General features: G+C 43.5%; 4 protein-coding genes across 4 annotated transcripts; 1 reads left to right on the top strand and 3 right to left on the bottom strand.

Moving 5' to 3' along the window:
- Positions 1-7222: 7222 nt before the first annotated feature.
- On the bottom strand, positions 7223-13502 carry LOC133898804 (uncharacterized). The gene is made up of 4 exons (XM_062339549.1): positions 12636-13502; positions 11298-11442; positions 9428-11221; positions 7223-8232 (listed from the first exon to the last, which is right to left on the bottom strand). The coding sequence occupies exons 1-4, from the start codon at positions 13316-13318 to the stop codon at positions 7510-7512; spliced, it is 3345 nt and encodes a 1114-aa protein (XP_062195533.1). The 5' UTR covers positions 13319-13502; the 3' UTR covers positions 7223-7509.
- A 17031-nt stretch (positions 13503-30533) lies between these two features.
- LOC133899334 (EPIDERMAL PATTERNING FACTOR-like protein 1) lies at positions 30534-31557 on the bottom strand. The gene is made up of 2 exons (XM_062340321.1): positions 30890-31557; positions 30534-30799 (listed from the first exon to the last, which is right to left on the bottom strand). The coding sequence occupies exons 1-2, from the start codon at positions 31013-31015 to the stop codon at positions 30536-30538; spliced, it is 390 nt and encodes a 129-aa protein (XP_062196305.1). The 5' UTR covers positions 31016-31557; the 3' UTR covers positions 30534-30535.
- A 2778-nt stretch (positions 31558-34335) lies between these two features.
- On the bottom strand, positions 34336-37963 carry LOC133899164 (uncharacterized). The gene is made up of 6 exons (XM_062340123.1): positions 37524-37963; positions 37194-37406; positions 36479-36574; positions 36003-36148; positions 35675-35894; positions 34336-34754 (listed from the first exon to the last, which is right to left on the bottom strand). Exons 1-6 carry the CDS (start codon positions 37662-37664, stop codon positions 34563-34565), a joined length of 1008 nt encoding a protein of 335 aa, XP_062196107.1. The 5' UTR covers positions 37665-37963; the 3' UTR covers positions 34336-34562.
- Positions 37964-45021: 7058 nt separating this feature from the next.
- On the top strand, positions 45022-46319 carry LOC133898357 (protein EXORDIUM-like 2). The gene has a single exon (XM_062339025.1). The coding sequence runs from the start codon at positions 45074-45076 to the stop codon at positions 46040-46042; it is 969 nt and encodes a 322-aa protein (XP_062195009.1). The 5' UTR covers positions 45022-45073; the 3' UTR covers positions 46043-46319.
- The last annotated feature ends 21437 nt before the right edge of the window (positions 46320-67756 follow it).

Raw genomic sequence — 67756 nt, 5'->3', positions numbered from 1 at the left:
CACTTTTGATATCTCAAGTAAATGAGCATCAACCCCTCTTAATAGTACGACATTCCTCCTCTCAATCCAGTCATTTCTCTACTCTAATAACCATTGACCGGCAAAAAAAATGCCCTATATTTTAAACATTTGCCTTGAGCTAGCCATCTTCATATCTTCCGCACACGCCTTTTCTAGCTCCTCATCAATTTTGGGACTAACCTTTCTCATATCTCAAATAAACATGTTAGTCCACATCTAAATATTATCATTAATTATCAAAATACAAATTAGGGGCATAAATGCTTCACCGTCGCCATCGTGTTGATCCACCTACCGCCACGTCGATCCACCCGCCACCAATATGTAGTCGAGTTTGGGGACTGGTGGCTGCCCCATAGCCAGATCGGCACCCTCAACAACCACTACCAATGGTAGCAAGGACGAACAGGCAGCGGGGGCACCTCGCCTCATTGTGCATCGCGTTGAATGCATGCCTGCCAGGGAGCACCATGGCTGCAACCTCGCCGTGCAAAGGCTGTAGATCGACCATGTCACCGTAGATCATATGGACATCGCACCGTGCGAATCTCAACGGGCGCATGCGGATCTTGGTTCTACATGCTGGCAGCCATCGGGCCACGGACAACCACAACCAGGTACGGCCACCATGTGGATTTGGGAAGAGGAGAGAGGGTGGAAGAAGGAAAAGGAGGGAAAAGAGGATGACATCAAGGGAGGCGAGGTGAGAGGGGTGGGTGGCTGTTACGACCCAAAAATCTTAATTCGGTCGCAGAGCATGCATAAGCATTATAGTGTTTTGAAATCAGGTTTTAAGTATTTAAAACATTTCAAAAATGTATATTTTTTGCATATACGTGTTTCTACCACATATGTTGGGCCTCCCTAATCATCTACAAAACCCTAATCGTACCCAAAAGCCCAAAAGCCCCCAAACCTTTTAGAAAGAAGCCTGAAAGAAACCCCCTGGCGGTCCAACCGAGCTTCCGCCTGTCTGACCGCCAGTGGCGTGCAGAACTCCCAGAGTCTCTGCTCCCGAGTGGTCTGATTGAGCTATCTCACGATCCGACTGCCAGTACACAGATTCACCACTTAAGCCCTCGACCAGCACATATCCATCCACCCACCATTTTATTTCTCCCCACCGAGTGAAAGAGAGAGAGAGAGAGAGAAAAGAGAGAGAAGAGAGAAGGAGGAAGAGAAAAGGAGGTCACCACCTGAGCTCAATGGAGGCCGAAGACCGAAGGAGTAGATCACCCACGAGTCCCCCACGTTATCCCTAAGCTCATCCCCAAGTAACCCCTTTGCCAGAGCAAGCCCAAAGCACTTCTTCCACCTCTAGACCGGTCAGAGCACCTTGGAGCAGATCCACACATCAGAGCTTCCCCGAAGCCGGCCAACCCACAAGCAAGCTTCCCCACACCAAGGTAAATCTCCCTCAACCCCTTTCCCCTTGTTTCCTCCGAGTTCTTCCACTCTTCATAGCCATAGAACCGAGCTCCCTAGCCATGGATGTCAATCCATGGGACCCTAGCTTTTGGCCCTATGAATGTCACTCAAACCACCTAAAATAGGTTCTACTCGTCGCATAGAGCGTTTAGGTGCTAGCCTTGGCCAAAGGCATCTCCGAAATCATCGCCGGTGAGCTCACCAAGTTCTCCCGATCGAGCATAGCAGTATGACCGTATTTTCTAGCGGTCTAACCGCCATTCCACGAGTCGGACCGCCCAAGGGTCCGATCTGACCGCTAGACCCCGAATCTCTCTACACGCCGGTGGTTTGACCACGTTTTTCCATGATCCGACCATCACTCCCAGTGGTCCGACCGCCCATATTAGCGGTCTGACCACGGTCAACTCAGACGGAACCGTTTCAGTGCAATTAACTGTTTACTGAAACTTGTAAAATTCATAATAAATTCTCTGTAGCTCCAAAAATTATGAAACTAATTCTTCTGGTTTCATAATAACCAACTCTACCTATTAAAATTGTCCACATCCATAATTAATTAATTAAAATTCTGAGATAAATTAATTAGTTTAAGGCTTTATTAATTCACTGTTAATCCTTTACGAGTCCAAAATTGGTGAAACCAATTTTGCTAGTTTTATTACCACTTATTCTAACTAGGAAAAATATTTTTATGCATCATAAACCATATTTTATATCATTTCATCATACTTATTGCGATGCATTATTTTTTTTAGCGATCGTCAAACCGGAGAGTAGCGGGTTATCACGAGGAGGTTTGTCGTTGATCTTGAATTGAAGAAAAGCAGTAAGGTAAGCATATAAACATACTTTACATATTATTTTTTATCATGTGTCGTCTCAATTGATAAATTATGCTTAATGTATGTTTGCATGTTAGTGATTCGATGTCAGGTTCCATGGGTAGAGCCTATTTTGATGCATTATTTCTCCCGTCTTGAATTGTTGATTATATGTATTCTTGTAACATGTGTTTAATATGACGTTGTCTAACTTAAAAGTTACTCGTGATGCTTAGTAATGCACAGGTCACCGGTAGAAGTCGAGCGATGAAATGTTTCATCGTTCACGAGTATAGGCGTTAATTACTTTCACAATGATCACAATATTAGTTTGATGATGTTGGTTGAATGAGTTGTGAGAATGAGGCAAGATGTGGGGGGTGCTAGGGGTATCATCCGCCCCAGAGGAGTTCCTCGGGGTAGTTCAGGAGAGCAGCCCGGATGCCGTAGATCGCTTGCATCGTTTAAACACCGTTCGTCAGTGTAGATGGCTTTAGCACTTTTTCATACTTGCCACATACCCAGATATGGGATGAGTGAGCCGAATACCTTTGTAGCTATGGCTTTTTGGAGTGCGAGTCGATGGTGTCAGGCATAAGAGGCCGGTTGGAGTATCCAGTTTGCTCCTGGAGTAGTTCTGAATGACCTCCACACCTATCGGTGCATGATCAAATAGTTAGAGCTTATTGAGAAAGGTTGACACAAGTACCCCTTGTGTGGACTTTAGCGGGTCGCGTAGGCCGAATGATCCTCAAGTCGTGTGGGTCCAGAAGTACCCCCTGCAGGGTGTAAAATCAATTCGAATTGTCGTACTTTTAGTTATCGAGCACACTTCTTTCCATTTGCATCGGTCGTAGAGTCACGAATATGGGATGATATGAGGTGGTTCGGTATGTTGGGGCATGGTGGATATGTTTCTGTCTTACACTTATGTTTATATTGGTTCCAGTTATATTTATGTTCAAGTTATTGATTACAGGATAGTTTTGGTTTAGGTATTTTACCGTAGATGCTCACATGTTTATGTCAAAATTTGATTTCGCTTATGAAGTTACTTAACCATGTGGCTGCTTTCTTGCTAACATTCAAATACATAATCCTTAGATTCTAGCTATTTATATATGCCTAATATAGATTAAGTCTTGTGAGTACCTTCGTACTCACGTTGCTTTTTTTTTTCAGTGGCTGTCAGGTGTCGGCTACTCTAGCCCCCGATTAGTTGACTTGTGGGCAGATGGTGCCACCAATTTTGTTTCTTAGGTTGTTATTTTGTTTTCTGCTGCAATGTTTGCAAGTCAACGCTAGTTGAAACCGTGTCACTTGTTTTATGTCTCAACTTGAAAGCTTGTAATATTGTAAATCCTTTGTTGTTGTGATATTCATGTTGTTGAAGGTATATGTGGGTAATAGTTTTTTCTGGAAGTTACCAACACACACATACTGAAACTACCGGAATTGAATGAGCTTTAATCATCGGTGGTTTGATCTTTATGATTAGATGTGGGTTAGCACGTGGTGTGTCGAAAGACATATGTGGGCTAGCTCTCATCTTATCAAATGATCGTCTTGGTGATTAATTCGAATTTAATTTAGACGGATCCTGACACCGGCGACGACAGTGAGGGAGGCAAGGTGAGAGAGACTTGGACTAGGTTTTACGCCGCCGCTTGCTCCTATGTTTCTCCCGGGTACCCGTGAACTACTATAACACAGTACTCTACAATTAAAATATAATTTAGCTGAAAATTTAGAAATTTTGGTGTCACCTCTCTGTATTTTGAGACACAACTGCCTTAACAACTAGAGCATTATAAATACAATATAAACAACAATTGAGGATACCTCACGATACCTCTGCACCATACAATTCCTTATGACACAGACGAGATAAATCTTTTTTACACAATAGCTTATCTCAAACAGAAGCATCATACTACTAACTACGTTTCATAGTATGGGCTAGATTATAAACAGTAGTGCGTGCAAGCTTCAAAATCCCAAGTCCATTATGCTCGCCAAAAATGATCTATGTGTACTGTAAAAGATGTAACGGAGTGAGATAAACTCAGCAAGCAACGACTATGAGTATATATTCATATCTCACATATAATAGAATAACTGAATTGACAAAAAAAAATTAACTACAAGGATATGCATGAATATGAGTACGAAATACTCTTCCTCGAGACAAAGTGTGTGCCAAACTGATCTTCTAAATCATCTGTAAGATTATGTTATCATATCCTCCTACCACTATGTGGTATGCTGCTACAAATAATAGTATTTTATAGCGAAATACGGCAATGCGTGGGTTAAAAAAGTAACAAAAGCGAAACAATGCGACCGTCGCACCGAAAGCACCGAACCGACGCGATGTGAGCAGCCGACCTGTATTCGGCACATGAGGTGCCAAATACGGTCCTGTTCACCATATTCAGCGTCTCAGGGAGTTTTCGGCACCTTACATGAGTTTTCGATGTCTCAGGTATCGAAATCGATTTTTTTGTATTTGTGATACCGAATATATATGTTAGATTTGTAAATACACCGATATATTATCTATTTTAATAAATACGGTGATATTTATTTCCTATTTCTAGATTTTTGCCAATAAATCTGTAACTCAGCCCCCTATGTACAAATCCTGGCTCCGCTGTTACTCAATTCTCCGACCACCCAATCCCAGCAAATCAATAGATCACTGCCCCACGACCGAAATCCCTACGAAAAGATCTGACGAAATTCGTAGGGACCGAGGAGACGATGCAAGGACGCCCGGCGAAATTTGAAACCGAAATAAGATCTGTAGAGATAAGTAAAAAAAGAGAAATTTTCATCAGGGGTGGTCATTGTTTCATTTACCAACCACCGCCACCTCCCGCGAATAACTTGCCCGCGATCTAAATCACCACAGAAAATTCTGAATAAATTTATCTAGACCAGGAAAACAATGCAAGAACATCCTACAAAATTTCAGGCTCGGATAAGATCACCACCCACCCAGCACCCAGCGAATCACTTCCCAGCTATCGAATTCGCCACGAAAAAATCTGAAATAATTTCGTGAAGACCAGGAAACGATGCGAGAACGGTGGAGCGAGGAGGATGCGCGCGTTGCAGTATGCTCTGTCAAATCGTTCTCGTGAACAGACATGCGCCCGGCCGACGAACGAGAACGGCCGGCAGATTGGGTTCTGTAGCCAGCCAGCCCAGCCTCGCCGCCGCGCGCGAGACAAGGTGGTAACAGTAACAGGTGCCAGGCTCATTTCACTTCGATGGCTAGACATGCAGAAATTACAGTTTGGAGGCGCCTATGGCTTCCGTGTGATGAGGTCTCGTTTGTCAGGTTGAAGGCGCGTCCATGGGTGGGCATATTCTGTCAGAGGTTGTTGCATCGGAAGGTGTCGGCTGTCAATGCCGCGGAGTCCCGGTCCAACTGTCGTCACGAAGTACCTGGTGGACCATGCATGTTCTTCTTCTTCCTCCTTGGGTGCTTGTATTGTACTGTCGTCGGACATATTCCGTGCCGGCGTTGCTGCGCGTGCGAGAGATGCATCCCAGAGCTGCCGGGTTCGTCGTGCCTGTCTCAGCGTTTCATTTGTCGGATGATGAGCGTTACCTCCAAAGCTAGCTTCCGCTCTCGCCGGCGAGCTGCGTGTAGGCGCTGGCCGCGGCAGCGGTAACACCGCAAGGCCCAGCCAGAGGGCTACTCACGGCAAGACCACCGCGAGTAACACGAGCAAGGATTAGAGTGTGTTTGGTCCCTCGTGTAATCCTGATCCGGCTTGTATGAGTAAGCCAGGCTCATCTGGGCTAAGATGAGCACATGTAAGATCATATTGTTTGGTAACATGTATGTATATAGTCTGGCTATATAAAGAAGTTGTTTAGTTATCCGTATGAGTCAAAAAGTTTAAAAAGCAGATAAAAGACAGTTTGGTTACCTATATGCACACATGTTGTGGTAACTTCTTGATTGATGTGGTAAGAATAACTCCGCCATTTCTTAGTGTCACCAAGTCCCAAAGAAGGGATTTACCTCTCTGGCGGCGATGAGAAGAGAACACTAAGAAGATGGTGAGCGGTGAGGAATTAATACTGGGATGATCCAGAAAAATGGGCGTGCGGAGGCCCAGCCTTGCACCGAGCGAGCCAGACTTGCTAAAAATGGCCGATTTTCTCGTTTCGGCTCGTGCAGGCTGCGAGACCCCATTTGCATGAGACGAGCCAAGCTCGGGAAACTTTACAGGCAACCAGACAGCAGCAGCTTACATACTATGGGCCAGGCTGAGGTAAATGCAGCCATCCAAACACCCCTTAGGTGAAGCAGCGTAGCACATTAAAGCCGTGTGCGCGCATACAGCACGTTGTGCGCCAGTACCACGAGTAACGTCACAGGTCATCAAAGCTATGTGCAAATTGTTTAGTTCGCCAAGTTTCCTCCAGCATTTTGGCTCCGTGAACCTGGAACACAGACTTGAGAGTAGAAGTTTCTGGGATTTATACACTGCGGTTAAGTACTAGAAGTTCTAGCCAGGTTGAAAGGAAACTTCTAGGCATTACGAGCTTAAGAGTCAGTCAGCTTTGACTAAACAGATGTACACTGAGCATGGATTGACAAAGGTTCCATGGACGCCTGCTCTACAGCTCAAACAGGGAAAAAACCTTGTTGCCCTAGGAATTGACAGATTTGCCAGCTAGTGCTCTAAAACATCAAAGCTTTACCAGTGCGACAACCTCCTTATCAAAACCGGCAGGATCATTTGAGGACAGCAAAATTAGGAGGTTCATTTGCCAAGGCATTCAAATGTAACTTAAGTATGCAACCGGTGATGTCGAGAATCAAGATAGCTGCATTCTTTCTGTTCTCCCGTTTCTCTCTTTGCCAAATAGCAGGACAGCAAAAACTGAAACCTCAGCCACATACAACGGCTAGCTTGCAATCTCCCTTTGAGTCTCAACCAGGCCTCACCATTCATTTTCTCTCAAGACCCAACGTTGCAAAAATACACATCACACAGTGGTTTCTCTTGAAATTAATCTTAACATTTTTAACATAACATGGAGTCTATTGAATTCGAATACATACATCACCCCTTGATAGTCCACTCAACTTGGGCGCAGGCCAGTGCAGGTAATTGGCAACCCTCAACAGACATGGGAACAGAAAACCACACAAATATTTCTTCAGATTCAGCAACAGAGATGATAAACAAACAGCCGCTGTATCTCAAGGCTACCATGGACCATTGTTGTGCATATTACGATGACCAGATACCCTATCTTTACATGCAGGGCAAATTAAGTCAAAAGAAACAGGCTGCTGTCCATCAACGGAGCCAAAATGGTGGAACTGGCTATTGCACGATATACATACGCATGTGATCATGCCCCCGGTGACCTTTGATGAGGACAGGTCCCATCCTACCTGGACTGGGGGGCCATTTCCCATCTGTGGTGCGTACCCCAATACTAGAGTTGGCTCGGTTCTGCTCACAAAATTTTGCCTGAGCATGCTTCCAAACTGTGAGGATTCAGCAGGAGGTAATGCAATAGGTCTCACCATGGTTCCAAATTGTGAGTAGTTGGCAGGAGGTATAGAATTAGGTCTGTCCATGCTTCCAAGTTGTGAGGATTTGGCCTGCGGTACAGAATTAGGTCTGGGCATGCTCCCAAACTGAGAGGATTCAACAGGAGGCACAGAATTAGGTCTAGCCATGATCCCAAACTGAAATGATGTGGGCACGAAATTAGGCCTGGTCAAGCTCCCAAACTGAGAGGATCCAGTAGAGAAAGAATTTGGCCTGTCCATGTTCTCAAACTGTGAGGATCCGGTAGGTAAAGAATTATTCCTGGGCATGCTGCCCAGCTGAGGGGATCTAGCAGTGGTCGATCTAAGCTCTCCATAACCAGAAAATATTTGCTGCTTCTGGGCGCCAAATCCAAGTTGCAAATCACACTGGTTAAGAGATATCAAATTATCACACATAAGTATTCAGCATTGGAAAAGGCATGAATGTTCACGAGGCAAAATCGCTCAGAGCACTCTAATGAGATCAAACCTAACGAATAGGTAACAATACTGAACCAAAGCAAGTAAAGCCTAGACTAAAAGATAAAAACAATAAGCAATACTTAGGCGAACAAGACCAGCTATCAATACAATATTTTCATCAAATGGCGCATCTCACCAGTCAAATAGCAGATTTTAAAATATGAAAATATGTGTTATATGTATATCACTACGGAATGAATATTGTATATATTATCTGCAAAAGGAACACAATTTCTATGAACATGGAACATAAAATTGAACATGTTATAATGTAGTTTCTAAAACACATTAGATCGAAGATGTATTCATACTATTAACATGCAATGATATGTGCAATGATGTTTATGCCTCTGCAGAAAAGAATAGTACTTGCCTCACAAATATCAATTTTTCAAAAAATCAGAGACCACTGATGTTTTGAGTACTAGTGCAGTTTTGCTCCCATGCAAAGGTTGTCAGTTTGACTAATCTAGCAGAGCACTTTAAGAATCTAACAACTAGTAAGGACATAAGGCCTTTTAGTCAAAACCGAATCAATGAAGCTACCTCCACTAAAAACTAAACAGTTCAAATGGGGTAGATTCTGTAAGATACAAGTATAGTGCATCACTTATGTAACCTTCTGAAGTTAACCGGATTAGGCTTTACTTTTGACTACAGCCAAATCTGCTTCAAATGCATTATCCAAATACATTCTGAAATACATTTTCCAAAAAGATATATGCTACCTTGAGAAGCAGCAAATCAAATGCCATGTCAAAATTGGTAGCATTATTGTTATTTCTCTATCTATATATAATCAAAATGCTTCTATTGCTACAAGATTCATGCAACAATTGATTAAAAGGTCATTCGCACAACATACAGCAACGTCTATTTCTTCCTTCAACCAGTCTTAAACAGTCATATATCACAACAGCAATAAATCAACTAGTACATTTTCCATAATCTATTGTTTTCTTCATTTATATCAAATCAAAGAAAATAAGGGAAACTCTAGTTTAAGTTGGTATTATATCAGCATGGTTCTACTAGATATTCAAAGCATTGTCAAAGAGCACAATAGTTAACAAAACCAAGAATATTCAGCAAAATTTACCTGATCTTGGGTTGTGTTGCTCATTGGAATATCACCAGCAGAATGAACCATAGAGGATATGCTACCAAAATTATCCTGTGTGGACATAAGACCATTGGCATTCTGACTAGTACTAGCTGCAACAAGTGGGACACAACCTGGAGCACAATCATTATAACGATTTTGCATCTTATTACTAGACTTTCCCATCACCTCATGCATAGACACATTTGCTTCATTGTTGCTGATGGGTCTATTAACAAAAGAACCCTTCATGAAGTTGACATCACTTCCCTTGGTCAAGTTCTTCAGCGTGTTTGATTCAGGTAGTGAGCAATGGCTAGAAACATTGGGTTTTATGTGAGTAAAGCTGTTATTGAACTGGGCAAAACCCCTTTCATGGCTAACACCACCAAAGACATTATTATTATAAGCTTCAATACCTAATCCAGCTTCATTACTTGCTCTGTTCTTGATGTTATCCATTTGTTCCTTGGTATTGGATGCACATTCGTTATCGCTGTCTTTTGAATGCCCTGAATGGGAAGTAAAACAATCTGCCTTAGTTTCCAGAGGAGAGACATCTCGCATGCCCATATTAGACTGATACACCACTGTATTGTCTTTGTTGCCAAAAAAGTTAGCTTTACCACCACCATTATCGTTCCCATAACTGGCACTGAAGCATGTGGAGGCAGTAACAGAAGTTTTGTTCATAACGCCAATGGAAGATATTATTTTATTGGTTGATGCAGGACAGGAAGAAGTGCCAGATGTACCACCACTACTATTAAAACTGCCACTAAAGCAATTTGCAGTGAAGGATGATTGATTATCTTCAATGAGGGCGGTTGATGTTTCATTGTTTGCACTGGCAATAGGAAAAGATATTGACCTCGCCATGTTTTCACAGTTGATGTCTAGGCATGAATTGAGGTTGACATCTCTTGCTTTTACAGAATTATTGACCTCACCGTGCTTTGGAGCAGCCATGCCATGATCAATAATCTGGTCCTCATAAGGATTAGCGGTTCCAAAAGTATTGGTTCTGAAAACATGGTGACTTCCCGCTTGATCATTAAAAACATTCACTTCAGAAAGGCCATTAAGGCTGACATCAGTATGACCATTGGAGTTAGAAGCTATTTTTGAAACTGTTTCATTACATGAACTTGGAGGATATGTAATGGGAGGAATCTCTTCAGGCCTATGCCAAGCTTTATTAGGCCCATTGAAATTATCCAAACAGTTTGTACCAAAAAGCTCTTTAACTTTAGAGCTATTGCCACCATGTTCATTTGAACCACTGAGATGTTGAAAGCCTGCTTCACCAGCAGAAATCTTGCTGTTCTGTTCAGGTGATTCAGTCAACTCTTGAAGGCTAAATGAAATTTCTGCCGAAGAACTTCTATCTACCTTTCCTGAAGAAATATTATCTAAGAATGCTTCAGGAGTCATTCCTTGATACCTTGCATGCACTCCAACATGACCAAAATATCGCGATTCCTCTGCAAAGGTCTTATGACATACAGGGCATTCAAATTTCCCATCTTTACCTACTACTGGCTCACCAAATTTGCCAGTCCTGCGCCTCTTAGCACTGATTTCATGAGATGACAAATGGTGTTGCGTATAGGAAGCCTGGTCACAAAAGGTTAAATTGCATTTCTGGCATTCATAAACATTTACAGTGTCTACATTCCTTTCATCCTTATCCTTTAAATCACCGGAATAGCTGGAAAAAGAAACAGAAGTAACTGGCAATACATTTGGGTTGTCCACTCTTGAACCAATTTGATGTTGAAAACCTGCAGCCTGTTACATGCTCCACAAATTTAAACTAGGTTAACTTAAGTACACAAAATATAAGTTACATACATTTTAAACTTACATCATTACCACCATGGTCAGCACACAAGTCATGTTGTCCTGTGCTGTTATACTGAATAGTGACTGTTTTGGCCTCTGGATACCCAAGAAGTGACATAAGGTATGCAGAAACTTCTTTGCAAGTAGCAAATTGATTTCCCTTGGGGCTGGAAAGTAGGATGTGCACATTTAGCTAGGGTGGAGGATCATATAACAAATAACATATGCAGAACATAATTGGCCAGGCTAAAATGGTATACATTCTCAAAATACATCCACCAAGCAGCACATAGATGATAGATAGGTCGAGGCACATTTCTAACAGCGTTTACTAGGCTTTCCAAAAAGCAAAGATCAACAATGTTATAGACTATTTCACATAATAGTCTATTTACACATATAAAAATAATGATTGGTAATTTCTTGAATTTAAAAGCTTAATGATGAGAAATAATCATTAACACTGTTACAGCAAAATGGTACCCAAAGATACAGACTCATAAATCTGATTCATATGATAGAACATACTAGGATCATTTAATATGATTGGAAGGCTCAAGTGTTTTGGATGTCACCTCAGGCAGAGATAGCTAGATAGGAGTTAAGTATAGCAAATGAAAGGCGCTATTTTGTGTTTGCCACTAAGCCATTTCCTTCAAAAAAAAAATTCACAGGCTCACTCACTAACAGGATGGGTCTGTACCTACATATCAATGAGAGAACCTAGTGGCAAAACAAAATTTTCCATGAAACTTTTGTGTTCAAGCCCTTAAAATATCACAAACAGCTATCAATAGTAAAAGCCCCTATGAGCCTGATAAGCATCAACCCAGCCATGGTCAGGTGGTGGTGCTGTAATGGACATAATGACATAATACGCATGCATTGAAGACTGCATACCTCAAAAAAGAAAAAGGAAAACTAAGGAGTAGATTATCGAATGACATAGACTGCTATACTAGAAGAAACAGCATGTCTTTGCACAGCATTACATTTAACAAGCATCTCAAGTGTTCCACAAGATGACAGCCAACAGGCTATGTTGAACGAAATAATCACTTAAACAGAAGCATCCACCAACCCTGATTAAATCCACGCATAGTTTAGGCAGTGTCAATTGAAAACAATGCCATAGCTCAAATGTATTCAAAAACCAAATCCACCACTCATCTTTTCTATAACTTGCCATACACTACTAAGGTGTCTCTGAACAAGTAAACATCATAGCAAGTATCAAGTTTTGTTAAGTACTAAAGGATTATGTTCCATAATTCCATTCCAGTAACTGATACCGCTCCCCACCAACTGACCAACATACAATCATTTGTGGGGAAAAGAATGACAAGGCAAAGTGGCAAACCTCACGTAGCTGAAGCAGTGCACCCAGGTCATGCGCTCCTTCCTCTTGAGCCCGAGCAGCAGCTTCCACCCGCTGGGGAGGTGATCCCCGAAGAACGACGCGTCCACAAACTTCCTCCGCTGCCTCTGGCTCACCCACTTCCCCGCCACGCTACCAATGAACCCCATCAGCTCGGTCTCCGACGGCAGCCCGGCCGTCCGCTTCCGCAACTCCGCGTCGTACGGGTCCACCATCCCCGCAAGCCTCACCAGGTCAACGGAGATACCCTTGGAGTTTGTGGTCTCTCGGTCGGGGTCGGGAGGCGGCGAAGGGGAGCTCTCGATTAGGGCTAGGGTTTGGGCCTCGGGAGGAAGCGGGAGGGAGGGGGCGTCAGGAGCGAAGAGGCGGCGTAGGTGGTAGGCGACAAGGCCGCTATCGGGGTCGTTTCGCGCGGAGGACGGCGGGGCGGAGGAAGGGGAGGTGGGGCGGGCGGAGGCGGCGCCGAGGCGGAGGCGGGAGAAGGTCTGCTTCCGGGAGCCGGCGCTCTCATTGAAGACGGCGCGATCTATCTTGAGCGGCTGGAGGGGGTCGGCGTCGGGGCAGCTCCGCGGGGCGAGGGCGTGCGCGGAGGCGGCGGCGAGCGAGTCCAGGTCGGACTGCGAGAGCCCGCGGAGGTCAACCACCGGGAGCAGCTCCGTCGCCATTGCCTTCTGCTCCGCCGGGCGCGGTCGCGGTTGGCGATTCGAGCGGGAGGAGGCGACCCCCGGCGGCGGCGGAAGGGGACCGATCCGAGCGTGTCGCTCGCCGAGGAGACGAGCAGTGTATCAGGTTGGTCGTTGGGACTACACTACCCACGCGGCCACACTGAGGGGGCGGGCGGCGTTGAGTGTTTTCGGGTGATCCAGGCGTCCGTTGAATCTGAGCGGAAGCCGAGGCGCGGCCGTCCGATGCGGGAAGCGGTGGGGCACTTGATGTGGAGGTTTGTGTGCTTCAGTTTTTTTTAGGGATTATGGGCTTCAGTTGGGCCGTAAAATTACGTGCGTTTCCGCCTTATTGGGTTAGGCATATGGTCTCACAAGTCGTGGAACTTTTTTATTTTTATATTTTTAAATTAAAAATTGTAAATATATGTATTTATTTTGAAAAATTATAAAACATAGATGGTTGTCCTTCCAACGACCGATAGGTTAAAAATAAAAATAAAAATACATCATTAACGAGACCGGTTAAAGGAGTTAACTAATCCCATCTATATCGTGAGTCTAGAAATCAATACCAATATATAATAACCTCATAGATGAATATTATTACAATATCGCACTTAATCGTTATTAAACATATTACAAAAGTGACTTTCCAGGACTAAAATCCAAATAAAACTACAACGTATCTGAGTATTGTCTAATCATTCACGACATTTGCACACGCACGATCAACGCATAATGCATCTTAAAACGATCCTCAGCGAACTCTTTAATTCCTTCTTTAATTAAGTGTTTGGTGATAGCAATAGTGAGCATATATCATACTCAGCAAGTTACGAGAAATAATATGAATATAAAAAACTTGACAACAACATGACAATATGGCTCTTTTGCATAAAATGGCATTTAAGTTAAAAAAATATTTGAAAAGCAGTAATTAATTAAATAAATAATATAAATAAACAATCATCTCAAGATTCTAACCGTCTTGACTTAACCAACCTTGCAACACCTCTACCAAGATTTCCATCACCGAGATTGAACAACACATCAATCATAGTTTCCACCATCGTTATTGACCAAACTAACCAAACCATCAAGTTATAATCATGTAAGGTTTTCCTTGTCACTCGTAATTGTGAGTACAACTGATTAAATAGTTTTATACTATATAGTGGTTGTACACTTTACCACAAATCGTGATCATACTCTTTTATCAGTACCCGTCATTACACACTTTTGAGGTGTGCGTCGAGTTGACCACTTCAAAGCATTTACAATGTTCTTCTCATCACGTGCATACCCGCTAAGGTTTCACCATCGTGTGAATACACATCAACAACGGAAGCCCCCTCTTGCGCCAACGGAACACCTTGGAAGTGCACCATTCTGTTCCACACAATCATATGGTCTACACAATGCTGAGAATATGCAAATTAATTGGCTAGACCTGTTCCATTTCAGGTTTGTGGTTGTACTGTTTACACGAAATAATCTCTACACGAATCGATCCTTACATTTGAGCAAGACTATCACATACCAACTGTACAACTTGTACTAGTCTTATCAAGCCATTGCTCAAATCCTTATATCATGGTACAACAAAAATTACACCATCATCTTTTACCATTTTTGCATAGTACAATTAGCAAATTCAGTTGAACCATTATCATGATCACCATCCAAAAGCAAGGCTAAGCATCATCTGTCCTTTCATAACCCAAAACCAACCATGGATATAAGGAAGATAAGGAAAAATTAGGATAAAGTCTAGCCCTTGTGATTCCTGACAAATCATTAGTATGTATGTTTGTAAAACAAAATATTTATAAAACTAGGATAAATATATTCAAGAACACAACTTGACTTCACTTTACTCAGTTGTGTCTTTAAAGTCTTGATCATATAGTCCTTCTAACTCCTCCGAAACATTGGTGTCTACTTACAAATATAAGTAAAAAGGCAATACATAAACACTCGGATCTAAAAAAAATCAAATATCACATAACAAATATCATCACACACAATATCACACCTTTTCGGACAATCTAGCTAACAAAGGGGTCAAAACGAAGCTACGATTAATAAATTATGACTTCTGAAATATTAAACAGGATAAAAGTACTATCTACGGATGAAATTATATTGCTAGAAATTTTCTAGAATTTGTTTAGAGTCATTTGTGATTTTCTAGAATTTTCTAAAAAATTTCTAGAATTTTCTAACATTTATTTGAACTATATAAAACTATTAAACACAATTAAATAAAACTATTAATATTATTAAAATTAATTTCTAAATTATTCCTATTTTTAGAATTATTTTTTATAAAAAGCTAATTATTACATAATATATACTATTTATGATGTCAGCAGAACAATAAAATAAATTAAAAAGAAAGCTAATGTTGACTACGCTGCGGAGTCAGCATGGCGTGCTGACATGGCCCAAGTTAGCATTTTGGTTGATGTGGCGTGCTAACGTAGTAGTCCTATGTGGCCTTAACAGCGTTAACGACCGGCAGTGACAATGACATTATATTCATTAAATTCGAGCCGTCCATCTCAAATCTAACGACCCTCATCCAACACATCAAATCGGTACTCCAGGACCTAATCCTATTCATCTAATCTAGATTGGATGACGGAGATCTTACCGCTTCAATCTCTGGCGTGATGGTGGCAGCAAGAAGCTCTCTCGCGGCGATGCCTCACTAGAAACATGCTGGATTCACACCGCGCTGCACGACGTGCTCCGATGAGCAGTGGAAAAGGGTCTTGAGCTCATAGCGATCTCATTTTGCACACCCGTCATCGACAGCGAGTAGCACAGAGGCCTAGCGATGGCCAAGGATTTCAGTCTTCGACGAGGATGCTAAGCTCCTATGGCAGCGAATTTGCTCTGAGCTTCTATGGGAAAGCTTGCAGTTGACGAGGGGAGGGTCAAGGTGCATATATAGGCCTGGGCAGGATAGAGTATGGATTCTACATGATTTAGGGTCAGAGCGGTCTCCTGCAGTGGCTCGGAGTTCAATTTGAATTCCATACGAGCTTAGGAAGAGATAATGTGGGGCAAAAGACATCGTGATGCTTATGGAGTCCACGAGATAAGATTCAAGGGTGTAGAGGCAGAGCCAGGATTGGACGATAGGGGGGGTCAAGGAGGAACAAATTTGAAATAGTTCTAAAAGCTATTAAATTGATCCTTGTAAAAAAAGAGGTAAATTTCTCTTAATATTGGTTAATATTTTTTTAGAAAAAACAAAAATATAGGTGTTACAATGAATTCATGTTCCATGATCATTTTTTTTCTATTCATACACAAATATACGATATTTCCTATAATAGATAATGATAGCTATGTATTCAATGTCTTGGTATTGCTTTTTCTAGTTTGATATTGGTCTACCATAGAAATTGTTAAAAAAGAACATCTACAACTGAAAATAACTAGAGCTTAGGTCAATAAAGAGTAGAGCAATGTAATATAAATTATGACCATTAACGACAAACGCTTTAAAATTGATAACGTTTGGCAAGAAAAAATATTTTGTTTAGATGTATTCAAAATAACCATGTGTAGTAAATTATACTCGATGACATCTAATACTTAAATATGTTCTTAAAAAAAGACATAATACTCGAAACATATATAGTAGAAGAAATGAGTTTGTATACCAATTAGCTATTAAGTTATTTAGTTTTTATTTGCTACTAATTATATATATAGACATATGTACATGCATGCATATATATATATATATGTATGTATGTATGTATGTATGTATGTATGTATGTATGTATGTATGTATGTATGTATGTATGTATGTATGTATGTATGTATGTATGTATGTATGTATGTATGTGTGTGTGTATGTATATACATAGTGGTGGATCCAATCGGTAAAGCAGGTAGGGCGAACTTGAAGACGAGATTAAAAAAAAAGTACCTTCATTAAGATAATAATTAAGCGAAGCTAACCGTGTGTAGAAAGCCCTGCAAACTCTAGCAATATCCAAACCGTGTGTAGAAAGCAACTCAAACAAAGCTCATTTCAATGCATCTAATGTTGTTTCTATGACATGCTTAAGACCCAAAAATCTTCCCATAACATTTCCTTCCTTGTTCACAAACCTGCACAACACCACAAACAATTACTACAACATCACATACCTCACAATATCACAATTCAACACATAAATAAGAGCACTAACCTCACAATCACAACCATCTGCTCCTTGATTGATATATCGCGAGATTCATTGATAAGAATAGAGGAAAAATCATCATCAATCTCTTTCTTTATCTCTTTGGTTATCTCCTATGCATAACTCTTTACAAGGTCCTTTTGAACTGATGGTGCAAGCATATAAATATTTTTAGGACACAACTCCTCAAATGCAATCCTCACTTCCTCATTTCTTTTTTTTTTTTACCAATCAATCATCTCAAGAAAATTGCCCTTGTTCGATGAAGAAGAAGATTCATCATGTCCACAGAATGCATGACCTTGCATTAGTAGCTTGCATAATCTAAAGATGCAGTCAAATGGATTTCATATTTGGTTTCTAATTCCTTGCTATGAGTCGTCACCTTATATGACACACTAGCCTTTTGATTTTTGAAATCCGTCAACTTCACATGTAGCTGCTAAGAAGTCATCGAAAACTAAGGGTCAAATTCAGAAGGAATTGCTTGGTATAAAAAGGAAGGTTCTTGCATTTAGATGGGAAGGGGAAAACAAGGAAGCTGAGGAGGAACTGGAGAAGGCGAAGGTCTTGGAGCAGCAACTGGCAGAAATTGAAGAATCGAGTAACTTTGCTGCTAGCCAACAAGTCATTAGTACTGTTGGACATCAGATTATGGAAAATAAACCTGATGTTCAGCATGTCCCCGGTGTTGGTGCTGGTGTACTCCCATCATCAGTAATCAATACAATGAAGAGGGATGTTTTGTTGCCTGTGCATGCAGATGAATCTAGTGTATCGTTGGGTACACTAAGTAGTTCTCCCAGCAAACCGCAAACTGAGACAATCGTTTCTAAACAAGGTGATCCAGCATGCAGGCAGGATCCTAGGGGTGATAGAGGTAGCAACAAAGGTCAGCGAGAGATACATGATCCTTTCCGCCGATATCAAGAGTTTGGTCAGGGAAATAAACAAGATGAGCCTAACACCATCTCTAATGAATTCTCTTTGTGATTCATATTCTCTTCGTAAAGAAATTTTCGTTCTTTTTAGTGCGCCAACAATTTCTCTTCATTATTCTCTTCGTAAAAAGATTCTCTCTCACATTTCCTCTACCTAGGATTCTCTCTTTTCGTTTCACGAATCCCTTCAAAGAGAAACTATTAGAGATGAAGGAAAATAAAAGAAATGAGAAAAAAAGAGGAATCAGGAAGAGAACAAAACAAAGAGAATATAATTGGAGACGATCTAACTGGGTGGTTAGAACAAGATACCGATAGAAAGACGAAAGTTGGACAAGGAGTTAGAGGTGACAAAAGGGGTGAGGATCTTTGGAGAAATAACAAGTGTTGATTTGAGGAAAGAGATGATAGAGATAACATTAGAGATTTATCAGAAGTGATATAAGGATGGAACTAAAGAGAGAACATTCGTTAATGTATCAAGAGTCATCATGGACCAAGAAGTTAAGCAACAAGGAAGAGCTAGTGGGGGAAAGGTGCTACGACTGCAATTACACAGGTCACCTTTGGTCCCAGTGTACAAATCTACCATACTGTTATAGCTGCAAGAAATCAGGTCATAAAGTCATGCATTGCCCTAGCAAAAAAAGGCCTAAAATGTGTGGATTTGGACTACCAGGATTGGGTCTCTACAGCATTCATACTGACAGAAGTCAAAGTAAGGCTAAATCCCCTAAATCCGAAGAGCTGATGATGGTATTAACAGGAGACATTGATATTCCCATGATTGGAAAAGAGTTGCTATATCTATTTAAGAGGACCAGGAATTGGGAAGTGGTAAAACTCTCAGAAACAGAATTCTTGATCACCTTCCCTACTGAAGATATGAGATATCAACTCATAAGATTTAGGAGTGTAGAGTTTCCATCTTCTCATAATTGAGCTATAAAAAGCCGTCAACGTTGCCAAGCAATACACGGGAAGGGGAGCGCCGAGGCAGCTCCGTCATGGCGCCGCTGTGGTTGGGATTCGAGTGGGAGGACCAGAGGAGGCATGGCCGAGGAGGGCCCCTGATCCAAGTGTTTCGCTCGCAGACGACGTCGAGGAGGGAATTTAATCAGAGTTCCGGGTGCACCAAGCGTCGATTGAATCAGAGCGGATCCGTGGTGCGTGCACTTGAACTTGAGTCTCGCGAGCTCTAGTTGGGCGTAAAATCATGCCTGGTTTGAGAAATTTTTTTATTTTTTTAATGCAAAATCACATGTCCATCTCAAAAATCAACTTGTTGTCGCCTATCCAATAATGACACCTTGACATGGCAGGTCAGCGTAGCTAGCCGCTGCCCTGGCATAGAAGTGCCGCATAATCAGAGGGCATCAGCAAGATGTCGCTCGTTGGATGGGCGACACCTCGTTGTCACCGTACGAACGGGCGACATCTTGCCGAATTAGAGTTTTGGACTGGTGTCGATTTGGTTTTTGGTAGAATAAGCGTTGTCCGTGTGCCACCATTCTTTATTGTTGATGTATCCATTGCCGTTTGATGTTTTTGAGATATTTTGGATACGTGGAATTCACGGATAAGGAAGGTTGAACATGGTGATTTTAATCAGAGCTGTGATATGAATGGTGGCATGTATGGTACACGATCATTCTAATATATCCATATACTGCTTCTAAACCTTACATACCTTAGAAAATGTAAAGAACATGATTACAACATCTAATCTATTGAGTGCAACATGAGTACTTTCTCGTCCTCGCTGCTTTCGGTCCTACCTCACTTGCTCGATGTGTCCTCTCGTGCTTCCTCTCTCTCTCTACCTCGCGGGTCTTTGTCGTCATATGGTAATGCTCCTCTCTCATCTTCTGCTAGTCCTCCTGAATGCGTTTGCACGTAGCCTCTATTCTCTCATCGGCTTCTATTTCATGGAAGCATTTCCAAGTGGCCAAGTGCTGAGTGTGTAGGAGGAGCACATCTGCTTGCGACTACTTAGTATCCAGTCATCGTAAAAAGTCACATAGTAGTGGTGGAGAATGCAATGAGGACCAAAATATTCAATGGTAAATCTCAGTTGTATTGGGAGAAATTTGGCCAGAAGTGATTACTTGGCGGTAGGATCCGACATTGGTGTTTTCCTAGGGTGGATCATACTTGTAGTTACGTCATATTAAGAATCTAATTCTGTAGGTGTCAGAGAACTTAGAGGACTTCATGATACAGCACTTCAACCCTAGAAGATGTAGTATCCAGCAAGTATTTCTTGGGAAAAGGATCAGACGCCATTGTAGCAAGAGTTGTGGAGGTTGAGGCTAGTGGTTCAGTTCTACATGTGGCCAGGAGATCATCTATTTATACTGCGGTTTTGTGGTGGTGCATGGACTAAGTCTACGGAAATTGATTTTAGGAAAACAATTGATTCCACTGTAAGGAGTAATCATGTCAACCAAAAATACTATTTCTGAAAAGCTTACATTTGAAAAGACTAGATCTAGAAGGCTTGTTCTGAAAATGCTACTTTTGAAAAGGTTATATCTGAAAAGGCTAGGTATGAAATGACTACTACTGAAAAAATATTGTTGAAAAGGCTATTTCTGAAAAAGCTAGGTCTGAAATAGCCAGGTCTGAAAATACTACGCTTTAATCGAGTACATGTTTATTAATGTAATGAGTTCTAGTACAAGCCATTAATTTTATTAGCACGGTTGGATGTCTGCGGGTATTAATACAAAGTTGATTGTAATGTTACATTGATACGAATAGAAAAAGGTTTCTACTAGGTGGATCGGGGATGTCTCCCCCTTCTTTGACGTACCGCTTCACGTTCAGCCTCTTCTTACTAACACAGAAGTGCTTCACGCCTTCGTAGTTCTTCCTCACACCTTTGAAGCCCAGCCTCCTGCCTCCTTAGGATGTCCTATCAGAGACGGTGTTCCTCCTCACGTCTCTGAATTTTCTTGACCTATCGCTTGCGTTCTTGTTCTCGATGTTGACATTCTTGTTGGCGCTCGTGCTGTGCATCTTGCTACAGTCGTGCTTCCTCCATTCTAATCTCGTACTCACATTTGGTTCCAGTCTCTCTGATGTAACCCCCCACTGTATGATGGCTTGACAAGGTCAATCTGTTCCTTGAAACCACAAACTGAATGAGAAAGACATTCGTCTTTCTGTGCTACTCTGACCCTGAAAAGGCCTGAAAGGGCAGCCATGCCTCTAGTGAATGATGAAGAAGCAGGCAAGCAACTCATAGCGCCATGCCATGACATCATCCCTCATGCCAACAACGCTACCCGTGTAAGGCAGGCCCACCAGCAGAGAGATGTCCTCAAGCATGGGCACCATCTCGTCGCATAGGAGGTGGAAGGTCTGCATCTCGGGATGTCACATATCCATAAGGGACACGAGCTTGGCCCTATAGTAGCTGAAGTGCATGGCTGACTCGACCTAGCAGCGCGTCCACCTACACCATCCGATGCAGCAAAAGAAGCCCAACATTACACAACCTGCAAACAAAATACATTTAGAGAAGCATTGCTACAACAAGCTGTATACAATGTTACACTGAAATGATACAGACGTCGGGATCCAACGAGCGTCAACCTTCATGAGCTCATCTGGCACACAGAGTCATGGTATTGGGAACTCCTCAGCCTGCACGACGGTGAGGTACAAACGGTGCCTGATGTCAAGCTGAGAGTCAAGCAGCTCTAGGTGTGCGATACATGCAAGTTCACAACTTATTTACACTTTGTTAAGCAAAACAAATATAAAGTAATAAGTAAGAGTGCAACGTATGACATGAGAGATTAAACTGTTCAATGCATAGACAAATATGTTAACATAGTCTCACACATACATTCCATAGCACACAATATACTTGACGAAAATAACAATCACAACCTAACACATTACAACATCAAATATAATAATAGTCTCACTACTACAATAGCAAACTACAATGTTAAGAATACGAATATTCATCACATCATGAATTACAACATAAATCAGACTCAATGAGTTGACGAAGCTGACGATCGACGAGCACGAAGATGTCTCCCATCTGTAGCTAAGCTAGAAGCACCTGTTTCTGTGAGGAACCGTCCAAATAGTATTTTATTTAATCATCAGGATGATCATTTGCTTAATCACAACCACGATAATTAACCGAAATACCATTTTGGTAGTCACGACACATGTTTTGTGCCTAAGATCGGAACACATGCATTTCTAATATATAGCATCACAACAAAGCTTAAGAAAGAGCGAGTGGTTAAATTATATTATAAGTTATTAAGCATTCAACTATTTACACAATTTACAATAAAAGATTGGAGAAACTATATAGTGGAAAAATAACACCTATCAACACTAAAAGCTATGTGAAGCCATATGCCCTTAGGCTCCACCCAAACGTACGTCATATGAGTAGCTTGCACTACTCATTCCCCCCACCTACATTGGTGAACATGAAGTAGCCAAACACGAACTCCTCCTCACCGGTAGAAACTGAAAGAGCAGCGTGAGTTCAAAAGTACTCGCAAGACTTAATCCATGAAGGGTACATATAATAGCCCTAACTCCAAGGAGAATGAATGTATTGAGGTATTAACAAGGAATCGGCCATATTGTTAAGTAAATTTTATAAGCGAAATGCAACTTAACTTACACATGTGAGCTTCTATATTTAACCACATGTATCATTATATCCCATAGTTATTACAAGAACATATGTAACTGGAACCATAATAAGCATATCTGTAAATAGAAACAGCTCAACCATAACCCAACATGCCATACCACAACATCCTACATTCACGACTCAATGACAGACGAGGATGGACAGAAGCATGCTCATGACTGAGAGCGTGACAATTTGAATTATTCTTACACCCTACATGAGTTACAATTTTACCCACATGACTCGGGTCCATCCTCTCCCCCCCCCCCCCAAGATAACATTTCTCATACCCAAAACTACCCATTTGCACATGCCCCTATGGTACCAAGGTTACCGTGAGCGTGTCCTGGACACTTCTAGCTCTCCGCCACCTTGCTTCTCCTTTATTTTTCTTACGCATCATAGGGTCACAAGGCAAGCGTCAGCATGACGTATGATACTCAGCTCATTCGTCCGTTATTCGAATATGTGTCATGGCCCAACTTGTGAGAATTTAGTTTGATGATGTTTGGATTGCATAAGCATGTATATGTATTACAATTATGATCATGACTAACCAATGTTGCAGAGAAAATGGAGTTGGAGTTTTTTGTGACTGAGTACAGGAAAATTGTACACACTGTATGATCCGACGCTAAAGAAAATGAACTCATCGGATGATTCGACATTCATATGCAGTACACGCCAGAGCATTTCAACAAGAAGCAAAAAATTAAAGTATACGCCGGATGGTTCGACGTTGGACATCAGTGAACGCCTGAGCTTTTTTTGCAGAGAGATTGCAAACTAGCTCTGGTGGACTCTGATGGTCTGGTGCTCGAAAGGATGAACGCCAAATGTTTTGCTGAAGCATTTCCTGCAGAGAGGTTGCAAGATGGCTAGTCCAGAGTAGAAGTACACGTCGAATGGTCCGGCGATGATATGCTAAACACGCCGGAGCATTTCTTGCAGAGAGATTGCAAGATGACCAATCTGATAAATTGCACATGCTTGGATGTTTTGCCGGAGCATTTCTTGCAGAGAGGTTGCAAGATACCAGGTCTAGAGAAGAAGTACACGCTGGATGGTCCGGCGATGATATGATGAATGTGCCAGAGCATTTCTTGCAAAGAGATTGCAAGATGGATGGTCTAATAAATTGCACACACCAGATAGTCTGACGCTCAGAAGGAGTGTACACCAGATCATTTTGCGTTCACGTTTTCACTAAGATGTGCTTTAACATAGAATTTTGATTTTAACTAATACGTAATGATATTGGAGATGCGTGTTTGCTTGTCTAGTATTGTGCAGGTGATGAATGCAACTTGACGGTCGACGATGGGATGATCGGAACTAAGCGGGGTGCTTGGCGCCAGACGATCGAGGAGGTCGGATGGAGTCAAGGGTGATCCTACCTGTGCACGTGGAAGTCAAGCAAAGTGTGCGAAGGTGAATGAAGACAGCATATTGACAAGGTCAAGCGAAGATGATACCAATGCAAGTGACAAGGCGGCCTGAGAGATCAGGAGCGGGAAAAACTTGCCGATGGTCAAGATCGTAAGACAGAGTACACGCGTTGACATCAGGATGCTTGCTTATGGGTAGAGCAAGTGACACCGAGTCACGGTTTAAGAAGTGTGTAAGACGATTTCGCAGTTTGGCCTCAAAACTGTAGAAGGATAGAGTACACGTGGCATCATCACGAAGCTAGCGTCGAATCGAAGCTAAGTTGTGAAGAAGCCACGACCGTTCGATGGATGGAGTGAAAAATAGACCAAAATATCCTAGTGGTAAGTAGGAGGTGTTTGGAAGAGATGAGTATTTTGGGAATAAGGATGCTTAAGGTCTAAGCAACCTCCCTAGATCTATAAATAGAAGGGTAGGGTTGTATGAGAGGAGTGGGTCAACCACTTGTGTTTGTGAGTGTCGAGGGTAAATCCCTGACAGTGATTCCGAGGTATGCTAGACAGTGGGTGCGTGAACGGTGTTTTAAGGACTGGGTGTCTGTGTGTAGATGGCGGATTCGGGGACACCAGGGGTTATACAGTTTTGGGTCTCCTAGAGGATAACAACCCTACATTCTGTGTTTGTGTTATCGTATATCTCACTTGGTTACAGATGATGTTCTAGCAGTTTGCCAAAATTGATTTCTCTACCTTACAAACAGGGTCCTCATCCCCTTATATAGTAGGGAGGGGAGAACTTACATGTGGGCCCTACACAGATGGCCCCTGCTCATTCTAATATCTAACTCAAATCATCATTACGGAGGACCAGGCATGCCAACTTGCTCTGACGACATTGTATGTCGTGTTGTCATGCTGTCGTGCGCCATCGTGCTTAGCCTGTAAAGCCCTATCTCGCCGTATTTAATGCGATGGGATGGAACGATGCCCTTTTGCACCGTCCCCGTCCGCTTGCCTCTCCACGTCGTCCCCGTCCGCTTGCCTCGTCGGGTGGCTAACAACGTCCCATTTGTCATGCTGCGCTGCGCCAGTCTGTAAAGTCTCACTCCGTAGCCTTTAATACTACGGGACGGGATAATGCTCCCTGCACCGCCCACGACTTTATCCACCGGAGCCAGTGCCTGGTGAAGAGAAGCGTTCGAGCGAGTGCTATCGGTGACATGGGAACCAGAGGTCCCTGAGTCCCGAGGCCAGGACAACAGAATGCCACGTGGCATTTTCCCTCGGGGATTGTCTCCCCGAGGTCTGAGAAGGCACAGTTCTGGGAGGCATGCTCGGGGCCATGAACAGTGGTCCCCGAGCACCCGAGTTCCTCGAGGACCCTAGAAGGCAGTTCCGGTAGAGGGCGCTCGGGGCCATGAATAGTGGTCCCCGAGCACCCGAGGAGACACAATTTCGGGAGAGGGCGCTCATGGCCATGAACAGTGGTCCCCGAGTAACCGAGTTTTCCGAGGACCGAGAAGGGACATATCCGGAAGAGGGCGCTCGGGGCTATGAACAGTAGTTTCCGAGCACCCAGAGTTCCTCGAGGACCTGAGAAGCCCCTTGCTGGTGGACCCCACAAGGGCTCAATGGTGAGGTGTTAATTGGTGAGAGGCCCGATGCTGCATTTAAGAGGGAGCATAGCCTGTCACTTCCAACCACTCCCCCCACACCTGTTGTCAGTCCATGCCACCGCTTGTTAGGGAGGCGTGGGGGCATTTAATGCGACAGGTCTCATCGCACGTCATCATGCGCGGCCTGGATATATTGTCACTGGGCTCGAGGCTTATCGCCTGCCCCCTGCTGTGTCAGGCCCGCTCTGACCGAGCGGGCATGCGGGGTGATTCGACGGCTGCCCGGTGGGGCCCCCTCTTGCAAACGGCTAAAGCCGTGCGTAATGGGTGACAAGACCGGCCGGAAAAGCACTTTTCAACCCCTGTAACGCCGAGCTGCAGCCCATGATGTTTGCTTTCCATTTATGGCTCATAGGGACTCGTGCCCTCCTTTCTGGACATGCCAGGCCTCCTCGACGGTATAAGAAGGGGGTGGACACCCCGGAGAAGAACAAGTTCAAGAAGTTGAACGGACTCAAATAGACCGGAACAAGCTCAGAGAGATCGGCACTTGAAGACCGAAGCTCCAGACTTAGACAAAAAACTTGTAACACAAAAGATCCAGATAAAGGCATTTCCAGAGCATTTATAGTATACACACAGGAGTAGGGTATTACGCTCCGTACAGCCCGAACCTGTCTAAAAATCCCTTGAGCATTTACTCCCATTAGCAGTCGATCGTCCGTCCCACCTACATCTCATATACTCGCATTTAGGTAGTGTTTGGTTGGAGAGCGAGTGGGATGGGATGACTCCATCCATATATTTAAGGATGGGATGATTCCAGATACTTGTTTGGTGGAAGGGATGGAACGATCCCATTTTAGGATCTCGGGCCCACCGTCATCCTCACATCCCAAGTGGGATGGCTGCATTCCAGAAATTTTTTGGGATCCCCTCATCCAGCATATGAAGGAATATTCCTCTGTAGGAGCCATCCCATCCTACCTCGCTCTTCAACCAAACACCTGAAAAAGTAGAATGGGATCATCCCATCCCAAAACCTCACTCTTCAACCAAACACTACCTTAATTCACGTACGAGGTAGATTCAGAATCATCCTCCTGGCCGAATCTCAAAGGGGTCCCTCTGGATCCCCGCTTGAGGAGTTCATCCTCCGACAGGTGCCAATAAAGACGCTTCAGATGGGTTGCGTCTAATCCAGTCCCGCGACCAGTGGGGCTGGTCCAGGTTTATGTAAAGGCGTAGCGAGATTGATCGCTAGAGGCCTTGCACTGGTCGCGGTAACACTTCCTTGGTCGCGCGACCGATCAGTTTTTTAGAGGCATGTTCGTGAGGCCTGTTAGCCGAGGTACCTTTTTACTCAATACACCATCAGTGAGCTAGGATTTTAGAGGAAATACAAGAGGAGAACTTAGCCTTTGTAATAGGTGTGAGCTTTTTGTGAAAAAATTATTTTGTAATCTGTTTAAAATATAGTTGATCTCTTAAAAAATGAAGTGTATGTTTACTCTGATGCTCGTGTTTATTTTTTTTAGTTTCTTCTATTAACTTATTTGCTTTGGTGCAAGTTTTTACAGTTTTTTTTTTTTGTTGATTTTCGTTTTCTTTGAATTGCTTTTTTTGTCGTATAAAAGGTGTTCTTCTTGCTTCTAGAAGGTTAATCATCTCATATGAATTGATCTTAAACCATCTCAATCCTCTAGATCTAGCAAATCAAAGAATCCATTCTTCTGATGGATAGTTCTCTGGTGTGTAATAGTTTTTCTTTAAGTTACTTGATTCTTTGTACTATGACTCTTAATATGATATTAACTGAAATATAGAGTTCACATTTATCTTGGAGGAGTATTGATTTTAGAAGTTTTGTAATTTGTTCTTGTCTCTCTTGCTTTCATGTGTGGTTTTAAAGTACTTGGGTTCTAAGAATATGAGAAGATCATCAATTTAAAAAAATTATTAGGGCAACTATTCACTGACCCTGTGATCGTTAATTTTGATCCTACAACTTCTTTGCACCGCAGTCGTGCAGCCGAATTCTTCTCTGCGCCTAGGTGCCCAATGTCCATTGAGCAACTCATTTTCTAACGAATTTGGGCATGCCTGTATTTTACGAAGTGAAAGGGATTTGTTCACGCTAAGGACCATGGGATCATGACATGACATGTGCTCTGTACCATCAGGGACCGTACAAACAGTGTGCCCCCACAGCTTTGTTGGGCGTAAGCACAAACATAATATGAGAAAAATTGATAAGAACAGTTTATATAGTAGTCTATAGTATAAGTTGTCTATATGCATCATTATAAGAGCAGTTCATAGCATGCGCTATCCATATATATATACAACTTATAATAAATAAAATATTATTATTCTCTCTCATTATGTACATCTTATTTACTACTGAATATAAACATTATACTCTTTATCATACCTCCTCCTACTGCTATTTGCTGTGGGTTTCACCCATATAGATCCCTTAGAGTAACTCCAACCGACTCTCTAAATTCCGCTCTCTATTTCTCTATATAGAGAGTCTCTCCAAAAGATGCCTTCTCTATTTCTTCACACGCTCCAACCGACTTACTAAATCTCGCTCTCTAAATTTTACTCACATATATTTTATTAGTCCTATAAATAAAAAAATATTTGCAATGGTTATATTTCCAATGGCTAAATTTTGTATATGTTTGAATTCAAATTGAATTAAAAAAAGAATATCACATGAAATGATAAAAAATACATATAAATAGAGTATTATAAAGGAACTCACTTTTTCACCATATAACCTAGGGCTATAAATAATTTTAGAAATTAGTCCATCACATAAGAAGAATATTAGTAAAATTTTCCATATTTTTCATAATTTATTTGAGACCTTAACAATTGTTACAAGTTATAAAAATAACATTCTTTGAAGAATTTTAATTTAAATTCTACATAGACTGTTTAGATGAATACAATTAAAATGGGTTGCACATGGATTATAGAATATGTTAAAAAAAATTAGAATTTTTGGAGTAACAGGAGGCTATTGTTTTGAATAGACAACGTAGGAAGGGATATCAGACTGACGAGTACTGTTTATATCGGGACCACCGGTCAGCGTCTAGAAGTGAACGGGGTGGCTAGAAGCGAACGGGGATGGCGAGCCTCTCCCGCTCGCTAGCTGTGGCGAGCAAGACCAAGCGAATAACGAGCGCTCTAATGTAGCGAGGGAGTTGGCGAGTCCGTTGGAGCCGTGATTTCGGTTTAGCTCGTCAAATCTGACTATACCGAGCGAGATAGCGATTCCATTGGAGTTGCTCTTAGTCTATATACATTGATATTGCTCTCTCAACTTAAAAACTGCTCCACGTCGGACGCAGCCCCTCCACACTACACACCCAACCTCCATAGTCTCGACTAGAGTGGACGTCAAGACGGCGAGCCCTACTCGAGAGCTGTTCGAACACGACGACGCCGTGCTGCGTGCCCGAACAGTGAGTGTGGTGTACCGTGCCTTGTGACACGAGCCCACGACCTCTAGAACAGTGAAACGTGTAGCAGTCCGTGTTGTAGTACACGCTACATAGCAGCCGTAATGCCGTATGCTCGTATTCAGATGAGTCGCTGACCACAAACTTCCCAGGGGGGCAGGAAGATGGCATGCATGGTTACCTGAATACACTAGTGAATACTGGTATCATTTCCGGCCAGAAGGCGCCAATGAACAGGCGAAAACCATTATTCGGGACCCGATCGACCGGTGCGCATGTGCCATCAGATTCTGACCCTTGTTAGATCTTTCAAAGTTTTGACCCTTGTTATGATTGTTTCCAAGCACCGCCCGACACGCGCAATAAGTAGCTCCCTGAAACTTAAGAATACACAGCGATCTCTCGGTAATGCAATACAGTGATGCCATTTTGAAAACTTCTTGCAGAAACGGACAGGACAAGAGGAATTTATCGAGCTGTCAATGGTGGAATTCGCAGAACTCCAGGACCACGAACACATAGCACTACTACACTACCCGACATGTACAAGAAACCCGACCTGTAGATGAATAGGTTCTAGGAAAAACTGAGAAGAAAACAAGCGAAAGGAATCGAGAACGACACTAGTATAGCTCGCTGGAGCCGGGAGGCGCGCGGCGGGAACAGTGGATACGTGCAAAATTCCTCGTGAGAAATCATAGGTTTGCCCTCTCACGTTATCCATTTTCGAATCCTGACCTGACACGATCGACAACTGCAGCCACTGCTCCGGCTGCGGCCGCCGAGAGCGCGACGCGAGCACACCGGCCGTCCGCTCAGGAGGCAAGCCGGGCGGCAGTCAACCAACCAAAAACGAGCCCATTCCGCCGTGAACCGCGCGGCGCGGCCGTCCCCGCCCCGCGCGTCGTCAGGGCTCGTACTGGCGGTCGCGGCACTGGCACTTCCACCCGACCGGCTTGTAGTTGGAGCTGGAGAGCGACACGAGCGGCACGTCCGCGCCTGCCGGGCGAGGCCGCAAGCGCTCACCACGCGCAGCGGCCGGGCCGGACGGCCCGGAGAGCGTGGGCACCTGCACGGCCGTGCACGGGCTGCACTCGTAGCACTTGCCGCGGCAGTTCGGCGGGCTCGACCCCAGCCGCACTTTCATCTCCTCCCCCGCCACCCCGCCACCCTGCACAACACAGGCACCCAGCACGTTACACCGTGCACCAACAAGGGGCAATAAAGTTGGGGCGAAAAGAGAGATCGGGTGCACACGTACCTGCAGGGGAGAAGAGAGAGAAGGAGGTTGCAGCCTTGGGAGGCCGGTGGCTCCAGGAAGAAGGCCGAGAATGGCAACCGAGAACACGGCGACCGTGAGGAGGAGAGGTGTGGCTGCTGGCCTCATGGCCGGAGTTGGCTGGTTAGACTAGAGCAATAAGCGCGCGCGTGTGCTCGTCGCTCATTCACGCCAACGGGACCGGCCGTGGGGCGAGGCGATTTCGGCGTGTGGGAAAGAGGATGACGACGCCTACTTATAGCAAGAACTACTTGAACTTTAGAAGCTGCATGCGGCTCGAGGGAGTGAACAGTGAGCAGTGAGCCGCCGTGGGCGCGGTGAACCGGTGACGAGTGATGGCTGATGACGGATGAGGCAAGGATCAAAGGAAACAGAAACGGGAGCGTCAGGAGGGAAGAAATGGGAGGAGGAGCAAGATGGATGGTATACTACCCATACCATGCCAAGTTGCTAACGTAGGCACAATTTCCAGGACGCCTCTCATCTCTCTCCTGCGGCTGCCATTGCTTTCTCTCGTTGCTCTAGATTTGAGATCTCTCGGTCTAACCTCCTAACTGTGCCCTGTATGTACTGTATCTAGCAATGTGGCTAGGTGAGTGAAGTGAGATCAGATCTCTGACTGTGCCTGCCAAGCCAGGACTATTGTAGCAGCAGTGGCGCTGTCGAAGCAGAGGTACGGACGGAGCTGCGGTCGCCGCTGCAACAGTAAAAATTGAGCTGGTATTACTGCTGCTAGGACCGGGAACGATAGCACTCTAGTTTTACTGGCTTACAACCGGTCACTGCCCCAGGAATTGACTGCCACCTGGGTCATGCACGGTGCCCGGAGCATTCAGACCCTTGACTACCTTTGCTATTCGTCGGAGACTGAAGCCAACGAAAACACCAGATCCAAATTTTACTCCTACAACTACGACCACATGCATGCAGCACAGTGCACACAACAACCGTCAGAGGAGTACTGATTAAATCAAGATCATCCATGATGTGAATGACTCGATGCATTGAACATTAGTCAAAAACGGCACTTAGCTCATGTGTTGCAACTGAGCTGACTAGTGCGGATGTACTTCTAACTGATAACTGTTGGTAGGAGCAATGGCGCATCTGATCTATGTTCTGCTGTAGTGGGATTTATTTTGCATGCATATGATAGAATTAAAACACGTGCTTACTCAAACACCCAGCAGAAAATTGCTGAGAAGAAAGCATTGGACCATTTTGCTAGGTGATTAGTTCTACCATTTGTACCAGAAACCACTCACCAATTTCCATCAGTTGATCAGGCCTACCAGCTGACGTGAGAAGGAAAGGATCTGGTCTCCTTTTGGTCCATGCAGCTTCTACGACGTCTCGACTCTAGACAGAGGTGATGCAAGGAGACAGGTGAGAGACCAAGAGGCATATAGGCGCCTCTGTGCTCTGGCCATCTCTGGGATACGAAAAGATTACTGCTGTTGAACAAGGACACGAATAAATATCAAGCTCTAACTCTGTTTATACTCAGTAGGCAGGCAACGGAGCAGGTGGTGACAGTAGGAGAGTATTGCAGACCTGCAGTAGGTTCGAGTTTTCTGCCAAATCTACTGTACCTTACTACATGTACGTGTAAAGTATTACGTATGCTGCTGCATAAAACTGGCTACAAGCATCGGCATATACAGGAACAGTCTCCTACAGGCGTTCTCCTGACTACCTGACTATCCCTTTCTTTGTTGGAACATATTGTAGTATAGCATCCAAATAACAACATATCAGCATTTCCCGGTTGTTACTGAAGGGTGAAGTGTTTGTTTGTGACAGCCACATTCTATACAGGAATAATATTCTAAAAATGTACATAAGCCTAGTGTAACATTTTGGTTATATGGGAGCCTGACAGAACACTCTTGCTAGAGCTAGACAACATCATTTGTGATCGAGAAGTCATGAACTGGATCTTCTCATCACATGACATGGAAACAAAGTTGTGCTGCTTCCTACTGGCGAAGAACCGATGAAAACAATGTCATGATTGCATATATCTCACGAGCATCCTACTAAATGATTACAATATGGTTAAGTTATTACCAGGACAAATCCATGTCAGTGTCCAACTCAGCCATCAGAGAGTGGCCCCGAAAATAGTACTGTACCGGTGCCCTTGTTCTCTTCCCTCTTTACCTCCCCCTGCATGATCTGGTCAGAAACTCAACGGTATGGGCAGTCAAGTGAGAGTGGTCCAGGACTGGAGCAAGCCTCTAGTTATTAGGCTGGTGAAAGAGCCGACCAATGCATCAATTGCTTTTGGACAGAAACGTATGCCATATATATGCAAGACTTATGTGTCGCTGCAGTAATGCAGATGGAAGTGGCGGCAGCAAATTTGCGGATGGCGGGAGGAGGCCACAACATTATTTATATAAGATGAATATGGATTTGAAAGGAGGAGAAAAATAATGAAAGGAAGAAAATTATATAGCTACTGTAGATAAAAAATAGAATATCATAATAGTGTTAAGAGATGTTGTAGTAGTATTGTAGGGAACGAATTTTTAAACTATCTGCTAAAAATGGTCTTAGCTAAATCTAATTCCATTCAATAGAATATCATAATAGTGTTAAGAGATGTTGTAGTAGTATTATAGGGAACGAATTTTTAAACTATCTGTTAAAAATGGCCTTAGCTAAATCTAATTCCATTCAATACTAGATCATGAGTCCATCTATAGCTAAGACTCATGGTGATTGGCCAATTTGGTCTGGAACTAAAGCAAACAACACTACGAGTATTTTGCAGACATACTCCGGCGGTTCTCCTTTATTTGATGATTTACAATGTGCATGGTCAAATTTTATAGAAGTGTTACTCATTATGTTTATTAAAACTATCTAGATTGACTAGAGAAAAACTATATCATTAGAATCATAAGAAATGATGGGATAAGTCCTTGTGCAGCACATGGTCTTTGTGGGGCTGCTGCATGATCTTTGTGGGGCTGCCACATGGTGATCTTGCTGCCCATATGCTTTAGGACAGCATCTAGGACACTAGGACAGCATCTAGGACAGCATCTTAGACTAGAGGACAGCATCTAGGACAGCATCTTAGACTAGCATCTTAGACTAGCATCTTGGCATATGCTTGGCTGGCCATGGGCCTATAAATATGTATTCCCAACCCCTCAGGTTGGTATGGCATTTGTGTGAGAAATAAAGAAAAAATTGCCCTAACTCCTAGTGTCATCCTCTCTCGATGAGAGTAAGAATTCAGCTACTACCAAGAGTAAGAATTCAGCGACTAACAAGAAATACTTTCATAGTATTGTATAGTATTATCAAGTCATACGAAATAATTGTCAAAGTAATGTCTTGAATACCGTAAAAACCAACAACATCAACAAAAAATAAAAAGTACAGAGGGACTACTACATAGTAGCACAAAGATATTGGTAGACAGGATACATTGGTAGTCTCATTTATTTCCAGCGGTTATTACTTACAAATAGCACACAGAAGCAAACACTGCCACTATAATTTTTCACAAGTACTACAGACAACAATGTGGTTAAAAATATATATACCTTGATGATCTTATTTGTTCTGATAATCTGATTGGTGCTTACTTACAAATACTTCATGCGTCATAGATATAACTTGCAGTTCAGGAAGGATTTTACTGGTAATCAGCAAGGATTTTCCTCATGACGTCCTTTGCCTCAAAGACTAACCTTTTGACAACTTCACTAGCTGGTATGATCTCCGTGATTAGCCCAACACCCTGACCCGCATACATGGCCATGCTATCGATATCACCTGTTGCTGTCGCGTTTGGAACAGTACCCGCAAACCGACGAATATCCTTATGCTGGAATCGGAACATGTTGTTAAGTTGTCCATTCCTAGCTTCAGATGCAGTAGTACAGAATGTGCAATTAAAGCTTAAATAAGTGGTACGCCGAAGGCCGAACTGCTCTACTGAGATCCATCATGTACAAATTTCATAATATATCAGCGTTTGGCTTCCATAAAAAAAATTCTTGGCTGCTGGTAATCAGCAAGGATTTTCCAAGCTGAGATTACCACAAAGCTGCTGCAACAACTGACATAAACCCGGCCATAGATGTCCAGTACTAGAAAACAGCACTATAAGCTACAATTGGGTTGAAAGGAAAGCAACTAATAGCCATCTCACCATGTCATGAGGTGCATTTAGCAGAATGATGCTCATTCCTCGAAAAATGTAACCTAACTAGAAAAACCTTTTTGGGATGCATAATATCAAATAACTAGAATTCCACAAACTAAGGTAGCCATTTAAAATCTGGTTGCCTGAGTTTAAAAATTCCAGTTCTTTAAATTGGAGATACATTGCAAAAAGAGAGCAGTTCTACACTCTATTGTTTGGCTTCATTCTGAATTGGAGCAGAACTTTTTCACGCCCAAGTGTTCCTCTGTGTTCCCCCCCTTGAAGTGCTCAATCCCATATCTTTTTTTTTTTTTTTTTTTTTTTGCATGATCCTATCAAGAAGACAAGCTAGAGCTACCAGCAAAATAATTTCAAGGGTCCCTACCTACATGAGTCGTGTTTCTTGTTTGCAACTAAACTACAAAGGTTCTAACTTTCAGTGTGCTCTAGTTCAATTACTATTTAAGCCTGCAGAAATTGATATAATTTGCACAGCTGGCCAGAACAAGTGAAGCAGAAAAGATATGAAAAATGGATGCAACTTCTAAATTCAGACCGAGCGAACAAATTCAAGACAAACCAAATATTCAAATACATACCACACCATGGATGATAGAGTGACCTATGATGGGATGATTTTCCTCTGTTTCCTGATCTGGGAGATTCTTCCACCCAGCATAGAAGGGTGTTTCCAGGACACGTTGCGGAGCATCAGGCCATCTAGCACGTCCGAACACATTTGTATAGTCTGTGCGATTCATCTCGATCAGCTTTTGCTTATAAATAGGATGTGCAAAGCTTTCCTCGGTAGCCAGGAACCTGAATGTTCAAGGAGCGTTGGAATGTGAACAGCAGACTATGCAAAGTACAAAACAAAGGTTCTATTCAATATGTCTTCAAACAAAATACAAGAGACTGAGAGAACACCTTGTTCCTAAACAAACACCTTGAGCACCAAGTGCCAATGCGGCAACATAGCCACGACCGTCTACAATACCCCCAGCAGCGATAATTGGAATGTTAGAGTCCGAAACAAGATCTACTACTCTTGGCAACAGGGGTAGCAGTCCTTCCTGTATTTCCAAATAGTAGCTGTTAGAGACAAACATCCAAGAAAAGATAATTAAGTAGACACAAGCTACAACGTATGTTGTGTTTCAACAGATGAGACCATACAGGTGTCCTAAGCTGAATCAAGCCTTGCATATCACGTATTTACATATGCAGAGAAGCAGCAAAATGGTGCTCTGCGCTTCTCAGGAAAGAAATTCATAGCATGGTGGAGATTCTAAATACAAGAATAATTGCACAGGTGGATGGGTGGCGTGCTTCTTTTCTTCTTGAAAGACTGACTGTATTTCAACAAAGCTGAAACTAGAAACCAGCTGGGAATATTGATTTACCTGACCAATTACATGACCCCCTGCTTCACGGCCTTGAATGATGATTCCATCTACACCAGCTTCCTTAGCTTTCGCTGCCTCCTCAAGGCTGCCGACCTGTTCAGGTTCAACCGATACTCGAAAATTCAAAATGTGCATTGTCAATTAAAAAAATGCCATGGATTTGTACGAATGGGTTCTCATATCACCATCACCAAGCAGCATTCTCTTCTGTATTCTCAAAAAAAAAACATGGCAGAGCAATAAAGCCTTTGCCATAGATCATCAGATCATGTGGTTGTGCCTACTGTGTATCGAAGCATTTGCCATGGAAGTTGAATTTTAAATTCCGTACTGGTAAGGAATATTTATTTTTAATTAAGCTATTTGTTTTTAATTAAGGAATCAAATTAGTCTGGCTTATAACATGTAAAATACCTGGTAAGGGTGAATGCCGATCATTTCATCACAGGATTAGAACAAAGAGCCTTTGTTCAACAAACAAAATTGCACAACCCTATATATTACTTTATCACTCCATCTTGCCCTTGCCACTCCCTCCCGTATGAATTGCTTTAAGATAAGGAAATTGGAACTACAGTGGTATCAAGTGTTAAATAGGGGTGTATTTTTCTGATTGAGGAAACTCTAACTAACACTAGCATAGAAGTAATTAAATTAAGAAAAGTGGCGTTTGTAATCGTACTGCAACTAGCAATGGCGCTCAGTCGCTCACCTGATGCAAGACCTTGACGCCGGCGCGGTGCGCCTCTTCGACCCGCTCCCTCGGGAACTCCCCCCAGTACACCTGCAGCACGGCAAGCTTCTCCTCCAGCACGACCCTCAGGTTCTCCTCGTGCGGGAACGTCAGCACAATGGCCGCCCCGAACGGCCTCGCCGTCAGGCTCCTCGTCTTCCGGATTAACTCCCTCACGTGATCCGGCGCCGGCTGGAGTCAGGAACGCAGCCAGTGGTCATCCAACACAACATAGAAGCATCTCTAGCTAGAAATAAAATCGAACTAATTAGAGAGAGACAGAGAGGAAGGGATGGGATGGGAGGGTACCCAGTCAGGGAGGCGGATGAGGCCGATGGCGCCGGCGTTGGCGACGGCGGCGGCGAGCTCAGGTCCGGAGATGTCGGGGCCGAGCGGCGCCTGCACGATGCCGTAGTCGAACCCCATGATGCCCCTCCACCCGGACCCCATCTAGGTGGCGCACTCCACAGTTCACAGCTGCCGATCTCTGCTGGAGCGGGCCACAGGCTGCGTGCGGATTCGAAGCTGCGAGATGGTTGGACGGCGGCGGCGGGAGGTGGGGTAGGGTTTAGGTAGGCGCGGTCGGGCTGGGGGCCCACAGCGGCGGCGGCGGTAGGTCGCTGTAGCTGCGGGCGCGACGACGAGCTGCCAGGCGACGGAAGCTGCGTCCGCCGAGTGCCCGAGCCCGTCCACGCCGCTCGGAGTCATGGGGGACGTCACGGCGCGCGCCGCCAATTCAGGGTCACGTGGCAACCCGGCAAGGGCCAAAGAAAACGTTGCGTATCTTCCGCTGCAAATTCAAAGTGGTTTTCGCTTCCGCTACACTCCGTGTAACTGTGCCACTTAGCCGTTTCCTATATATATCCCCGATTACAAATACTTTAACGTTTTAAATAAGATCTAATTAAACTTTAAAATTTTAATTATCAATAGTTTTTTAATACTTGATTTGAAAACATAAAAATTATATGTGTAGATTTAGCTCGCAAAAATATTTTTATAACTTATAAATTTATTAGACTTTATAAATATATTATAAAAAATAGTAGTCAAATATATATATTGAAGACCGTGTTACATACAAAACATGAAATATTTTTAACCGTAGAAAATATGTAAGTAGAGAAGAGATAACAAAGACTACCTCTTTGACATAAGGTTATTTTGCTTCTTCATTAGATTATGTCAATCCTCACCTGAGAGGATGATCAAAGTAATGACCAAGAAGGCTGTAGTGTTCATATTATCGTCTTTATACGAATCTCTAAAACTTTTGGATGATCCTCTATTTTTTTTTTAATTTTGATTACAGTTGCAAAAAATAATCTTGAGAGGAGCACGATGGTGATAAGTTGGGCTGATGCCTGGTGGGGTTGTCAGTTGCGTGGCCCGGCACGATGGATCAGAAGGCCTCTAGAAATGTTAGGCTGGGCCTTCAGATCCCTTGTATTTCACCAGACTCTTTTTGATTAGCATGGGCTGGCCGTCAGGGGTTTGAGTTGGATAGGCGTTGACCTTTTTCATTTTTAAATCCGAAAATTACAAATATATATATATATATATGTCCTTTTTGAAATTTTATAACTCTATACTCCGGACCTTCAAACGGGAGACAGTTTTAAAAAATAAAAATATAGAATTTTTGAAAATATAATTTTTGTTTCTCATTTTACAAGTTATATTTTGTCTGAAATTTTTTAGAGAGCTAGATGTAGCATATTCTACACCACATAATTTTCTATGAATATTTTGATAGCGTTTTAAATTTTGAGAGCATTGAAATATAATATTTTTTATTTTTAAACCTATCGACAGGTAGCAGATTTAAAAAATATAAAAATAAAAATAAAATCCCTAGGTGCTTGCTTTGCCGTCTGGACGCAAGCCAGGGTGTCTACTACGGTAGCAGCGACATATACTGAAGCGGATGAAATTGAACGCATGGATTTTTGGTACCGTTTGCAATGGTGATTATGAAATTGTTACCAACGGATTCGCCACTGGTTTTTCTGAGGGTTTCGAAAGTAATATATGTAAGAATTATCAACTGATATGTCGGGTTGCGAAGAACGGAAGAAGAAACGTTTGCACTTGTTCATTCCCATCCCTGCAACCCGATGCGCAGAAAAATTCAATTCGGGACCTACCAGACCAGAGCGGATTGTCCGGGGAATGCAATCGTGTGCTTTGCTTATTTCCTCACATGTTTTCGACGCTGCAGTAGCAGTATCACCGTAGCTTCACTTACATTCATATGGCTGTACCTGTGCTCCGCTTGGAGCTGCCGAAAAACCAAATGATTTCTTCCGGCGCTGCCTCCGGGGTTCCCTTCGGCCTTGTCCGCGGCCTCACAGCTATCCCGCGGCGTGTCTCACGTTTGCTCGTTGGTTTCGATCGGTTTCTCCCTACAGCGAGCAGCCAAGCACGCGTCCTTTGATTGATCAGCGTCTAGTGCCAGCCACATCCCCACTCGTCGCCCGGATGGCCAACTACTGGGCCACTGGTCCATCGACCATGAGTCCATGACACCTCTTTGATTGAGTCGGCAGCTCCTATCCTGGGTGATCATTAGGTACCATATGGGTGTCCTACTTAGCACATCTTTAATAGTTATCTCTAGTTGTTATCGCTTATGTTTTTAAGTATATTTTTCAAAAGATTTTGTTATCAATTCATTCTACATCACGATGTTTATAGCTGACTTTTATTTTCTCTCTTTTAAAAGATAGCTCTGCAAGATTTTTCTTCACGTGAGTAAAATTTTCCTCCACATCAGCTCTAAACATATCACAATAAAAAGAGCTAACTGCTATCAACAACCACTGAAATACCCTTAGTTTCACAGTACCAGTCAAGTCGATACATGCTGGGTCAGGTCGGCAAAGGCTTTCAGCACGGAATAATGGCTATCGATTTCCTATTGCAATCTTCCATCGAATTGCTCGCTGATCGGTATATAAAATCCACGAAAGCTACCAACACAGCCTGTGATGCCATCTTGCACACTGCTTGCGGAGTGTGTGCCAAGCATCTTTCACCTTTAAATTTAACTTTGCCAGTCTTTCCAAAAACTCGGGTCTTTCGTCGAACTCGTGGGTGCAATTAAACAAGTGGTGATTGCCACTTTTGTTCAGAGACCAGAGAAGTGAGAGAACGCGGCACGTTGCTTCCTAGGAAAAGGAATTCCGCAGTTCTGCTGTTCCTGTAATCTGCGCTTCTGCAGGCATGCACGAGAGCACCACCCACATCACTAGCAGCGTCGAACATTACCGGGCAGGCAGAGATTTCATTGGAGAGCTCAGGATTCTTTGGCAAAGTGCGTACTAAATTATGCAGTATCTTTTCGATGTCGGCAAAACTACCGCTGGTTTTGGCATTCTGGTGGGTCTGTTCAGTAGTTCCATTTCATCCTTGGTGAAGTTTGCGTCGAATTATTTTAGCCGATGCCTCGAGCACGGGTGCTTTTTCATGCGAACATTTTTGCACTTCAAAATTCAAACAGGCCGCAGACGTTGGTCACCAACCAGCATGACTCCGCCTACATGAATTCTTCAGAGGGATGCGCTCCTCCACGACTTGATTGTTTCCTTTTCTGGACACTGTTCTTTTCAGTGCTTCATTTGCCAGTCATTGTTCCTTTGAAGTGCTTCATTTACCGGACCACCGTACCTAGGAGCACCAAAAACCATTAGCACACATCGCAAGGGGTTAGATTAGCATCGTACCACTCTTGAACAGCTAGCCACAGGAAGCAGTAGAGTTGGGACTTGGTAGTGTTATTTCTAGGCCGCCCACGACACGATATTTTACCACGGTCTAAAGCACGACACGACGTAAACTATTTTGAGTTGAGTTAGCACGGCATGAACACAAGGGCTGTACCGTGTCTAAGACTTTAGTACGGTGAATGTGCTGGTGCAAAAAGAGTATAACACAGTCTGCATGGTTATTTTTTTTATCTTTTAATCTCTCTGATATAAAGTACGAGACACTAAAATTTTATTTATTTAGTGAGGGATGATAAAAAAAATAAATATATAAATATGAGATGATAAAAAATAAATATGTAAATATTATTATGTGATATGAAACATAAGAGGTATGTGAGTAAAAAACACAAATATGAGATAAGCTTGAGAATGCAAACGCCATCAGCTCTCCATGCCAACCTCCCCGGACCATGCCGATTTAAGGCGACCGGAGAATTGTGACGTCGTCATAAACTCTAGTGATGTACACTTGTCTTTCCTGTGCATGACAAGCATGCATCGACAGCTCCACATTGATACCCGTATGTTGGAAGCACAGTTTCGATGCATGCTCACTTCATTTCCAAGAGCAAATCATGGCCATTTTTTAACAAAGCATGGCAAGATTCGGATGAACAGATCAGGTTCGGCACGTTCATACGATGCATCATTCTTGTGTATACTATATTTGATGACCTTTACATGATTTTCAAATTGAGATCAATTTGGATTGCTGAGTTTGGAAACAGATAATTTTGCAGGTTTTTGCAGCTTTTTTTTTTTGAAACAGTGGCAGGAGCACTGCCCTTCGTTAAAGAAAAAATAAGGTTTTTTTTAAAGATCATGACGAGCAGAGTTTATATATATATATATATATATATATATATATATATAACAATAGAATTAACACAATTTATAAGAAAAATCAGATCCAAAAACTTTAACAAAAATACGATTTTACAGAAAAAAAACCGATAGAAAACCTGAGATAACAAAACGATCCTAACTCGAAATAGAGACGTCAAAAGAAACACAACCGAATAACCGACAAATCAAACCCAACTCAACTCGTGCACTAACCAACCAAACGATTGTCACCCTCAGAACTTGAACGATAGAGCCCTACTCCTACACCGCCATAACTCGGTTGGCAAAATCCTGTTCCCATGCCACCATAACATAACTTGGTCACGGAGCTTTGCTCCCACAGCACACCATTATATTACACAAGTCAACATCACATCATTTTAGAGGAGAGCGCATTGGAACAATTTCTATCCATGGAACAAATTCGAACAGGTTTTTACAGTAAGGTTTTTGCAGCTGTGAACGGTCGGATGCCCTGTTGGCAGAACAGGGAATTCGACAATTCTATCCATGGTTTAATTTGTGACAGAAGCAAGGGTCGCATTTGGAGCTGATATTTTTGAAGGTTACATGGAGCTTGATATGTCGAGGGCACAAAAATCTTGTCTGAGGCGTGACCAGGTTTTGGCTTACCGACCGGAGCTCGGTTACTGCTCCGGTGGTAATCGAAAAGTCGCAGTTACCGCGGTAACCGGTCGAAAATTCAAAAAAATTCGGACAAAATTCATTTGGCAAAATTTGAAATTTGAGGAAACAATCACGATTTTAGTCGTTCGGTAACCGGTCGGTTTGGACCGGTTACCGAGCGGTTTTGCGATTTATCGAGCGGTTTTCTCGAATTTTTCGTATTATCGATAACCGCTCGGTTTTCTCGATTTATCAAGCGGTTTTCTCGATTTTCAGTAAAGTTCAACAAAAAACCCAAAAAGTATCTCAATCTTGTAAAATCAATAACTAATTCATCTGAGCTTCAAATCAAGTGAAACAAATTTTGTTGATTTCCTTGTAACATGATCTACATGATAAAAGTATTTATACTCATAAAAAAAATTAAAATTTTCTGTGAGAAATTGTATTTGTTAAACCACGTTAAATGCATAGTTTACTCTTTGCTAATCCAAAAATCATGAAACTAATTTTTTTAGTCTTCTTACATGATCCTATGTCTTTTAAAAATACATAAACTCATGAATTAGTTATTGTAACATGCAGGATTGTGTAAATGTGTTGTGACTAAATTAATTCATAACTAACCCATCACACCTCAAAAATTAGTGAAACCACTTTTATTAGTTTATTTATACTATGATTTACATAGAAAAAATAATAGTAGACACGAAAAGGTTAATTACAATGCTGTTTCTTAACATATTCACTTTATGCTTATGAACTTTGTAAAAATCATAGAGAAATTAATAAAATTCTAAATAAAGTAAAATCAATTTTAAAGATCCTCTTAAGATATGTTTTACATAAAAAAATGTATTTGTATGTTAAACCTTTCCTTAACATGAGTTAATAACTGAGCCGCACGCTTCAAAAAATTTCATTTTTTTTTCAAACTTTCTCTCTATAGAATATGATACAAACGACAATGTTTTTAAATTTTTTTTTTCATAAAAAGTCTTAGAATTGTGTCTAGTTTTTTTAAGATTTTTTGAAACTTTTTGAATTTTTTTATTTTTTTAAATTTTTTTAATTCAAATTCGGTTACCGTTCAGTTTCTGAAACCAAATCGGATAAGATAGTCGGTTATCACGGTTTTTCTCGGTTACCGTCGGTTTTTTAACCCTGGGCGTGACTAGTATCAAGCGAATATCCTACACTGTCAGGTTAGCTCGGTCGTTTTGCATTTAACCACGAGCAGGGATGTGTCCTTTTCCCATTTAACCACGAGCAGTGAGGCAGTGACCAGTTTCACGTTGCGTTGGAGCTCCAGAGCCAAAATAACAAAAGAAAAAAGGCACCACAGCTTAGGACTAGAATTTTGGCCATTCTCGTAATACTACTGGCTTACAAAAGGGATAAACGTATGCAACATACGCACATAGTTTATCAGGTTGTTGGTCCTATTTGTTTTTTTTCTTCTAAATTCTAGTTTCTAAATTCTGATCATAGAAGTTCACTTTAAATAGATTATGAATTATACTATAGTTCAAACATATATTTACAGAATCACTTCTAAAATCTAACCGTTTATTTGCATAATCCACAATTCAAAAACAAACAAATAAAACCTTAGTAGGGATCAGCCTAAATATTCTGTCAATTGCTTGGAAATAGCACTGAAATTTGAAGTGCCATAGTATCCTTGTGCGCTCTTTTGGCTTGGTACCTGTTGGCTCCTGTCCATGTCATCCTTATCTTGCATGGTTGCCAGTTGCCACCTTTTACATGCTATTGAAGAATACTACAATGATCGGTTTTCTCATGATCACACCTGCTTCTGTTCGGTGGAAGCCTACTCTGGCTCACATGCAAACTACAGTCTCGTTTGGAATGCATTAATTTTGTAGAATTTAGTTGAAAATGGTTTAGAACGCGCATGATCTGGGAACAAAACGCGGCCTAAATATTTTGTGAACAGATCGTCCAACATCCATGTCACCTATAGCTAGGCATTAGTATAGGGTGTATTTAGTTCTCCAAACGAGATTTCGTAAAGCTACATCGTATATACAGATCGAGAGGAAACATATTGAGAAGAGTCATATTTGTTAAAATGTGTATTTGATTGTTTATATCTGTCTAGACAGGCTAAACTAAATATTATATTTGTTTGGCTGAATATAAGATCATATGAACCTATGCAAGTATTAAAATTATGATTGATTACTCATACAAAGATAATTTTATAATATTAATAAATAGATTCATCTGCATAGCTATGCTCCTAGACTAGAATGAGGCCATAGTCCGCCACGACAGCCTACGATAATAGATACAAACAACAAAAACATGTATTTCTTTAAAATTATACGAATTCTAATTAAAATAAATTGGAGTAACCAAACACACTGTAATTTACTTCCCTTTCACAAGTCAAATTACTGTCTCCATGCGTGCCTCCCCCTGTAAAATACTCCTCAAAAGTGGCGCCCGGGCCAGTGGACCATGCCCACCCCCATTCCGCCACATCGGGCGCGAGCTGGCCCACTCCGCATTAAACCCCTATATAAACCCGCTCACTCCCCTCGGTGCCACTCAGCCCCTAGCAGCACAAAGCAGCTCCCAGCGACAGCCATGGCCCACCAGTTCCACCACCTCGTCCTTCTCATCCTCCTCGCCCTGGCCGGCGCCGGCGCGGTCACGCCGCGGCAGCTGTTTCTGGTGAGCCAGGCGCCCGTGGCGCTCACCAACCACCACGGCCAGCTCCTCACTGGCAACTACTCCGTGAACCTGCTCTGGTACGGCAGCTTCACCCTGGCGCAGCGCGCCGTCGTGGCCGACTTCCTGCTCTCCCTCTCGGCGCCCGTTGCCTCAGCCTCCGCGCCGTCCGTGGCCGCATGGTGGGCCACCACCGCGCGGTACCATCCGGGCGCGGCGCGGCTTACGCTCGGCCGCCAGGTGCTCGACCCGTCCCTCTCCCTCGGACGCCGGCTCTCGGAGACTTCGCTGGCGTCACTCGCCGCCCGCCTCTCCCCGCACCGCGGCTCCGTGGCCGTCGTGATCACGGCCCCCGACGTCCTTGTAGACGGCTTCTGCCTCTCCCACTGCGGCCTCCATGCGTCGGCAACCTCGGCCGCTGCCGCCGCACCAGCGGCATCGCACGGTGTCGGTGCCGCGCCCGCGACCCGTCGGCGCGGCCGGTTCGCGTACGTGTGGGTCGGGAACTCCGCGGAGCAGTGCCCCGGGGAGTGCGCGTGGCCGTTCCACCAGCCGACGTACGGCCCGCAGGCGCCGCCGCTGGTGGCGCCGAACGCGGACGTGGGGATAGACGGGGTGGTGATCAACCTCGCGACGCTGCTAGCCGGCGCGGTGACCAACCCTTACGGCGGCGGGTTCTTCCAGGGCCCCGTCGACGCGCCGCTGGAGGCCGTGACGGCTTGCACCGGCGTGTTCGGGGCGGGCGCCTACCCGGGCTATCCCGGGCAGCTGCCGGTGGACGCCGCCACGGGGGCCAGCTACAACGCCGTGGGGGTCGCCGGCCGCCGGTTCCTGCTCCCGGCCATGTGGGACCCCAAGACCTCGCAGTGCTCTACTCTTGTGTAGGAGGATGAGATTGAAATGGGCAAAATGGATGTGGCTTGGTGTAAGGATCGAAGGCTGGGAGCTGAGAGACTCGGTGGGGGCTGCGTCTCTTGATCTGATGTTGTCATTGTTCTAGTTCTTGTGGATATTTCGTGGTTGTTACTTCGAATCTAAAAAAATGTTGAAAAATAGGCAGCAGCATAACGTAGTGGTGGTCTGTATTAAAATAGCCTCGTATCTGCGTTCGTACATGGCGTTGTTCTTGATGTTCTTGGAATCTTGGTTTGCTCTCGTGTGATGTGCTGCTTTGGACGCCCGTAAGTTCGGAACAACCCAAAATGAGGGCTACGAGGGAAAAACATACACTAAGCGCAACAGTAACTAGAGATTGTTTTGGCCGAACGACGAACTGATCAAGACCCTGTATCAAAGCCTTGATGCTTACTGCTAGTGCCGGCCAACTCGTTTGCTTTGCTCATCATTGTTGCCCATTCTGGAGCAGCGGAGGCAAAAACCAATGGAGAGCTAGCAGAGGTTTGAACCGTTCGGTGTACGGCACCGCGATTCGTTTGATTTGCTCGGCGTGCGGAACACGGGAAAGAAAGAAAAAGGCAAGGGAAGGACAGCAATCCAGGATAAGCTTGGGCTCTGCAGCAGAGCGTCCTGTAGCGACCACCGCAGCTGCGCCCGTGCTGCTGCAGCGTGCTGACCCCGAGAAAACTTGAGGCGTGCGGAAGGCGTCCCGTCGCTGCACGGACTTGGCCCATCGGATGTGACCCGTTCTGAGCGCGCGCGGGCGGGCGGGGCTCGGCGCGTGGGGGCGCAGCGGCGCGTGCGTGGGTGGCAGTGAGAGCGGTGGCTTGTAGGCGCGCAGCGGGAGCAGCCACCCCGCTGTAAAATCTTCCCTCGCAAGGCTCCCCTGCAGCTCGGCATGGCGTTGGGGTGGGCGTCATGCCTTGTCGCGATCCAACTCGAGAATCGTTCGCGTTCAAAAAGTAAGGAAAAGACGAAGTGAGTACGATACTGCGTGGTAGTAAATCGAACATACGCTTTTGTAAATAGAAAGGTACAGCTCGGAGCAGTACTTTTCTTCCTTTTAAGTCTCGTGCTCAATCATGGATGTCTCGGAGACTTGGATAAGCGAGAACAAATTCCGAGCAGGGACGAGGCACCCCCACCACATCGCCTCGCTTGCCTATTTTGGTGCATCCTGATCGATCATCGACCGGATGGACGGTGTGTTTGGTTGGTTGGATTGATGTAAATAGTTGTAAGATGAATATTTTAGTTTTGAAGATATTTGGTTAGCGGACAGGTTGGTTAAAAGATGATATTTGATTGGATAGATTAGATAGATAGTCATATAAAATATGTTTGAGATGTTGTATGGGAGTATCCGGTGGAAACAGTTGGACCCAGCTTGTAGGTTTTCGTGCTGGTTGCTCGTTGAGTTTCATGTTTTTCATTTAACTCTTAATTTATCTAAGAGTATAAGAATAGTTTAAAAATTATAAATATTTTTATAAGTAAAATAGAGCTCACTAGTACCACATTTTAATTAGTTTGATCTAAAAATCTAGGCTGATATTTAATTAAAATTTTCTAAAGTTTAATTTTATAACTTGTAGCAAGTTTTAGTGTTTCAAATAAATTCAAAAAATCTAAAAAAATCATTAGTATTCATCTCATATGAGCAGGGTTCAAAAAACCATCGGTAACCGTCCAAAAATCGCGGTTACCGACCTTCCCGGTCCGGTCCGGTTTCAGAAACCGAACCGTAACCGAAATTTGAATTAAAAAAAATTCGAAAAAATAAAAAAATTCAAAAATAATTAAAAAATCTTTAAAAAAAACTAGACACAATTCTAAGACCTTCTGTGAATTTTTTTTCAAAAATAATGTCGTTTGCATCATATTCTATAGGGAGAAAGTTTGAAAAAAATGAAAAAAATTGAAGCGTGCGGCTCAATTATTAACTCACGTTAAGAAAAAGTGTAACATGCAAACACATATTTTTCTTGTATAAAACGTATTTTAAGAGAATCTTTAAAATTGATTTCACTTTATTTAGAGTTTTATTAAATTCTCTATGATTTTTACAAAGTTCACAAGCATAAAGTGAATATGTTAAGAAACAGCACTGTAATTAACTTTTTCATGTCTACTATTATTTTTTCTACGTAAATCATAATATAAATAAGCTAATGAAAGTGGTTTCACTAATTTTTGAGGTGTGATGGGTCAGTTATGAATTAATCTAGTCGCAACACATTTATACAATCATGCATGTTACAATAACTAATTCATGAGTTCATATATTTTTAAAAGATATAGGATTATGTAAGAAGACTAACAAAATTAGTTTCATGATTTTTGGATTAGCAAAGAGTAAACTATGCATTTAACTTGGTTTAACAAATAAAATTTCTCACAGAAAATTTTGAACTTTTTTATGAGTATAAATAATTTTATCATGTAGATCATGTTACAAGGAAGCCAACAAAATTTGTTTCACTTGATTTGAAGCTCAGATGAATTAGTTATTGATTTTACAAGATTGAACCCTTTTTTAGGTTTTTTGTTGAACTGCGCTGAAATTCGATAAAACCGCTCGATAAATCGAGAAAACCGAGCGGTTACCGACCTAAACCACTCGGTAACCGACTAAATAAAAAATGCGAGAAAATCGCTCGGTAACCGACCCAAACCGTTCGGTAACCAACCAAAACCGAGCAGTTACCGAGAGGGCAAAAACACGATTTTTTCGCAAAAAATCAAAATTTGCCGAATGAATTTTCTCCGATTTTTTTTGAATTTTTGACCAGTAATCACGGTTACCGTGATTTTTCGGTTACCGCCGAAGTCCGGTCTGTAACGTGAACCCTGCATATGAGTACTAAGTTATAAAAGTATTTCTAACCCTAGTTTATTTAGAGAAAAATATGTATTTATATTATTTCATGTGATATTTTTTTTAATTCAATTTGAATTTATATAGATTCAAGTATTTATAAATTCATCTAAATGCTGTATAACTAATTATACGTTAAAAAAATTATCATAACCAATTCAGCTCATTAAATCTATCTAACTAAATAAAAAATTAACTTATCATATATACTCTAATTCCACCAAATAAAAAGAAAACAGTTCATTCTATTTATTCTAACTAAATAAAAATAGTCATATCCGATCTAATATATTCTCCAACCAAATACACATTACTTCATCGCCACTTTGTCATGGCTATTAGTACGAGGGTAGTACTAGTAGAGTAGTACGGAACATGGGAAATGATAAATCATCTGGACACGTGCCGCTACACCGATGACCATTCTCACTAGGCGAGTACAACCATCGTACCACCGCGCACGGCCGGCCCCAGGTTTGGCTTGAACACCGAGCAGCGCCTCGAAAACCCAGCGCGCCACACGGGGAAACTGCCATCATCACGGCCCCCCATCCGCCTCGGCGGACGGGCAGATGCATCCGCGCATGTGAACCACGACTCGTTCCCGTCGCTGCTGCTCCAGGCTTAGAGCAGCTCCAATGTATGGGAAAAACGAATCGTGGCTCGGGGAAAACGAACCAAATATATTGGAGCAGTCGAACTGTGCGTGTCAGAAAGCAAAATCGGACTTCAAATATGGTTCGACTCTTGCTGAATAAAAAAATATTTTCTGCGCATGGCTTGTAGGACCGGGCGGACGGAAGGAACAGGTGGAGTCTTCAGCGTAGCCGCGCGAAGGAGGAAAGAGAGAGAAGAAAATATTTTTTATTTGCCTGTAGGATCTGCTCACACGGGAAGAAACGAACCGTGTAAAAGCGAACCGAATGTTACCCCTTCGATTCGACGATACACTAGAGCTGCTCTTAGAAACCAATAGCCGATGAGGGATAGAAACAGAACGGTAAAATCCTAAATGGATCGATATGTTTTCTAGTTTTTTCTGATAGTTTTCGATTTCACTGCAACTTATATAAAATCGGATCGATTATAAACCGATGAATACGAAATCAAAATAAAAAACAATCTAGCCTGATTTGCGACCATGTTTTCAAATTTTTGAGTAAACTCTAAGTAATTTCTGTTTTTCAGATTCTAACCATTCTAATTTTTAGACCTTGACTTCATACCAGATAAGAGGCACTAAAATAGTAAGATGGTCAGTTACACCTTAGTTATTTTATAATTTTTTTATATAATAGATGAGTTCTTTGTAATTTTCATATTGTAGTATATTTTTAATATGTATGGAATAGTTTTGCATTATGGTATCAATATATTGAATTGAATTATAAATTATCTAGTGTGAATATATTGTATCTTATATGGTCAAGTTAAGATTTATTCGAATACTTGAGTTAAAGCTAGTATCTTTGTATGGACGAGTTATGAGTTATGTCGTTGGATGGTAAGTTAAGATTTAAACGTATCTCGATGATTGTATGGATATTTACCGTTTGAGTTATGTTCCAAGGGGCGGTGTTTCCCATCTAAACTATCAGTTCCTAACCGTAATCGATATGTTTCCATTCCGATGGCTACGTTTTCGAAGATTCTGATATCTCTGATATCGTAATCGTTTCCGATATTATCATTTTAGATTTCGAATCTGAGAATAAATGTGAAAGTGAAAGTGATTTAGGATATTTTTTTTATCATTTTCGATCGTTTTCATCCCCATAGCAGATCATCATATCCATTAGGGAGAGATGTATCCCCACCAACACCCATATATATATGTATGTATGTATGTATGTATGTATGTAACAGATACAATGCAATGATCCAATAGAATTCTATTCTACACTATCTACTTAGTTCACTCTCGAGTCTATTGTTTATTTTTATATTCTAACACGTTATCATCACGAGCCACGTTCGCTCTTCATTCGAGCAACAATCGCCAAGAGAAGAAGAACATGGAAGATTTGTCGACGAGGAAGAACAATGACCACCGTGCAAGAACACAGGTCTCATGACGTGGCATCAACAATGCCTATGACAGCGGCGATGGGTCTTCTTCACACTGGGACGGTACGATGCTTTATTCTCACTACCACATGGCAACAGCCTCGGCACGTCTCACCTTCTGTTTTGCCCTCTCTATGGCAGCAACAGGCACGTGTGTGGGGAACCGTCTAAATAATATTCTAATTAATCATCAAGTCGGTCATTTGCATAACCACGATCACAACAATTAACTAGGATACCACCCCGGTAGTCCCAGTATGTGTTTCCTACAGAATCGAAACACACGCCTTTACAACAAGCACATCATCACAAGATATAATAAAGAGTGACTAATTAAATTAAGTTACAAGTCTTTAAGTAGATTAACTTTCCAACAAAAATATAAACCGAATATTGTTAGAGTAGCTATGCAACGGAATAAAATACATAACAATAAAAGATGAGTAGCGCCATTTGCACTAAGGCGCTACTCCAAAATAACATCAACCGAGTAGACGACACTACTCATGCCCGTCGCCAATATCGACGGGCATAAAGTAGCCAAATACTAAATCTTCCTCACCTGAAAAGCAAACCAAGCACGTGAGTACGACTTAATTCATAATAGGCACTTATAATTAGCTTGACTCCAAGGAGAATGTAATTTGGATAATTAGCAAGGACTCGGTTACACGTCAAGTGAATTTTATACGCAAGAGTAAATTTTGACTCAAGTGTAAGCATCTACATCCAACCATAAAAAACTTTCTATCCTGAGTTCATTACCGTACCATAATTATAACTTGAACCGTATCAAAACTTCAACAACATCACCATACATTTCCTAACATACCATTACAACCACAATCGGAACTCTACGATTGATGCAAATGAACAGAAGCGTGCTCATAACCAAGAGCGCGATAATTCGAATTGTTTTACACTTTGCAGGGGTACTCTATTACACATACGACTTAAGGACCATACAGCTTGCGTGACCACACAAGTCCACACAAGGGGTACTTATGTTAACCTTTCTCAAATAAGCCCAAATCGTTTAAACATGCGTCTCGGCATACGGTGGTCATTTAGAACTACTCTCAGAGAAAAATTGATACCCCTTCCAAGCCTATTATGCTGACAACACCTGAGACTAGCACGCCAAAAAATCACAGCTACATAAGGTATTCGGCTCATCCATCCCATATACTGATACGTGGTAAGTACGGACAAGTGCTAAAGCCAACTGCAACAACGAACGGTGCTTAATCGATTCAAGCGGGCCTATAGCGTCCGAGACTCCCTTCTCAAGCCATCCCTATTGTCCATCCGAATCTCGGCTCATCCTACTAACTTATACCATCCTCCACCATCATTATCTTTGTGATATAAGGTAAGCCCTAAGCTCATCAATGATGGTCGAACCACCGCTCGACTTCTACCGAGGACCTAAGCCATGCTAAGCATAACACATTCTTTTTAAGTTAGATCATTATGTGACATGAAAAATCCAAGTTACAAAGGATCAAGTAACAAACAATGTTAAGGTAATGCAATAAATAGGATCTTACCCAAAATCCGACATAAGACTCATTAATATGCAAACATACATAAAGCATAACTTATCAATTGACACAATATATGATCCAAAATAATGTGATAAAAATGCTTAGATGCTTGCCTTGTTGATCAACTTCACAAGCAAGTGAAACAACTTCTGGATCGCCCTCGATCACGCCCGCGTCACCCTTCGGTCCTTCATTCAATAATGAAGATCGCTTGCAATGATGAGCATGAAAGAGATGCAAAGAAAATACTAAATTTTTTAATGAGGATGTGATACTGAGTAATGAACATAATATAGCAAGAAACACTCGAATTTAAATATGTAAGCTCATGGTAAAAAGGATTTATTAAAGATCTATCTAAAAAGATCTTAATTAACCTAGCTATCAAGACTAAATGAGATTCAACAATTTAAACAGTACTTTAATACCAAATTATATTTTTCATAGATAGCACTGATCATAATATGAATTTTCAAAGTGGTTTCATAATTTTAGGATATAGCATTAGTTAACTATGATTTAATTAAGATGAAATGTATTTAAATAAGTAATTTAAATATCAGAAAGTATTTATTGAATTACAACATTTTTAAAATATATTTAATACTCGTACAAAGGTAACACAACTAGTTTCATAATTTTTAGAGCTCGTATGAATTAAATATGAAATATATAAGCTATCAGGACAAAAAGAAAATGTCTAATAAATAGTAAAATCCGGAGTCTCCGGGTGAACTCGGACTCTCCGGGTTCCGTAGTCTCCAAGTGGGGGTCCTCGAGTATTTTTGGTTAAAACCACACGGAACCTCCGGATTTACCTAGATAGTCCGAGTTATGACAGCAAAACACGAGTTTTTTGACAATTCTTCAGCCGAATCGACTTGCATGTAGAAATCTAAACCATTTAAACATGTAAAGGCTCTAAAGCATTGGTTCTAAACCTAATTTACTCTCTCTACAAATTTGAATTGTTAGCTCAACTCCATCTAAACTCCTCATAATAGCTCTTGCTAAACAAAATCTCTCACATTGGCTCCATTTTCACATAAACACTAAAGTGCTTCACCAACTCTAGATTGCAGCCCACAAAACCCGTCCAAATCCGAGCTAAAAGGGTGTACCCTCACATGAAAAACTTAGAAGACTTACCCAATGTGTTTAGCCAAGGTTTGTGGCTGTCAATTTGGGGAAGAAATGGAGGGATTTGCTTGAGAAGATGAAAAATGCCTGCTGAAATTTCAGAAAATCAGGGTGTGACGAAATTGCTTTGCAAATCCTTCCAATCTTCGTGTATGTGAGTGATTCTTGGATGGATTGGAAGCTAAGGAGTAGGAAATTGCAATGATATAACATGCATAACTTGGTTTAGCTTCCTTAGGGCAGATTCTTAAGGAGAAGATAGAGAGTTGGAGAGGGGAAAGAGGCTGAGAGAGAGTGAACGAGAGGGAGGAAGAGAGGTGGAGAGAGGGGCTGAGGGGTGGGGCCGCTGCCTTTTGCAGCCCAATGGGAGAGGGAGAGGAGGGGTGGTCAGCTGGTGGGGCCCATATGAAAGAGAAGCAAGAATTATTTGAGCTGAAAGCTCTTTTCATTCTCTCCCTATTCTATTAACCCAAAAGGTGATCTAGAGCTCCAAAAATTCTACGGATTTTTGGATTGCAAAATACAGAACGAGATGAACCAAATTTTAAGTTGGATTCACCCAAAAACTTAGGCAAGACTTAAAGTAAGCAAAAACTCTAACGTTGGTTATTATCAAAATGCATAGCAAATATTAAACCACCAAATGGAATAGCAACAATCCATAATGCTTAACATTCAAACATGATGCTTATGATGCTTAATTATGCGTAATGACATGATTAGGAATTGGGATGCGACAACGTGGATCTCTCTTCTCGCGGCGGTGACACGCCTCTTCCAAGCAGCGATGCTCTATGGCTGCAATGTCCACTACAATATCCGATGCAATATCCACCCTCTTAACCTGTCGACGTGGTCCCTTTGGCTACGCTCCTTCCGCATTCCGGCGGCGTGCACCTAGGGTAGATGCAAAAGAAGCCGAAGGCGACAACCGACTAGCTAGACCCACCTCCATTCGGTCGGTCGCACCCGACGACCCAAATGGTTGCTCAACAGCGCCGAAGGCTCCCCGATTCGACGCAACACAACGTCTATGCTTGCTCTATTGGCGGCTGGCCGTGAAAGCGCATGTCAATGGATGTCGGTGCCAACCCTCCTCCCAACCGGTAAAGCTTGATGCAACCTTGCGGAGTCCGTTCACACAGCACAACGGATCCATCAGATCCAGGGAGCTATAGTGGGGGCCCTCGGCCTTTGACCGACCTCTCCAAGAATCTAGAGGCTTCCGCCAGTCTAGCTGCACCCGCGCTTCGCTCATTCAGAGGCACTTGGCACCGGCCAGCCATGACGCACACACGACTTGATGGCGGCACGCCCTCAAGGAAACTAGCCCCTCCTAGCGAAGGCGACCTCTCACACATTTTGGCAACGGTGAGGCCTGCCAGGGCCAACCTCGGTAAGGTTGGGAGTTGCCCTATCAAGTCGGGTCCCCACGAGTTTCAGACTAGGTGGGGCTGGGTTCGGGTGAAAACATATAACATCCCAGGTTTTAGCCAAAATTTCAATTTCAAAATCTTTGCAAAAGAAATCAAATTAAAACTATCTCAAATATAATTTCAAATCTAATTCCAAAAGACAAATTTTTCTATTCTCTTCTTGGACTCAGTTCATCTCTTTCTCTCAACCCAGCCCACTCCCCCTTTCCTTTTTTCCTTTTCGGGCTGGCCCACTTCCTTCTCTCCCTCTTTCCTTTCTTTTTTCCGCATCCCAGCTCCCCCGGCCCACTCCATTTCCCTTTCTTCCCCACGCGCCAGCATGTGCTCTCCCTTCTTCCTTTTCCTCCTCTCGCCCATGTCGCGCATGCGCCCACGCCTGCCGCTCTCGCCTGATCCGCAGGCCATTGGACCCGTCACCTGTGCAAACCGCCGCATGGTACCCATCTGCTTAACTCCGCCTCTGTCGCATCGTACCTAAGTTGGAGTCACCATTCACACCAGCGCTCCTCTGAAACTGCCACCGCATGTGGCGACCAAGCACAAAGCACTGTTAGCCGAGCACGCACGCGAGGTAAATACCTCGCTGCCTTGGCTGCCGAGCTTGACTCTTCCCATCACACGCCACACACATCAAAGCTTCTACATCGTCACCCCTTTGACGATTCACCGCGTCGTACCACGCACAGAGCTTTGCCATGGATCCCCACTGTCGGCTCTGTCATTCCTCCGCCTGGCTACAAAAGCTTGGCCAATCGCTCCTTTGCTCCCCACCGCCGCTCACCGAGCTCATCAAGGCAAGAATCTCTCTCCCTCACTTCATCTCTCTCTCCCACCAAGATTTTTCCCTTCACCCAAGGTGCCGTTGTAGATCCACTGCCCAGAGTTGCCACCGGCCAATTAGACTCTGTAGCAAGCTCCACCTGGCCACCCTCTACCTCCCTAGCCCCATGTACAACATCTCCGCCTCTCTCCCGAGCTTCCACCATGCCTCCATGGCCACCGCACCTCCTCTCCCGTCGATGGCTGCCATCAATGCCCCACCGACCAAACCAAGCACGACTACCCCTTCCACGCACCACACACATACTCCCAACACTCAGAATCTAGATCTAAATCCACTCCGCCGTGTGTTTCCCCTGTCAACTGCCGCCACTCCCAACACTAGCGAGGCATTATCACTGTCCCGATAGCTGCCGCCGATGACATGCCCTCTCACCAGCTCCACCATATCGAGATGAACACCCTGGGCCATATCTCGTTCCAATCCAAAGCATGTAGTCGTCGCCGGCGAGCTCTCCGGTGAGCTACCACTGCAGGCAGCCCACGCCGACATTCCCACGCCGCCCGGCCAAGGCGCCGTCCTCCGCCATCTCCCCGTCGTCGCTCGTCTTCTCTCTGTGTGTGTAATCCGATAAGTGGGCCCAGTTGTAACTCCATATACATCGGTCGTCACCCCCTCTCGGGCTAAGTTAGGCTGCCTCGACCCAACAGCAGTGCAGCTGCAGCCCATCTTCCATTTAGCCAGCCTAATTGAACAATACCCACAACACAATAAATTTTCCAATTTTCCCAAAAATCCGATTTCTGAGGAATATTTCAGGGAATATTCCCCCTTTTTCTTTTTCTCGAATTAAACTCTGAACCAACTTCCGAAGCCTATATCTCCTTCGCTTCAACTCTGATTTCAACGATTCTTCCACCGATATTCATCTAAATTCAAATAATATCTATTCATACTAGTTTTATATTTATTTCAAATTTATTTATATTTTATTTGTATTTATTTGTGTGTTGTGTTGTTGTTGTGTATGCCGTGTTTTAGAAATCGGATAGTTCGAGGAGGAGGAGGAGCTAGGAATGCAAGATTTCGAGCAAGACCCTCTCGAGGACTTCAGTGGAGGCAAGTCTCAATCTATTTTTCTTTGATCATATTGCACCCAATTTTATTACTACAACCTATACCAGTCATTTTCCACAGATTAATTGCATGAAGTATTACTTAAGGGCATAATTTAAACTGTTGATCTAGTCATGACCTAGTATAGATTAGCCAGCCTATTTGTTACCATCCTGAATATAATCTTTATAAATCTAGGATATTCATCTCAGCTACTTTGTTTACGCTAAGATGATTGCCTTGTTACTAGTATGCTTAGGAAGGTAATCTCTATTGTTATTTCATGCTTAATCAAATATAGCTTTATGAAATGTGTAAAACTTGGTGCTTGGTGTTGCGTGAGTTGTGGGATGGAAAAACTTGTTGGATATTGATAACAACCAAGAACTGGTTAGAGCTGGGGCAAATCAGAGTTCCATTAGGAATGCCTTGGGAGTTGAAGCGCTGCATATATGGCAGACTTCGTGAGGAGTGTGGCCTGTGTGGCAAGCTCCATGTGGAGATATTTGCCTTGGCCTGTTTGAGGACCGAGTTGATGTGATATCCTACCTTGGTTTCACAGTACAACCACTCGACCCTATATATGGCAGGGCTTAATCTAAACCCCGCCAACTAGTCCACTGATTGCCTAGAGGCAGATGTGCAACGAGAAACCATGGAGCAGGTGCAGGCTTGGTGACCGATTGGAGGCCTAGTTAAAGGTTAGGAACCCTTGGTAAGTTCTCATGAGCGGCTAGTAAGATGATGCGATGGTGGGTAATGACTTTGTTGAATCGCACTACTACAACGGTGATACGTTGCCAAACTCAGCTTGTGGGTAAAGTGTACCACTCTGCAGAGGTAAAACTATTCAAATAGCCATGTTCACAGTCATGGATGAACTATGGTTCGATCATAGCAAATAGCTTGGGTTGCATGTGTTTCCTTGGTGAGTGTGTGGGCAAGGTGGGCCCGTTTTTGAAGAATAGGTCCGGCTATGTGCCATGGATTGTCGTGGATGGAGTGTCCGACAATATTAAAACTTGTGCCCTGGTAACTTTTCACCACGACTGAATCCCCTTCGTTTATGAATATTGATATGACGCTTTCCCAAAACCGCTTTATGGAAAATATACCATTGCATGTGTAAACTTGATATTTCCGCAAAGATTAACCTTACAGATTATTCCTTGCCGATAACATATGCATGTATCTATACCATAGGGTAAGGGTTGGGATTTGCTGAGTACGTACTCACTCTTTCTTGTGCTTTCATAAGACGATCCAGACTTCACCGAAGCAGACAGTGAGGCTGACGAGTAGGTCTCGGTCGCATCCGCCCTCGAGTTGCCTATGGAGTTGCATGGCTTCATTATGTTCCTTCTATGCTCTCTGATAGTGTGGATTCTATTGGCCACAAGAATCCTTTATGTATTTATGGGATGGTGGATCCTTCTCACCATTCCCCGTGTTGTATGACTGTGGTATTGTCTATTGTAAGACTCTTATTTACCTGCTATTGATTTAGGGACTGGTATAACAATGGTTTCAAGCACCGAGGGTAACCTAGGGCACTTCAAAAAATTGGCCCCACGGGGTCATCAGGTCAGGGCCCCGACCCGAACTGGGTTCAGGCCCAAGTTTGTTTTTCACCTGCAGGGCAACACCAATCGTGGCAGCCCACGAAACCTTAAACCCTCTTCTCTCTCGGTCGCTCTCTTTCTCTCTTCTCCTTAGCCGAACAGCACAAAGCAGAGCAGAGCCATCAAGCACCACAGAGCAGCTGTCGATCCCAAATCCGCCACACCTGAGGTTGATCCGCCAGGCCCAATCCCTAAGAAGCAAGGTGGGAGGTCGCTGAAGCATCCCCAAGCATCCCTAACCAGATCCCCATTAAGCCCCGGCCGAATTTGGTGCGCTAACCCCCCTCTTCACCAACTCTGGTGTGTGTCCCCACCCCTCACCGTTGAGAAGCCATGGTAGAGCCTCCCTTGATGAGCTAAGAGCGAGTTGAGCATGGTAGGACCTTTCTGAAGCTTCCTTACGGGCTACTTTGGCTTAGGCCCATGTCCAGCGTGTCTGTCCATGTGATACGCCCAATGTCACCCTTTGTGCTCGCTGGTGGCCACATTCTGGCAAGGCCCGTCAGCCGAAATCCACCCAATCAGGTTCCTCGTGACCCCTCGAAGCCTTTGCACGCACTTTTTGGCCATCGGCCCAACGCCAACATGGCCACCCACATGCGCCTTGCACCGTTGTGTCACTCCGCTCGCCGCCAGCCAACTCCGGTTAGGACTCACCGGCCAAGGACTCACTAGCCAAGTTCCCTGTCCGTCGCTGCAGCTATCAGAATATCATCGCTACCTGCATTTGTCATGGTTGCACCATCATGGGTACGCACTTACAGATGAACCACCGAATCCTACACATGTTTGACACACCGGTGAAGGAGGACACCGTTGATCTTGTGCCCTCGGCTGCCGATGGAGGAGGCCGCCGCCCGAGACCTATGCGACACGGCAGAGGAGCAGGAGGACCCGTGCGATGCCGTCAGGTCTCGGGCCCCCCGTCAGGTTTCAGGTCCCTGCCTGGGCCTAGACCAAGGGTGCTTTTGCACCTGGTATCAATATCAAGGCCAGGTCGGGTTTAGCATTTTGGGTTTCAGGTCGGGTACATTCTCGCTACACCCAACCTCGACCCGCCTTGTTGCCACCCTAAAACCTTGACAAGGCTGCCTGGTCTGCTAGGTTGCATGCTTGCCCAACCCGGCTGTTGCCCTTAGGATGCGACGACCGATATCCAACGGGTGGTGGCTCCATCACCCGAGGATAACACCCCGTGCTGACTACCCGGCTATAGGTCGGCGTTGATGCCAACAGCGATGGCCAGCAAAACCCGTTCTCTGGTCCGGACGATGGGTCTGCGGCCGCGCATCCCTTCCTTCCAGTGCGGCGCGCAGCTCGCAACCAGTCGAGGCGCCTCCCTCCTACCGCAGAGCGTTGCCAGCCCAAAGCGGATGCGGCATAGTGCAACCTTCGGCTCGGGGTACGACGGCACCACAGGGTTGAAAAACCTAACCGCCCCTCCCCGATTCCTTTTATACACCACTACTAGAAAAATAAGCTTATATGCTAGCCCATCACTGCCAGTTACTAATGGACCAACAGCGATGTGGCATCATTGTCGGTTCATAAGCTGTGCAGGAAGCATCTATCATCGTGGCTTATGAACCAATAGTGATAAGGGTCATCACTGTCGCCTGATGTCTTGAGCCCGCACTGATGCCTAGCTCCATCATCACTACTGGCTGAAGTCATCGACCGGCAGTGATACTGGAACATCACTGCCATCTCACACCACCAGCCGGTAGTAATATGTACAGTATAAAATAGTGGCCCTTCCTCCCTTAAGCCTCAGCACAACACCATCTTTTTGGTCCTGGTGATCTTCCTTGCCCTCACCGACGCAAGGGTACCCCACCTTAGGCTCCAGACGGTCGGAGCTCTCGGTGGGCCTCCCCTGTCGGGCTCAATACGGGTAGGGTCTACCGGGGAAAAGTACGCTGAGCCCCGGCAAGAAGGCCATGGGCGCTCCAAAGGTCCGCAAGACCAAAACCCTTCGGCGGACGACTCAGCCCGGAGGGGCCAACCCTCCCCCCGCCTCGGAGCTACGAGGGCTTTTGGGCCGTCGACCTTGTGGTGGTAAACACCACGGTCTCCGGATTGCCCTGCCTCCAAAGTCTGACAATGGCTAAGGGTCAAGGGGATCGTGGACCATCTCTCCTAGCTTAGCCATCCGCTTCACCTTCGGCAAACCACCATGGGGCTCCGAATGGCCCAACCTCCGAAGCCTGACTGTGAGTAAGGGTCGGGGTTGTGGACTGCCTCCCCTGGCCCAGCCATCAGGTTCACCTCCGGCAAACACCGTAGGACTCCAGATGGCCCTGCCTCTACAGCCTAGACGCGGCTAAGGGCCAAGTGGGTCGTGGACCGCCTCCCCCGGCCCAGCCATCAGCTTCACCTTCGAAAAATGTTGTGGGACTCTAGATGACTCTACCTCCAAAGCCTGGCCACAACTAAGGGCCGAGGGGGTTGCAGACCGTCTCTCCTAGCCCAGCCATGAAGCGGCGTATGCGCTTCATCTAAGGCCTACCACTGCGGAAGCTGATGTAGTAGCCAGCCCCTGAGTTGTCGGAAGACAAGGACGAGGATGAAGAGACCTCCTCCATAGCCCTCTTTGTCCTCATTGGCCTCTTTTTCCATCTAGGCCGCCCCTTTCTTCGCTTTCGCTTTCTCCTCCTCATCGATCTCCTTCATCAGGAGATCCAAGTTGGCCTCCCCTTCATCGTCGGAGATATCAATGATCTCAACGAGAGCAATCGCTCAGATTGGAGGTTGAGCTGGAGCAGCGGGAGGCGGCCCTGTCTGCAAGGATGGAAGCACGATGGTCATCAGTTCCAACCTTGAAAACACTGGCTTTAGCCTTGCAAGCATGCCCACGAGATCGCCCGCCTCTGGAGGTGCCACGGTAGGCAGAGATAGGGCATGCGTCAGAGGTGATGAACCAATCGAGGCATCGTCATTTTTGACGATAAGGAGGAAGAAGGTGCCATGCTCAAGCCAAGGAGAAGCGCTCCCTCACACAGCAGTGAGGGATTAGCTGGGTGAACCCCGGATTTTATAGCCGAACCGATCAATCACGTACGCCCAGGGAAGGAAACAGAATAGTCGCCGGTGTCACTTCATGGCACTTCCTATTACTCCCCTAGGGGCTCGTGGCTACATCCTGGTCGATTCCTGTACGCATGGCAACATCCTACGATGACATCCTGGTTTTTTGCGCGCCTATCTTGTCGCATTTATGGCTCAGGCCTCCTATCGGCGCGGGCAAGGGCCACGAGCACGAGACCCCCGGTGAACCCACGCATTACCCGGTCAGCTGCACCATTGTCACTTCACGTCCTTAAATACTTGGGGCAAGAAAAGAGGAGAATAACTTGCTTCCACACACAATCTCCACTGCGACGATTCAAGTGGCGAAAGAACTCACCATCAAGGGGGCTGAAGGGTTCACTCTGGCCCCACATGGGCTCCAAAGCGCGTGCCTCTGTCACAACCTTGACGGCCTTCGGCTCCAACGACGGCCACACCTCCAGCCTCCACATAGGCTTCGGAGCCCAGGGGGAGCCAAGTAATTCCCTCTGTACTATATCATCTCCGTCAGAGCCTTGCCAAAATCACTCACAGCCACTACGGAGAAACTCCTCGATGGCTAAGGGTTGTTCAGGAGATCTTGACTACGAGGCTGTGCTAGAGCTAATTCCTTCTAACATCTGATCACCCCTCCGAACCTCAGGGCCAACAAATGAGGGGGTACTGTTAGAAGAAATACCCTAATCCACATGCATTATCAGGGAGTCACCATCTGGTGATACTCCGGAGACCTAAGGCTTCGGGCTCCCCATAGAGACTACAATCTCCGAAGGCCGTAAGAGCTCATCAGGCCGCCCCTTCTTCAGGCAGGGGAGATAGCTAGCCTCCGAAGGAAATATCAGCAAAGGAAGGACACCCCTACAGTCATCTGCCGCGAAGTGACCGATAGTTAATGCCAGTGCAAGTGGAGGCCATCCTGACACCCGTGTCAGTGTGGCGTCGTGCCGTAATTGATGACCAGCTCAGCATTGCACCCTTATAGTTGCTTGCACCACTATATTTGCTATAATAAATAATATCTTTTAGGTAGAGTTAAAGTATTTTTTTTCAGAGCTCGGGTTGTGTAAGTTCGATCGGTCCTGATCCCTGCAGTATGGCTACAACTTGTGCTGTTAGTTTTGTAAGGGCATACTTGTACGTTTACATCCCAAATGGTACTATAAATACAGACCTCCGACCACCAGACTAGAGGACGAATCTTTTGACGATCAATACATTTGGTGTTCCTTCCTCTCCACTTTTTCTTCAAACTTAAGTCATTTATGTGAGTGTACTCTCACCCTACTTATTCATTGAAGACATTTTTTCCCACCAACTGGTTTACTTGATGAGTCTAGCGGGTCTATGGCATGGAGCAGGACCAACTACGGCTTTGCATCCCTACCACTAATTCAGCAACCAAACGCGCCTTAATCTTACTTGGAAAACAGGATCATGGACCGTTGTCATCTTTGAACCTAGCTGTGTGATAAACTCTTGAATGGCTAACATCGAGTGGTTCGAATTCCAACTTCCATGATATTCCAGTTAACCATATAGTTATGCTTACAGTTCATGCCTTTACAGTGGTTAACGCCCACAGCAAGCACATCGGCAAGCTCACAATAATCTCTTCCAAATCCAATACTCTACTTCGCATAAGCCATGCTATTGGATCTGAGACAGACGAATTGATAACCTGGTACTCCATAGTTACGGTAGCTGCACCTGCATGCATCAAAAGCATGGTATAGGATTCTTTGGCATCATTGACAAGGATGAACTGTGTGCCTCTTAGAGACAGGAGAGTCATGATGGAGCACGTACTGATCTTACAGACAGATCTCAGCATGTGTTAAATGCCAGTTAAAGCAACCGTGAGCACCAATGACGTCGCAGTGATAATGAATCGTCCACAGCCACAGGCACGCAGCCACGCACGCATCATTGCGATCGATCGAGCTTGCTGCCTGTTGGGCGGAAATTTGGCAATCCCACGTAACAGATGAATCTATTCTGAATAACTATTTATAAGAAAGAAGCAAATGATTTTGATCGGTAATCTTGGGATCGCTTTCGGTCGATTTATGAGTAAAATAATGAAAAACTACCACTCAAATCATGGAATTTAAAGTACAACGAGTTAAAGAACTACTCTAAAATTATCCTAAAATACAGAAAAGTAAAGTATAACAAAAAGTAAATGCAATAGTTACGATTGACTGAGTTGTTCCAATCAGACTCCACCCCTCAACTATATAAGACGGTTTAGGTTTTGTCATTATAGAAATATGACTCTCAACCTTAAAACCTATGCAAATATATCTTATTCAGAAAAAAAAAACAAAAAGAATCCGAACAGATCTATGAATCTAACTTGATTTGGTTTCAGACTGAATAACGGATGGTCCGGTGAGAAAAAAATATTAACACCGGATAATCCAGCGAGTTTAATTGGTTGGAACCCCAGATTCTTTCCTAGTATGTATAAAATGTTTCGACATGTGAATTGTACTCATCGGAGTCTCTCATTGGACTATATTTTTTAAAAGCAAACTCTCACCGGAGTTTTCCGTCGGACTATATTTTTCAGAGAGCAAACTCTCTATAAAATTGATTAACCTCACCAGATGATCCGACGCTACCTTAAATAACACACCGAACTAATTTTTCCAGAGAGTAAACTTCTCTACACAAAATTATCTTTACACTCACTAGATAATTAACTGTATTCACCGGAATATACACCAGACTGATTCTATCAAAGAGCAATTTTCTCTGAGAAATCATCTATATGCTCACTGAATAATCCGCCGTTCACTACATATTTCACTGGACTAATTCTTACAGAGAACATGTTTTCACCGAGGATTAAGCTATGAGCACCGAATAGTCCGGCGTCCACCGGATGTATCATCAAACTAATTTGTCTAGATTATATTTCGGTATAAACTTGAGCTACATTGACCGGATAGTCCGGTGTTTCCTTCACATCTCACCAGACTATTTTTCAGAGAATATATTTTTTTTAATACTTAACTCATCAAATAGTCTAGCGACTACAAATTTTCTACACCAAACTATCCGACGTTTATAAAAAACCTATATCGTGTTATTTTTTCGCTATCACCACTGTCTGAGACAGCTGATGAGTACCTGCCTGCGAGCGTACCATCCGGCCATGAATTTCCTTGAACAGGCGCTGTAGATGGCAGGAGAACAGCATAACCGCCAGTTGTAATCCAGCTCCAGCAGCTGCCGATTCAATACAAGAATTCAATTGCACATAAATAAACCTTGCAGGCGTCCGGACTCGTACTGCTGAAGTTTAAAGCCAATGTGATTGAAGCAGCTGTAATTTCAGTGCTCATGTACATAAGATGAATTGTGGAGCTGGAGACCTGGAGTTGGGGTTGTGCTCAGTGCTTCAGATTAGATAGAGAGAGGCTCCGAGTTCTCATTTTCTAAATCCAAAACTCAAAAGGCTCTGAATTCTCGAGCTGCATATGAAAGGGTCTAAAAGGCTTGGACGTCTTTATATTTTTTAAGGACATATAGGACACATGACACACACCATACGTTTATAATAAATACACACCCACTAAAATACTAAATCCGGACGGGGCAAAGCCCTGAATGCGAACACACACCGAGCAAGGGGCTCCAACGCGTTTCGGTGATGCTCACACCTAAGCGACCAACACTCCCAGCAATCGCTGGTTCGCTGCTTAGACGTCTTTAGACTACCTCAACTATATTCCTTTATTTCGTTTTCTTTCCAATTTTTTTTTCTTGTTTCTATTCTCTTTATTTTCTCTCATCCCTAACAGCTTCTTTTCGAGAGGAATCGTGAAGAGAACGGAGAGAGAATCCCATCCTGAAGAGAATGATCCTGAGAATCCTGTTTTAAAAAAAATTGTGAAGGGAAATCGTTGGAACGTTGAAGAGAACGAAAATCTCCCCGTGAAAGAAAGTTGTTGGGTTCGATCTTATGCTTTGAAATGGTATGGACTATAGGGACACCATATGTTGAAAGAAGCCAAAGCCTGTCCGTCTTTAAAGCGTGAAAGTAGCATTGGCATGCCTGAGTTAATCACTTTTTTTTGCTTTCCTGTTCACAAACACTGTTCTAGCCTTTGTTTTTACTGGTACGAGCTCGCTAGAGAAGCAGAGAGGGTCGACGCATTTGGCGATAGCACGGTCAGTATCGCTAGATTACCTATCACTCTATCAGTCCTCACCCCACTGCAACTGGGTTGGCACCGCATCCGCACAAAACACTACTGGTCTAGGTTTAATGAAACCATTTTGACTCTTTGTTGTACAGTTTCAGAGCCAATGGCCAAAACCCAGACTTAACCGTCGCGCACAAGGACGAGACCAGAACGTTAAGCAGCGAAAATTAAATGAAATGAAATATAGCTGCGATATCAATTTACATACGGGTGAGTGATATGAAAGAAAGAAAAGTATATAAGACCTCATACAGGTACAATATGACGACCGATCTATTTAGATCGTGAAAAAAAATAGTCATCCATTCAAGAAAAAAAAGTATTCTCTCATCTTATCAAGATCAATCTTACATCAGAACCTCGTGAATTTCGGTGCAAACTAACCAAATGTGGCAAGTTCTCATCTCGGTCTTTATACCATACTCTTATTAATAACAATAAACCTCGAAGGAGAAAAAAAATCGAGAAGATTAAAATACCTTTAAAGATAAAAAATTTCTTTTGATATTTTAAAAAGGAGTCCTCCTAACAAAAGATAATATGTTCAAGAGACAGTGATAGGATAGTCAGAAGAGTTGCTTTTATCATAAGAATGAGATGGTTAAGTATCTCCTTTTTTTTTAATTGTCACTTTGCATGATTTGTATGGTTTATTATTCAAGTTGCTTTCAATCTTTACCCTCTTAGGAGCGTTTCAAATATGTTTGGCAATTGACTTACAGGGATTGGTAAACATTCGAAAGAAAAAATTATAGTAGCAATGGCAGCGTTTTATTGATCATTGTGGCTATACAGGAATGATGTAAGTTTTAACAAAAGTAAAAATTAACTTTTCCTTGCAGGTTATCTTTATATGTATGCGATGGCTCTGTACTTGGGCTATGTTACAGGCGGAGGAGCACCGGCATATGGTGGAGATGACATGTTCTCTTATGACCCGGCCAGTTAAGGGTATCTTTACCCGGTTTGGATGGGAGTCTAGATTTCGGATAGAAGGCTCTTAATAGTCCGCTTGTCATCTCCATCTTTTTTTTATATGCTTTTGTTTCGTTGTTTGGGTGTGTACATCCGAGCTATACAGAAGCCAAAAGTGAGAACTTATGTGCTTTGTGTCATCTTAATGTATCGTTAAGAGTCAATAAAGGTTCCTTTATCGAAAAGAAAAAAAGCATGATGTTCTTTCTTCCTCTTAGATGACGTAGACGGGTTGGTGATTTGACTGGCCGATGTTGTTGACCTCTCTGTAGCAATGGAAGGGGATGGGTGTGGTATCGAGCGGGAGGATATTAACATTAAGAATGTCACAAAGCGTAGAGATGTTGAAACGGGAGACAAGCTTGGACAGCGTATCCAATGGTGGATGACCGTGGATGCAATAAAAAAAAAAGAAGCATAGCAAATGGTACATCCATCGACATCGATAAGGATCGGTAGGGGAGGATACAAGCAATGCTGCACACGGAACATAGCCCACATATTGCTGATGGTAGAACCATAAATTCCGATAGGGAAAATGAACGCCGTGAACCATTGATTTGCAGAGCATGACATGTGAGTAAAACAGTATAGGAGGATACAGGCTCCACAGCATTGGGTTTGAACCATATAGCTCAAGATCGCGGTATTAGAAGGCGACAGGGTAAGGCATAGTTTGCAAACTGTGCAGATGATGTAGCGTGACTTTCCAACCCAAACAAAAGTTGTTTGTTTTGAATATTAAAAAAAACAAGAATAGGTATGTGCCGAGTAAAATCTACATGGAATAGTATATTACCGAACTGATGAAAACATTGTTATTATGGGCCTAGGTTCGAATTATGTACGTTAAGAGT

This window comes from Phragmites australis, chromosome 18 (genome assembly GCF_958298935.1).
Source record: "Phragmites australis chromosome 18, lpPhrAust1.1, whole genome shotgun sequence".
NCBI classification, from domain to species: Eukaryota; Viridiplantae; Streptophyta; class Magnoliopsida; order Poales; family Poaceae; genus Phragmites; species Phragmites australis.
The sequence above is the reverse complement of the archived record's forward strand: the minus strand, read 5'-3'. Positions and strand labels throughout refer to the sequence as shown.

What these genes read in the sequence shown, in the direction of transcription:
- LOC133899164 (XM_062340123.1), bottom strand. Translation starts at nt 37,664, where the DNA reads ATGGGGTCCGGGTGGAGGGGCATCATGGGGTTCGACTACGGCATCGTG. An exon ending in GCGTCAAGGTCTTGCATCAG is followed by an intron (nt 36,575 to 37,193) that starts GTGAGCGACTGA and finishes GAACCTGAACAG; the next exon opens with GTCGGCAGCCTTGAGGAGGC. An exon ending in ACTCTATCATCCATGGTGTG is followed by an intron (nt 34,755 to 35,674) that starts GTATGTATTTGA and finishes TTCCGATTCCAG; the next exon opens with CATAAGGATATTCGTCGGTT.
- LOC133898357 (XM_062339025.1), top strand. Translation starts at nt 45,074, where the DNA reads ATGGCCCACCAGTTCCACCACCTCGTCCTTCTCATCCTCCTCGCCCTG.
- LOC133899334 (XM_062340321.1), bottom strand. Translation starts at nt 31,015, where the DNA reads ATGAGGCCAGCAGCCACACCTCTCCTCCTCACGGTCGCCGTGTTCTCG. An exon ending in CTCTCTCTTCTCCCCTGCAG is followed by an intron (nt 30,800 to 30,889) that starts GTACGTGTGCAC and finishes TGTGTTGTGCAG; the next exon opens with GGTGGCGGGGTGGCGGGGGA.
- LOC133898804 (XM_062339549.1), bottom strand. Translation starts at nt 13,318, where the DNA reads ATGGCGACGGAGCTGCTCCCGGTGGTTGACCTCCGCGGGCTCTCGCAG. An exon ending in CTGACCATGGTGGTAATGAT is followed by an intron (nt 11,222 to 11,297) that starts GTAAGTTTAAAA and finishes AGCATGTAACAG; the next exon opens with GCTGCAGGTTTTCAACATCA. An exon ending in GCAACACAACCCAAGATCAG is followed by an intron (nt 8,233 to 9,427) that starts GTAAATTTTGCT and finishes TCTCTTAACCAG; the next exon opens with TGTGATTTGCAACTTGGATT.